At 40.3% G+C, this 72089-nt stretch overlaps 2 protein-coding genes across 4 annotated transcripts; one reads left to right on the top strand and one right to left on the bottom strand.

The window, feature by feature from the left end:
- Positions 1 to 1181: 1181 nt before the first annotated feature.
- ca12 (carbonic anhydrase XII) lies at positions 1182 to 24183 on the bottom strand. Of its 3 annotated transcripts, XM_028823043.2 has the most exons (10): positions 24056 to 24183; positions 21933 to 21953; positions 18619 to 18798; positions 14021 to 14163; positions 11702 to 11797; positions 11552 to 11615; positions 11289 to 11446; positions 9237 to 9363; positions 3862 to 3946; positions 1182 to 2029 (listed from the first exon to the last, which is right to left on the bottom strand). In XM_028823043.2, exons 1-10 carry the CDS (start codon positions 24126 to 24128, stop codon positions 1948 to 1950), a joined length of 1029 nt encoding a protein of 342 aa, XP_028678876.1. In that variant the 5' UTR covers positions 24129 to 24183; the 3' UTR covers positions 1182 to 1947. The 3 variants fall into 3 exon arrangements, with proteins under 3 accessions (XP_028678876.1, XP_028678877.1, XP_028678875.1); XM_028823044.2 differs by lacking the exons at positions 1182 to 2029; positions 3862 to 3946 and adding an exon at positions 7486 to 7989; XM_028823042.2 differs by lacking the exons at positions 1182 to 2029; positions 3862 to 3946 and adding an exon at positions 7998 to 8771.
- Positions 24184 to 38746: 14563 nt separating this feature from the next.
- On the top strand, positions 38747 to 71859 carry si:dkeyp-73b11.8 (BPTI/Kunitz domain-containing protein). Its single transcript, XM_028823012.2, has 9 exons — positions 38747 to 38911; positions 43618 to 43806; positions 47434 to 47607; positions 51436 to 51477; positions 54062 to 54250; positions 58607 to 58780; positions 61365 to 61418; positions 61907 to 61988; positions 70154 to 71859. Exons 1-9 carry the CDS (start codon positions 38833 to 38835, stop codon positions 70233 to 70235), a joined length of 1065 nt encoding a protein of 354 aa, XP_028678845.1. The 5' UTR covers positions 38747 to 38832; the 3' UTR covers positions 70236 to 71859.
- Positions 71860 to 72089: the final 230 nt, after the last annotated feature.

Genomic DNA, 72089 nt, shown 5'->3' with positions numbered 1-72089 from the left:
TGTATGTGAACAGGAGAAGAAGTTTGTGCCGTTTTCTGCGTGCAAGTTTTATTTGTTCGTTTTTATTGTTATTTTCACAATTGTGGATCAGCATGCTTGTAGGTCAGCATATACCTACTATATGCAATAATTAAAGCTGTGGCCTCATGGATCAGGGACCTGGGTTTGAACTCCACACCTTGTCATCATCTTGGTGGAGTTCACAAGTTCTCCACGTGGGTCTTCTGCTGGCACTCGGGTTTTCCTCCAACATCCCAATGAGGCGAGTGCTACTGTGACTGGCAGTTCTGAAAAGGCCTGCTGGGGGCTGAGTGTTGGGTGTACCCTGTGATGGACTGGGGGATCAACAGTGAAGAGACGACTCTGGGATGCTGGCCTAAGAGGCAGAGTCTGAAAGAAAAAGCTTTCTGGGAAACTGGCAAAACAAAAGAAAAAAGGTTCAAATTGGTAACAGAACACAAACATTGGTCAGAAACCGACTGGAAAATCATGTCATGGCCAGCATCATGGAGTTGTCTTTTCTCTGCTGCAGACGACACTGGTGTGTATGTAAGGAAGAAGTCAATTGAGGACCTGTACGGCATTCGTTTCTCAGACTACACTCTGATATCCTTACCCTCTTATGCAGTTGTCCATCTGGACTTTCCCAAATTTTAATTATTATACATTATAATTGGCTTCTATCCAAACCATGAAAATTTCTGGGTGGGACTAGACTTTTGACTAGTACTGTATAGGATAATTTAATAGAAAATTAAGCCACTTGCACTACTGTAAGCCACTTAGGGAGGTACAATTTTTTTAACCGCATTAGTGTTTCTGGAAAAACACTGAATCCCCCCCTCCCAGCAATTAAAAGCATTGTAACAGAAACATGTACATGTAAATACCAAAATGTCAACACAAATGCAATAAGAAAGGTACGACTAGTGAGCCCACGGCTGTACCGAGGCAGATTTAGTAGACATGGTTCCTGTGGTAAGTTTTGAAACAGTCGCCAACTCACAGCTCGATGTCTCAATTGGGATAGTAGAAGTGCGTTTCTTTGTGCACATTTAATTTTTACTGTTGTCTGCACAAGAGGTGTGGAAACTTCAGCCACTTCATCACAATGATGAAAGACCTTTCCAAATCCCCCAAGAAAAAGAGGCATAAAAACAGGATGGATTTTCAAAGGAGGTTTCATTTATTAGAAGTTCCTTGCACTAAAAGATAAGATATTTACAAATCTTGACAAATACACACTCAGCAGGCAAGAATTTTAAAAAAAAGGTGTCAAGTTGTAACCCAAGTAACTTTTTTTTAAAAAAAAAAAAAAAAAACAGAACAAGATTACAGTTTCACCCTTCCTTCATTACTTGTGAATGAACTTTTTATAAAAGGAGACCATTCCCGCTTAACAGGAGAAAATCAAATCCATAATCCTAAAACTGCCATCAATATAAAAAACACAAACACGTCTTTACATAACACAATACAGCACCACTTTAATAAAATCTGAAGGTTCTGGTCAACGTGGACACCCTTCAAGGTCATGCCATCACTCAGATGCCCTTTGTCCATGCCTGCATAAGGGATTTAAGTATTTGGATTAAAATTTTGACGTTTCCTATAAAAATTTGCATTCCTTACTGGAGTTACTGTACCCGTTCTTTCCACATTAATGCAGTGCCACCAAGCAGGCATTTCTAAGTTCAACAGTAGAGCTGGTGTCCCCCAGCCAGACCTTCACTATTGGACTTTGGAAATCTGGAACAGATGAGGTAGAATCGACGTGTCCTGCCCACATTTCCAGTTACCACTAAAATGTCCAGAGATCATGCAGAACACAAAGTTAAAAGGCTTTCTAAAAATTTGTGCAACTTGAGATCTTGGGGTAAAGGATTTCCTTTAAATCCTCAAGTTTCCAAAGAGCACTGGGGGCCACATCAAGCTCCTCTTTTCATGCTACACTTTGGAAGTGTCCCCTTCTCGTCGGGCAGCGGGTTTATAGACGACTTCTTTCATCTTGTGCTCTGCAGCCTTTCTTCTGTGATGAGGAAGGAAAAAAAAAAAAAATCTGGGTAAGATGTGGAATGAAATGTTGAAAAATTAAGAACACTGGTAATACCGCTGGTGGGAAACAAGTCAATCCATTCATCCATTTTTTTTTTCTCCCCCCCGTGAAGAGATTGTCTTGTGACACTAAATAAGCCCAGAAGGAGCAAAATGGGCCTGGAGACACAGTGGCACCTGTAACAAAAGGTGCTATACCAGTGCTTGACCAGGCATGGGAAGCACACCAATAAAAACACAAGTTTTTATTTTTCTTCATCTGTGGATAACTCCTTCCCAGTTTCCCACAGGCACAACACGCACTAAGTACACACAATACTTTTTCTGCTCTATCTCCTCCACTCCTCTTCGGCAAGCTTGGTCTCCAGACTCTGGCTGCCGGAGTAGTGTCTGCTGGTCCCTTATATAGGTCACCTGGAAGTGCTCCAGGTGCTCGTTGACCCACTTCTGGGTGCTTCACAGGCTCAGGGACAGTTGCAGCACATCCTGGCAGCACCCCCAGATCCCAACAGGGCTGTAACGAACTCCAATTCCCATGAAGCCCTGGGGGAGTCCGAGGTATCGCTGCCATCTAGTGTTCCAGGGGAGGTGATGCTCTGTCCACACTTGCTCCCCCAGTCCTTTCAAGGCCCCAGCCACCCTTGACACACCCCATCCAGATAATTGTTCCCTTTGTGCCTCAAATGCTACAAGTTTCTTCAAAAACTGACTGCAAATTGGAATATGCAGGATCATAGATGACCAAATCATCAGATATAATCCATCCCAGCAGCACAGTCTAGCACAGGAATACTCCTTCACTAACTTAGAATTCAAAATGAAGGCAAGAAGGGCAGCATGGTGGCACTTTGATATGTTCCTGGCCCTGGATTAGACTTTGGTTATAGAGTTTTATATGAAGTGCTTACATTCTCACTAGTTCTTTCAGGGATTGTGATGTCCTCCCATATCCCAGTTTTTGTGTGTTAGGCTACTTGGTGACCCTAACCTTGTGTGAGCAAGTGCACTTATGGGTATACCACCATACACCGGTGCTCCCTACGTAGTTGGTTCCTTTCTTGCAACTGACGCAGATTGTTTGGGCTCCAGCGCCCATGGAGGAATTGATAGAATTAAAACACACATTCACATCTTCATTGGGGTTGAGTGTAAACCAGAGTGCACTGGGGGGTGGCAGTGATGGGCATGTGCAGAAATCAGGCTAGGAACTGAACCCAATGGCTGTCGGGTGAGCACACTCCCATGAACGTCTACAAAAAATGCACACTTTCCCGAAACTTGCTCCTAGCCCAGACCGGTTTTCGTAATGGTCAGAATTTTTCTTCCCTTTTACAAGAAGGTTGAAAGTTTATATTGTCATTAAAAGTACATGAAGCCCAGACTAGGCCACTTGATTGGAAAACTTCCCTTATGGATATGTAAAGTTCCAAATTATACCTCAGCAGCTCTTTTGACTTTCACGTGACTCACGCGTGAACTGCTGACGTTCATGTGCACCAGGGATTGCACTGGTGTTTTATGCAAACAGAAATCCTAGAGATGTCATATTTTGGCAACCTGGCTTTGCTTGTTTTGATTTTGTTTTCCCCAAATAGTTCATACGAGACACGAGCCTTTTTTTTTTTTTTTTTTTGTGCCTGGCGGCATATTCCTCTGCTGTTTTTCAGCTAGCGGACATTAAACAAAGAAACCGTGATAATTAAATGAAGCAGCTTCAGTAAATGGATGGATAAATCATCAGCCAGAGTCACCCAGTTCTACAACACCACAGCCCAAGACACACACAGAGGAGAATTAAGCGCTCACCTTTTCTGTCGTATCACAAAACAGGTCAGTGCAATGATGAGAGCAACCCCAAGTAAAGCTGCTACGATAATGGACAGCAGCATACCTAGGAGAGAAATACAAAAGTGTGAACTGAAGCAGGCATATCATGAGCACCACTGGATCAAGTCAGCGCAAATCCTGGGCAAAGATCTGCTAACCCACAGAGGTGATTTTGTGCCCTGAAACTACAACTAAACAGGTGAATCCTTCCACATTTTCCTTACCACAGGTCTCCTGTGCAGACACTTGGTGAATAGCCAAGAAATGCCACACATGCCAGTGCCCCCCCAGGAAACATGAAGTGAAAGGCAGCCTAGGACCAGAACAAAAAAAACAAAATCCAACTAGGCAGAAGTTGACTGCAAGTCACTCAGGTTACCCTTCTGGCCTGATGGCATCGATTCACTTTCAGAATTCACCAAGAGGCGGTAATTGGGAGGCAGAACGTATCCCACAAGCACCTGCCCCAGAGAGTATACCAGCTTATTATGGGCACTGGACAATAGGTCACAAGGGATTACTGGCCCTGGTGTTTGTGCCCAATCTTCAAAGGACAAACAGAGAAGGCCAGTTTATAGACACCAGTGGTACCAAAAATCAAGTCTGAAATGTGTAAAGAGGCCCGTTTACAACTGCAGGAACCGGTCAACTCTGCACAGATTGAATGTTAATAAAGTCACACAATCTTCTAGATGCACAATGGCCTGTTGGCACTATCTAGCAGTGCAGGAAACGCCAGTCACTCTCTCCTTCTGGACTTAGCAGTAACTTGAATAATTAAAGAGCGACTGGCACATGGTGTATATGAATTTTTGAATCCATCTCCACAACAGTTAATAATACATTTTATTTATACAAGGCACCTTTCTAAGCACTCTGACACCGAACAATAAAAAAGGCACATTGTAAACAAAAAATCACAAAATATAAATTAAAACCAAACAAAGCCACTGTAATCATAAAGAAAAAGCCATTTTAAACATATGGGTTTTAAGTTTACATTTGAAAGCTGAAAATGATTCAATATTTCTAAGCTCAGTAGGTAGTAAGTTCCAGAACTTGGAAGAACGGCTGAATGTCTGGCTCCCCATGGTGGTTAGACGGGCGAGAGGGACAGTCAGGTGGATGGAGGAGGATCCAAGGTTACGAGAGGGAATGGCAACATGAAGAAGGTCGGACAGATATGGAGGGGTGAGGTTATCAATGGCCTTAAATGTTAACAGAATTTTAAAATCAATTTGACACTTAAATCGGGAGCCAATAAAGCTGCTGCAAGACCAAAGTAATATGGTGAATAGACGGGGTTCGAGTAATGATGTGAGCAGCAGAATTCTGGACTAGCTGAAACTTATGCAGAGATTTATTAGACTAAAGAGGAGTGAATTCCTCAGAAGACAACTGAACAAGAATGGCAGTGGTATGGGGAGTGAGGGAGGGGCAGATGTGATTAATGTTACGTAGGTGGAAGTAAGCAGACCGGGTGATGTTGTTAATGTGAGATTAGAAAGATAAGAGTACTGTTGACACCTAGACTCTTGCCCCAAGATGAAGGGGAAACAAAGGAGTTGTCAATAGCAAGTGAAAGATTATCGGCTTTAGATAATGAGGATTTTGTACCAATGAGGAGAACCTCAGTTTTGTCACCGTTTAAGAAAATTTGATGAAAACCAGGATTTAAATTTCAGCAATGCAGTCAAAAAGCGAAGATGGTGGAAGAGAAGAGTTGGGTTTACTAGCAAGGTAGAGCTGGGTGTCATCAGCATAACCTTGAAAATTAATCTTTTTTTTTATATATAAATATATTGCCAAGGGGAAGGTGGTAAATAAGAAGAGGACCCAGGACAGAGCCGTGGGGCACACCTGAAGTAACAGTGGTCGGTTGGGATGTGAAAGTTTTAAGCTAAATGAACCGAGTGCGGCCTGAGGTGTAGGATAATTATTAACAGTTGGCACTTCCTTTGTGCCACACTCTGTGGTAGGCATGCCTTCCCAGCACCATTGGCATACAGTAGTTCAGTTTAAGCCTGGTCATGCATCACTGGCAGAAGCTGAGCTCAGGTACAATGGGGTCCTTCCACAACTATGCAGATTTATCGGATCCCACCTCTTACCCACCCCCAAAAAAGCTAATCCTTCCTGTGTGGATAGAACACTCATGTTTCTCTGAAAATTCACATGAATCCAAAAAAAAAAAAAAAAAAAGACGACAGACGAGAATTCCTACAGCACAGAAGAAATGGCAGTACCTAGATATTTACCTCAACTCTGGTGCTGGGTCTAGCCCTAATGTGTAACAGGTTAATAAAAAAAAATAAAATCACATGGTAGCAGCCCTACCTAAAATTGACTGCAGTTCCCCAACAGCCCCAGAACCTCTGTGCCATTAGGCAGCTTCAGTGGCTGGAGAAGGGGAAGCACTGAATTTAAAAAGGAACCCTCAAGAAGCCAGCAGGATTACAAGCATCTTGTGCCATTTTCTTTTAGCACTGCAGCTAACCCTCTGGATTAAAATGAATTGCACCCACCTCAAGAATAATAGTTTGACAACTGTGTTCCTGTCCTGTTTGTTCATTCACATGGTCTCATCTAAACTGGACACCTTCAGAGCACACCCAACCGCCACAATTCATCACCAATGGTAGGCATCACAGGACGATAAAAGTTTACATTACATGTAGGCGGCTGTTCACTGGGGCAGCGCCTGTCATTCATCACCATTTGTGAAACTAGACTGTGCCAGGAGTGTTGGCAGTTTCTATTGCTATTTAGTTGGTTATCACTAATCGGAGTCTTTTGGTTGGGTTTCTGCATGCGTGATTTGTTTATACAGAATGAAAAACAAAAAGAAAACCCTTTCATTTTGATTGAAGTGCTATTTGTACATCTCCAGGAGTGTAGGGTGAATAATCAAGGCTGGTTGGGTACCTGGGGTCCTCTAGACAAAATAAGCAAAACACCCTTTTAAAACTGTGCCAATCTGAATAGAAAGAAGATTAAGCTGGGGTGGTAGCACAACAGCAGCTTTAGTGCACTACCCGGACAGTGCGCGAGCCACACTAGCCAAAGTTGCTCTGGCTGTATAGAAAAATATTTGATCTGGCTGGGGGAGAGGAGAAATAAAAACTTCCAATAAGATTATAATAGTTGAATATGGAGTAAGTGGAGGAATACAGGCTTCACCACATGATCAACATCCTCCTATACGATTGTATGTAGTAAAACATGAGCCACGGCTGACATGTTAAGCTCTTGTTGAATATCCGATTTAAGTCAAAAAGGGAATGGGGTGGGGGGGGGGGGGGGTGCTCCAACAATTCAGCCAAGGGAATTGAGGAAGGGGACAATCCATGACTCTTCAGAATGACTTGCTTTAAAGGTCTTAGTGATAAAGCATGCAGCTGGCCCTTTGTACTGAATGAGAAGACTTGGGACCACAGCCAGCGTGTGTATATTATACATACATATAAAGACCATTCTGCGAAGATGGATATCAGTAGCCAAAGCGTTGACAGGCAAGTTCCTAGTGTGGGACCAGATTGTATGGTTTCTTTAGGTCTTCATTTGTAACCCAAATTTCCCACAATTACATCTCTCTGACGAAAAAAAAGAATGGACCAGACCCATCATAATTACATTTATTCAATAGACAAACAGCATTTTGACTTGCCAACACTGGAATAACGTGCATGTTTGTGTACATGTACAGCCAGATAATGAGGTAGGGCAAGGATGGCAAGACAAATTCACAGACTAGAAATGGGCGACAGGTTCTCTTCATTTGATACACACATTACTCTGATGTGTACAGTCCAGAAACAATTCCATTTGCAAGGAATAACAAAATTCCATTAGTGACAGGACAAGCAGATCTTTCCAGATTTTCAAAAAACCCTCAGGTAGGGCAAAGTATGTACTATACATGCTAAATTGACTTCACCGAATAAATGCAAAACCCAAAATTTAACATTACAATGTTCCATAAAAATGGCAAAAAGACCTTGAGTCCAACCTTCTGCCTTGACCAAGTTTGATTGTCAAATCGTAACCTTCATGCACTTGGCATTAAACTCAAGCATCCCGGGGCAGATACTGCTCCAGGTCACTGGCCTAAAGAACAAAAAAGGCAGGATGTTAGACAAGTTCACAAGTCTCTGTCTTGTAGGTGTTCATCTTGTAGTGCGTAACACACACCCATTTGTAAACACAAAGCTAATCTTCTATATTCATCCTATGCAGATAAACAGAGTTTCCTCCATTCCAGACTTTTGGATGGGAATTGCTGGTGCGTCTCACTTTGGGGTGGACAGCTTGAAAACGAGAGGACCGAGCAATCCCTGCTCGCAGGGCGTTGAAGCCACCCCTTTGCCCACGAGCGATTCTTCTTGGGCCACGATTTAGTTCTGCAGTCTCTTTGGCTCGTCTAACTTGCAGGATTCTCTGCACGGTTGCCGGCATGAGAGAAGATCTTCCTTCAAGGTAGCTTCGAACGTTCAGTTCTGGACACACTGCTTCACGGATGGCAGATATAAACTCTCTTGAGGAGTAACTCTTCTTCAGTAATCGAACATACTTCTCCAAGGCACTGAAACTGAAGGGGGAGTCTTTAGAGTTTGGATTTCCCGTCTCCCCGATAATCCCAGAATAGCTCCAGTATTCTGGCAAGGCTCCTGGGGCATGCCCGGTGGACCTCTTCTCCCAGTCCACATCATTAGCTCCTGGAATCACTCCACCAGTCCGTTTGCTAGCTGGAAGCTCAGGATATCCAAACTTTGAATATGGTATCCCAGCCATTTCATCATCAGTGAGGTCCCCTAAGTCTTCAGACTTCAACTTCTGGATAAGGTGTCTGCGCAGATTTGGAGGTGGCACCCTTGATGTTCTGGCTTGTCCTGTCCCAGAGATACAGCGAGTCTTAGTTCTGTGACAAACGCATCACACACAGTGATCTAGAGCCAAATCAGCATGTATGTTCAGCTTGAGGTGGCCATGCATAGAGATATGGTTAATTGTGCTGGTCTTAAAACTAATCAATTATATTCAGCCAGTCTTCAAGCAGTACCCAAGAATGAGCCTTCAGAGTTCATGTTTTAGTTTGGAATGACCTGCATGCAGAGGCTAAGGGACTTCATTCTGAATTTACATGGTACCTGTGTGACCACCAAGTCAACAGATCTGCATGCTAGTCTGCACATGCTATGGAGAAACCAAACCAGGCAATTGCTCAAGCAGTGCACAGCCAAGCAGTCTTGCCTCAGTGGGCTCAGCAAGCAGCATCAATTCAAGCAGAACTCATGTGCCTATCATACACCACGATCATGCAGTCATATGAATGCAGATCTTATCAAGGCACTTACCTTCACGGAAAGAAGCAGAGACCCGTCTTCGATTCACATCCTTGGTGTGCCTAAAGTTATCGACCATCATTACTGGTACTGTCTCTTGGAAATTGTTGCAATACAACTTTGACACCAACATGTTCAGCTGAAAAGACAAAAATAATGAAGGAATTTACCTGGAAACAAAACCATCCAGCCATAACTGCTATCTTGTACAACCAGACAAACATCCTTTAAAAAGGCAGGCAAGTAAGAAGTTCCAGGTTCTTAATACATCTTTTGTGAGGTTCTCTTCATTCAGAGATCAAAAGTGGACCGTTCCACCAATATGGCTCTACTTACGGTTGACATAACTGGTTGGTAGCTGTAGCCAGCCATAACATCTTACTAGATTTCTCCTCTGCCTTTGACAGTCAACCACCAGACCCACATTGGTAGTTTAAGTCCTACCTCTTAGATGCAACCATGGTTTTTCTAGTGAGGAGAGGATGTCAAGGACACAACAGGCAAACATGGGGGTGTCCAGAGGATTACTGATGTGCCTCCTCTATGCCCTACACACCCTCTCACTTGGCCCTATCTGGTCCCATGGTTTCTCTTATCCATGCTTTAACAGTTGTACCTGTAATTTTCTCCAGAGAACCACACAGTGTCAGCTACAATCTCTGGCTGTTTGACAGATCATGAAACCTGGATGAAAGAACACCATCTCCAGCTCAGCCTTGCAAATGACAGACCTTGTTATCCCAGCTTGTCAGTCTATTCAGCAACCCATTTCTATTCAACCATACTTTAGTGCCATGTCTGTATGCAACCTTGGTGGTGGATGACCAGTGGTCCTTCAACTATTTTGCAAAGATCTCGGTCTTGAAAAATTCACATTATGTTGCATACTTGTTTCAGATGTCCAACATCCACAAGATCAGCCAACAAGTCCTGGTCCAGACTTTGATCCAATCATGTCTGGACAACTGCAGCTCTGCTGGCAGGAGTACCAGCTTATGTCACCAACCTGCAACAGTGGGCACAGGGCACCCCTCTGTTCAGATCACTATATTGGCTCCCTGTAGTTCAAATCCTTAAAGCGTCCCTACAGAGCCAATGGATTAGCATATACAACATATGGAGACAAATGGGTACAGCTTTTTTTGTAAAGGAGCATAGGACCCCACATCTGGTTGCTATGTCCCTGCTACCAAACAGATGGCACCTCAAACATCAGCACTGCTTTTACAAATTCTGTTCCAAATAGTAACAAACATGGCAACCAGACAAACACTGCAATTAACATGGAGGTCTATGTCAATGGCTTAGATTTCCATCAGTCTTCGACTGGTAGCACAGGTAGGTTAGAGAGGAAGAGACGGACATTAACTAGAGCATATAGTAGCACATTTCTGCACTCCCATTAGTTTCAGCTTGATGCCTCTGCTCCATAGTCCAAGTCTGTGTCTGATGTGCACAGATGCTCCTCGGCAGCCATGGAGCTGAAGGGTGTGTTCTGGGTATTGAGGATGCTGCTCACCTGCGCTTCCAATCACCGTTCTAGGCACAGTGGTGAAAGCCTAGTACTCTATGCTCATGTTATACTTCACATTTATAACAGGAGAGGCCATGAATTTATAAAACCCCAGCCCCTTAGTAAATGGTTCATTCAATATAAAAAAGTGAATAAAACGATCAACACAGAAGCTGGTTTGTACTCATTTTTTTGCCCTCCAATCATAGCCAAGATCAATTCTCCAACCGTCCAGGGATAAGATTTCTTTAGTGCAAGTGGACATATGCATTAAATTTCTCTGTTTGCCGAAACATCCCTCCATCTTGCCCACAGGAAAATATTTAAGAGTCAAATTACAGGCTATGTCATCATACAAGAGGGCTGTGGTTGCTGCTTTCTGTTCAATGACACAGCAGCTTCTTCACTTTCACAAATGCAGGAACCTGAAGGCTCTCACAGTGCATTAGAGTATCTAGTCACGGAGATTGCAGGGTACTCTTTTGACACCGACTACATACAAAAGCTCCAGCAGCCAAAAGGACATGTGCACCCACACAATGCTTCCTTACCTGCTCTGAAGAGATCTCAACTGGCTGTCTGAAGATGGTCCACAGAACACTGGGATAGCAGGGGGGTGTTGTTAGAGAGCCATCATAACGGTAATATTCATTGAGCTTCTCAGGAAGGAGGTCCCGGATATCAAATGGCAACACTTGAATAACCTGATCTGAGAGAGCAGAAATGGAAAAAGGTAGTCGCCATTAGACAATTTGACAATAGACCACCTGATAAACAAGCTATGATGGCAACAAGTAGATGAAGCCAAACTCACCTCTAAATTTCACACTACTCAAGTGCTTCAAAATTCTGTTAAATGCTGGACTGAACTGACCAACCTGGAAGACAGAAGAAAGGCATTCAGCAAACCTGGGGGCAGGGGATGGGGGATTCTCCATCTCAGCTCTCCATTCTTCAGAGTTACCTTGATGAATACACCAAGCACTGCCAGGCCATCTGCTTTGTCAGCAGCTGTCGTCAGGTCTGCATACTTGTCGGAATTGAAATGCACGATGTGTAGCTGGGCATTGAGGAAGGGGGGGGGGGAAAAAAAAAAAAAAAAAAAAAAAAGCCAAGTCAGGGTCAGAATTCTCCTTGCTTCTAAGGTGCTTGGCTATTAAGTGCTTTATACCTTATTTCTATGTTCATATTTGTGTAGTTCCTTTCATAATGATCACTAACCCTTTGCTAGCTGCTGGTTCTCACAATTTGATCCGATAGATCTAGTGTTCCCTTTATAAATTAAAGCCATTCAGAATTTGGAAGCTAACCTAGCCATTTGGCTCCTCTCATGGTTCCAAGGTTATAGACGGGCCAGTCCTTTTTAAACTTTCCAAGAGAGCACACTAATAACTGGAGATGGACTTTTACATGGAAAAACAAAAGCACATGACTGCAGAACAAGCAGTGCACCAAGAACAAGACCAACAGAAGCTACCAAATGCTGATGAGCAGCTACCATCGGACTCAAAATGAAAGCATGTTGGTGCTCAATGACTCTCTATGCTAAAAGCCTACAAGTTGTCCCAACGTGGCTGTGCAGCTGAGGGAGGTACTTGGCCACAGTTATATTAAAATTATTTTTCTTCAGCCCTTTTTCATGAACACAATACACGCAATAGCTGTGCTGCAGGTGGTATACATTTCAAAAAACTCCAAGATTCAAAACACCTGGCATAGCATTGATGCTACTCTTAAAAATGCAGGTACCATAATGGTAATTCACTGGGTGCTGTGCTTCCCTCTGAAAACCACTGCCAGACTAAAAATTGTTTAGTTCCATGCATCCATCTTGTTCTGTTACACCCACCACCTGCATATCCTCTCTCACCACATCCATAAAACCTCCTCTTAGGCTTTCCTCTTTTCTGGCAGCTCCATCATTAACATCCTTCTCTTATACTCAGCTTCTCTCCTCTGCACATCTCCAAACCAACGCAATCTCACCTCTGTCTCCCAACCTTTGCGGACGCTCTAATGTAAAACTTAGCCTGTGTTATTGTCCTTTCAAAATCCATGAACCCATCGTTATTTCACAAATCTGTTAATGGCTGTTTATGGAGCTTGTTATGGATAGAAATACAGTAATGCTTTCACATGCATGGTTCTGTTGGAAACTAATGGTTTCCCTATGGCATCTCTCTGAAGAATCACTTTGGCACCTTTATTTGTAGGAGTGTAGGTTGCTTTTCTGCCAGCCTGCTATTTCAGGATGATATCCATGAGGACTATCCCTTCATATATGGGGACATCTAGGGCACCAGTTGTCAGCAAACCCACTACAATATGGCCAAACCCCGAGGTTTCTTGAAACCTTGTTAGTGTGGGGATAAAATCTTTACATTCATGTGGCACTCCTCTCAAACCTGAGAAACCCTGATAGGGAATGCAGGCACTGTGTGTTTATTATGCCTCTGAAGCTCTATAGAGGATTATTTACCTTTTAGAGCTCCTAAGGAATCTCTTCACTCCTGGAAGTAAAGGATGATCCATTCATTCTCTAAGCTACGAGTCAGGTTAAAGCAGGGATCTCCAACTCTGGTTCTGAAGCGCTACCATAGCTGCAGTATTTCATTCTAACCCTTTTAAAATTATTTTTTTCTGCTAATTAAAATTTTTCCTTCAGTTTGACTTGCTATTTAAGAATCTGAACCCAATCAATCATTTTCCTTAATTAGCAGCCCAACAATAAGACACAAAACAAGCCAACACCTGACCAGCTAACCTGTGTCCTTTATAGAATACCCAAAAATAAAAGGGTGAAGACCATAGTAATGTCAATTGGCTCAGGTCCATACCACATTTCAATAGTGATCCTTCGGGTGGAGTGGGAGTTATACACATACACACGTATATGGTTTTAGAAATCTCTGCTTTGGCAGAATGACAGTACTAACAAGCCATGAAATTTAACAAGAACTGGTTGGTCAACTGTTAGTAGACATCTTTTTGTTTAAGATTTCAGCCCCTGAATGGCACCCAAAAGTAGTAACAAGATGGGAAAGTTCATTAGCAGCAAAAAAATGATCACTATGTTAGAATGAATACCTGCAACCACAGTAGTGCTCGCAGACCACATTTGGGGACCCTCGAGTTAGAGGACAAAGCATCACGACAGGTGCCAGCCTATCATACAGCACACTTTCCTTCACATCAGGTCAATTTGGAGTCAGCAAGCCAGATTACATGATCAGATTGTCCACTCTCAAAGCTGCTCTGGACTGGATTGTTGAGAGAGCCATACCTCTGCTGCAAAGCGCTTGCCATTGATGGTGTGCTCCGAGCCCCATGGCTGCATAGTGCTCCCCCAGTGCAGGTGTAGCTGAGCTGCAGAGTAACGGTAGGGCAGACCTCCGATGCACATGCTGGATGGCAGAGACAATTCGACTAAAAACAAAAAAAAATAAGCAAGAGAGTCAAGACAATGTACTGGCGGATGCAAGTTATTACACTATGGTGAGATCAACACAGACTTGAAGCCATTAGAATGGGTTTATATCTAGCCACCCTTATCCCCCCCCCCCCCCCCCCGGAATCCAGGCTAAGGCATGGTCTTCTGCCATCTCTAACCTTCACTTAACATGAAAAGGAGTGCAGAAGGCAAAACTTGCAAGGCGTGAAAGGTGCTATAAAGCTGAACACAAGCAGCTTTACCCAATTACAGCCAGCACCAGAGACGTGCACAAAAAGGTGGCTGCAGTGGCTCAAGCCCCAGCCCTTTTCCCCTCATTGACCCAAGTGCCATTTTCTATGGTTAGGAATGTGTGCCAATAAAATATGAAGATAAAATATGGTCTAAGAGGAATGTCACTTTAAGGTAAAGACCAATGGCAAAAATTTGGTTGAGAAACTGAGCAAGTCCTCCAGTTGTAGTACAAGATTGACTGGCTCACTGCTGGGGCAACCAGTTTCTGGGCAAGCCTGCTGATGACACTGGGTGTGATGGCAGCATCATGTGGGCAGGCACTGGTTTCAATACCCGTACAAGGTTTATTAGGGTGTGTAAGACACGATTCAAGGGAGCATTTAAGCCAGGGGGTCTTAACTCTAGGGTCACATTGTAGCCGCAAGGTGGGTTGCGAGGGTCCCACTGGGACAAATTTGCAGATAAGTGAAATTATGAAATCATTGACATAAATAAAATCAATTAAGTATCACCATCTTTAGTGTTGAAGCAAATGGTCACTTTTTGGAGGTGGCTCATGACAAACTAAAAGGTTACAAACCTGGATTTAAGGACAAGCGCACTACAGAGTACACCTGGTAGGGTAATGGTAGAACATGGAGGATGCCCAAAGGCAACTGGCAAAGTACAATGAAACAAGGAGAGAAGCCCAGAGAGCAGTAACATTCTAAGAGATGCAAAAGTTAATGCTTTGAGCCCAGGAGACATGAACATCATCAAGATGGGAGACTGCAAATAAATTTATAGAAGAGTTTGCAAAGTATGTCATATCTTGACAGCTCACATTGTATCTTATGGTTAAATAAATAAATCACTAAGTTTGGATGAAAACATCAGCAGCATTGGTTTAAAAAAAAAAAAAAAAAAAAGTTGTACATTTAACAGTGTCAGATCATCAGAAATGTAACCACACACACACCTTACTTTTCCTAATATTCTGCTTTTTTAAGAGACAAAAAACCAAAGGAATTCCCATCTAGTCACATTAAACACCATATTTTAAGAGGAAAAAAAATTCACATGCAAGCAAAATGGTTGCCAACCTTTATGCCCTGCATCCATATAAAATGTTTGCTTGCACCCACTTACAAAAGTAAAAATCACATTTAAGACGAAGTCAAATTTATAATTTTCTTCAACCTCATGTACGGAGGTCGAACAAACTGAACTCCCAAAAGTAAGCTTAACTATGCATACAATTTAAACTGAGCAGTTTACCTTTAATAATTGCAATCGTGTAAATGTGTCACCCGTGAAGCTTAGACACCAATGACGATCCAGGGCCGGAGATATCTCGCAAAGTGTCAAGCGCCCTGAAGAATTGACACGATCCATTGGGATGGGGTGAGTAGTGGAGACGACTGAAGCAACGGGTGCCGCGCACAGCTCAGCAATGAAACCCAGCAGACGAGCTGCAGTTTTTTTTAAATATTATATTATATATATATATATATATATATATATATATATATATATATATATATATATATATATATATATAAAAACACGGATGCACCGCACAGAGAAAACTGCCACAGGACCCCCAGAAAAAGGGGAGATGGGAGGAATGTAAACGGCTAGCAAAAATGTCAACTCAAAATTCGTGACGTTTCACGATTAGTACTGAATATAAATCAATTGTACACCTTGCCATTACGAACGCTCAGAACGTAGCCAGGAAGAAGCGTGCACTCGTGACCATCATCTTGAAACAGTCTGGGACTTTTTTTTGCTTAAAACCAAGCAATACAGGACAGCTAAACAAACACTGTAGCAGCTTAACAGCATGCCGAGACTTGGCTATAATTAACACAATTTCAGAACAACACTAAAATGCACAAACACAAGTTTTCAATTACCTTCACTTTTACTGAACTGACAGGAGTCGCGGAAAAAAACCCAGCCGGCATTACTTTTCCAGGCTCCAGGATGTCCGTGCCAATGAGATACCAGCTAAACGCGTATGGCGCCTTCGACTGGCACCCATCGTGTAGGTCTTCATTAACATGGAAGATGAATGAAATCGAATCCATGGAGAGAGCTCGCCGACTTGATGCAAATTAAAATCAACCCACCAAAGAAATTGCGCGGTGGAGAATTTACACAGGGTGTATTAGACCTAAATTATTTATTGATTTCGAACTACTGGCAAGGAAAGTCGAGCTGGTAAAGATTTTTGTATAAGGAGACACGCCGATTTAGATGAACTGCCCTCATCACCGGTCACTTCACGAGTAGTTGTGCCTGCTACTACCGGGATTTGTCTGCTGGCTGGTAAAGTAACGACTCGTCGTGAACTGGGGTTTTTAAGCTTTCCACAGGAACGCAAATGTTTCAAGGTACCACTTTGATTACGTACGGAAATCCGATTGGATAAAACTTTAACGTGGTATGATAGTCTGTGCCTGCAAGTGTCTTAAATTTTCTTCTCACACCCTAATGTGTTTAATATGAACAATAGTGTTTGATATGGTACAAAAGCCTCCAAAGCTTGCATATTATCCGTTTAGTTAGCTAATAAAAAGGTAATTTTGCTTGACTTCTTGCTACATTCATAATGGCTAACACGGTACAACACCCTAGTAAGTACTATGAACAAAAGTTAGAAAGTCAAACTTCCATACTTTTAAAATTTACAGGTCAAAGCTTGCAGTTTCTTAATGTGATTTTAACAAGTATTTCGGGCGACTGCTAAGAAATATTTGCACACCATATTCTCCTTACAATCATTACAGTCACCATAAGTAATGGTATTTATGCTGCACAGCAGCATGTCCAGGGTTTGAATCCCATTCCTGGTCAAAGTCTGAAGTTTACACTTTCACCTCAGGTTTTCCTCCCCAATTCACTTAAATATGCAGCACATCTTTGGGGATATAGGAATAAATCTGCCCCAGGGAAGTGTGTATGAATGGGCCCCCATAATCAACTGTTCTGGGTTGTGTCCTACCTTACATTCAGTGATGCAAGGAAAGGCTTCAACCCTTGTAACAGTGAATTGAAATACAAATTTCCACACTACTTAAGTGCAACTTATTTTATATACATTTCTATTATAAACTCAAATCTACTTCCAAAAAAGTTACACTTTACAATTTTATACTTTCCTATGTGGCATACTGTATGTACTTGGAAGGGGGGTTTGGAATTTTTATACCTGTAGTGGTCTTGGTTCTCTACTGAATTATGGTTCAATGTAGAATTATTGCTTGACAAAAGGAATCTCATTGTGGAAAGGGATTTTTGCACTTTGAGAAACTTAATATGTCGGGGGGGGGGGGGGAAACACTACAGTATAGTCTAATGTACGGTAGGCTGCCTAACAGGGCCCCTAACAGACTAAAAACCTAGACTTCACCTGTGTTGTTGTATGTAGCAAGAGTCCTTTGGTATTGGTCATCTATTTGAGGTTTTCGATTGAAAGGTTTATGCATCTAAAGAATTCCAAGAGCAAAACCTAAAAGTGGTGAGGCGGCCTTCTGCTGTTATGCACCTAAAATCTGGAATAGCCTGCCAGTAGGAATTAGTCAGGCTAATACAGTGGAGCACAAAAAAAACTGCTAAAAACATTACTTTAACATGGCTCTCTCATAACTTCACTTTAATCCTGATACTCTCTATATTCATTATAATAACTATTCATGGTGGCTCTAAAATCCATACTAACCCCTACTCTCTCTTCCGTTTCTTATTCCGGTTTCTTTGTGGTGGCGACCTGCGCCACCACGATCTACTTGAAGCATCATGATGTTCCAACATTGATAGATTAAAAGCCAGAAGTCTGCATGACCATCATCATCAAGTCCTTCCGTTAGAACCCTAAATACAAAGAGGACTATTTCATTTATGTTAGGTAGAATGCCCAGAGGGGCCTGGGTGGTCTCATGGTCTGGAACTCATGCAGATTTTATTTTTTTCTCCAGCCGTCGAGTTTTTTTTTTGTTTGTTTTTTCTGTCCTCCCTAGCCATCGGACCTTACTCTTATTCTATGTTAATTAATGTCTTATTTTAATTTCTTTGTCTTTTTCTTTTCTTCATTATGTAAAGCACTTTATAGCACATTTTCATACAAAAAAGTAGCTCACAGTATAAAATGTTGCTGTTATACTCATTTATTTAGACAGGAATTGCCAATGTAAAAGTTCTTTCCACCTCACCTGAATGCCCATTGTTTTTCAGGCTCAGCATTGAGGCCCCAGACACATCATAGTAGAGAAGTTCAACTGGCTGCAGGGAGGCGTCGTACTGCACCACATCACTGCGTATGTCAATAGGGGACTGGTGCACTCCACCACAATACGGGAAATTTTTGTCCCAGTAAAGCTCTCCATCAGGTCCTTTATATTAAAAAAAAAAAAAAAAAGTTTAGCAGCTACAGATTTTTTGCCTGGTGTGATTTATCTAACATTTTAAAAAAAAAAAAGGCTTCAGGCAGTTCATGACCCCAACTTAAATTTTGGGACAGTACTGCACCCAACCATTGAATCTTCAAGACAAAAAAAAAAAGATTCAGTTCATCAAGCCAGTGCAAACTACGGAGACAAAATTTCAAATACAAAAATTATACATACAGTACATGCACTTTGCTTGTGCAGACTGCCAATGGAGGAATTTCTCATGAACACAAGTGCCTTTAAAGCTTGCTCAGGTGGGCTTATAAAAGCTGAACACGATTAAAAGGTGGACATGATGTGTGGTGGTGGTGGTTGTTTGACATAGTAACATCACCTCCAACAGCAGTCCTTCAGACTCTTAACAGCATCAGGCCACCTTGCTGAACATCCTGATTAGCAGATACGGTTTCCAGCTAAGCTGTACCCCAGGGGCACACTACTGCATGGGTTTTCAGATTCAGCACTGGGGGACCCCCCCTGTGGCTGCAGGTTTTCATTCCAACTACTTTCACAATCAGCAAGTCATGTTACCTTCAATTACGCTCCTTGCTTAATTAGGCGACCCTTTTTCCTTCTTATTTTGCCTTCAGTGCAAGATTTACATTAATAAATGAAGATTGTTTCTGCTGTAAGCTTTAAGTGCATAATTCTGCTACCCCACCCCCCCTTTTTAATCCACATTGTCTAGTGATTTTGCTCTGTTAAATTTACCCAAATGAATTACATAAATTTAGGTACACAGGGCACTAAAGGCAAAAGGGCAGTAGTTATTTAGTATTAGCCACTTGTGTACTTATTAGCAAATATTCACTGGCTTAAAAGTAACCTGAATTTAAAAAAAAAAAAAAAAAAAAAATGGCCAGAAAAATAAAATTGTAAACACGCAAATTGTTGCTTCATTCATTAGTCATTTAGCATAAGCAGTTTATGGTCTCTGGATTGACATAAAATAGAGAATATGAGAAACTGCTTGCTCAATTAATTGAATAGTCTGATGAATATTTAAAAAAAAAAAAAAAAAATTAGCGGGTCTCAAATTGGACTTGAACACCCCAGCAATACTGAAAAAAGCAAAAATCAACTTTGTTGAATTTGGAGGAAGAGGATTTATGGAGCGGCACCTCTTCAGCGTTCCGATTTGCACCCCAAATCTGGAGCCGGTTCACAGGTATTGTATTCTCTATACATGTCAATGGGGATGGTCAGTGGGTAGGCAGGGTAGTAGTGGTGGCAGTACAGGGATTCAATGTGATCTTTGTGAACTGTACATGTGCTTCCCCACCCTTCCTGCCATGCCCATAGCAATTTTCCTCCCATGTCAAAATGGCATGAATGTTGAATTGACAGCTCTAAACAAGCCCCATACGAGTGCAAATGTGGGTATATACAGGAGTGTGCCCCGTAACAGACTGGCTTCCTGTACAGATGGGGTTGTTGCTTTGCGTTAAATGCAGACAACTAGACTTCGGCATAACTGGATTACAGTAGGGTCTAAAAAGGAGCAGATGCAGGAGATGGTCAGTCCATCTCTCTTAAGTAAAGCAGAAGCTGGGAATTTGCTGGGCCACAAACAGCCAAAGAGTGTGCAGTGGCAGAAATGGGGCATAGCCCCACCCTGCTGCATTAATTAGCTTCTTCTAACCAGAGGTCCTTGCAAGCCACAAGTGCATCCATAGTTGTACAAATGGATGAGAGGACTCACCCAAGGTCAGAGTAAGTGGTGGTAGTTGAATTTGAAACCTATAGCCTCTTTGATAAGAAATGCCAATGCAAGGTGATTAACAGGACGATTGAAATAAATTTGTCACAAATCTTTGTACTTTACTTCTTATCAATCTATGTTTGCATTGCACAAATGAGCCCTTCATTCCTTACAAGAAAATCCATTTCAGGAGAGCTCAGTTGATGTAAAATTTGGTTTCTGGAAAGTAAAGCAGCTGCTCTTTGTAGCTCATGACTGGCACAACGCCAACACTAAACAATATAATCCAATAGGAGAAAATGACAGGTCACCAAGTAAGCGGCCTCTGCAAGGTGTCTTGTCAAAACAAGGGTGTCTGCGGTTAGGCAGGCTATCTGTAAGTGATCCCACTTTCCAAGAAAAACCAATAAGGAGCCGCAAACAAAATGAAGACAGTCGTAAGGACCTCCTAGATAAACGCTCACTAATGAGATGTTCTACAGGCATGTGGCCAGACAAAAAAATAAAAAACACCACGCCTAACAGTGCAGAAGAGAAGCAGGCTGACCGGTTTATCTTGAAGCATCACTGCAGGCTTGTTGGTGCTTTCACATTTTTGGTGTAGGGAAAAACACATTCAGTATAGCAGTCAAGAGAAGAAAAGGAGACTGCAACTTCAATTGACAGTAGATGGCCACCTCTAACAAGTGTCGTGGGGATGGTTTACAATATATATATATATATATATATATATATATATATATATATATATATATATATATATATATATATATATAAAAAAAGCCAAATGGCACCGAATTAGTGACTATGAAGTTGAATAGAATTAAAATTAATCTTCACAATGCAGGCTCTACAGGGCAAGTGAAAAACTGCATGAAGCAGGTTAAATGCTTTGAAAGCAATATATACAGCTCCTCTCAACCATGAGCACCAAGTCAAGTTCATTACAGAGCTTCGGGGTTTGTTTTAAATTTAATAATTAAATCGTTAAATCGACAGGGTTATGCATACAAATGAAAACCACGCCAGTAACTTTTTGGTGGAAGTCCAATGAATAAACCACCAGGTCACACTGCTTTCTAGCCAAGGCCTTAGTGACACTTGTTATGGGCACCAAATTAATTTCTGCTCCAAAATACAATTATCCCTCAAAATGAATCATTTCACATGACCTCAGCAATTTAAGTAATTTGTCTGTCATTGTGCATTTTGCTTTCTAGCGGTGAAGTGGATACACTTATTCAGCAACGCATGGCTCCGCATTATAATTAGCACTTTACGAGGAGGCTTAACTAGCTCAGACAGACATGAAGGCGTCTTGAAATAAAACCTCTTGAGAAGCCCGACCCACAGACGAGCCCAGTACAATACTTACCCGTGTAGGTCCACTTTCGCCCTGTATAAAAATACAAAGGAAAAGTGAAATTAGGAAACAGTGCTCCTAATATACACCATTTAGTCTGGTTTACACACTAAAGCTTTCTACTGAGCGTTGAAAAAGAAAAACACCGCAGTAAGTGTCAAAATTAAATAAGTCACACGCATCTAAAGGCTTCATAAGTTTCCTTGGCAGTAGGGATGTTAGAGGGCAGGACGAGACTTTGGAAAATGCTCGAATACAATCTGTGACGCGTAAGACGGACCTTAAAATAACTAACTGTCAAGGAGGTCTGCGAAAGGCTGATTTAACGCAGCGGACGACCGACGTAACAAGACTGTAGCGGACAAGGCGAAACGCCGCTACTTCTCTTGCGATTAGGCGGAAAGGGGGCGTGGTTACTAGAGATCAAGTGTTAATTGGTCCAAATGTGGAACACCATACCACAATGGGCACACGTTTACTTGCAACAGATGGGTAACATTTTTAAATGGTTCCTTCGCACTCACAAAATATTTTAAATTGTCTCGCTTTCTAGGGGCACCTGTACAGTGGATTTTGGAAAAAGGCGAAGTGAAATTCGGCTAAAATCCACACGCGCATAATTTTAGAATTACAAACCAATACTAAATGCCGTTTTTCATGGGGCTACGGGGTCGAAGTCGTCGTTAACGCAGCTGTCCGACATCTCTAGGACACCTGAACGCCGCCCCGGTAAACTTTCGGTGGAGACTTGCACCTGCTCTTGTCCACGTGGGTTCTTCCCTTGAAAATTAACTGTCGAAATTTTAATTTACGTTTGCCTGTGATAGACTCGGGTCGATTCTTGCTTTGGACTTCAAACCCTGCGGTTGCGGATTCAGATTTCGCTACTGACACGGACCATGAGCAGGCAACTTCACCGTATTGCGCGCAACTGGGATTTCTGAAATGCAAGTTGTCTTGGACAGAGGCGTAGGTCAAATAAATGACCAAGAACTCAACGCAAATGCCCTTTGGCATTTAACCACTTGTGATTTGCTCAGAAGTGCCATATTTAACTTAGAAGTATTTGTTTATTATTCAACACCACTGTAGTCATTTCCATCTCCATGGTAAACGTATCGAGCTGCACTTTCACTCGTATGACATTGCATCTGACCCTTACCTTCCATGGTGCAGGTGGCGGGTCCATGTCACCTAGACAAACGTCACTCACCGACAAGCACTGTCCAAGCCTGGCTTCAGGAAGGTATACTGCACGAATATAACGAAACATGTGAAATGTTAATTACTGCAGCGATCCGGAATCCGCCAGACGAGTTACCTCCGGGAGCCTGAACGATGCTCTTCAATTGACAGGTGATAAAGAAAGCCATGAAGTGAGGATATTCCATTGACTTTGTCCAATTCGTCTCTATCAAGGTATTAATACCGACATGTTCGACGGCACATTGCAGTTCTTTCAAACGCTACAAGTTTTTTCTTCCGAAACTTCATCAGCAATGCTGCCTAGTTCACCAAAATCCAGAAATTGGTCACGGAGTAATTCATCACACTCCATTAGAGTTAAGGAGAAAGTGATTTTAAACTCCATGGGGGGAAAAAAAAATCAGTTATTTGATCTTCTCAGCTACGCTTGAAGCTTCTACAATGTCCAGGCTTACGTAAAGAAAGAAGTTCGGTCGGGGTCGTACCATTGGGCCTTTAGGTCCATTCCGATATAGAGTGCCGAGTGAATAAAATCGCAAAGTTCAAAGTGCAGCATCAAATGCCTGGCTACAAGCAAGTTGTCGCTCCGATTCTTCAGCGACAGAGAGTCACTGACCGGACAGAACCACAAACCGATCGAGACTCGACAAGAAGTTTTAAATACAGTATCAGGCGCGCCTTTATCAACGCGGTTAAGAAAACTAAAGTTCAATTCTTAAGTAACGTTTTATTTAGCAGCAACATGAACAACGGTTTCCACTAAAATAACTATTAGGAACTGTTTAACAACTTTAAAGCTAGTCTCTCAATGGTCAGTATATAAACTCTACGCGCTCACCATCATCAGATCAATGTAGCGAACTGCAAGGCGGCATTTTCTTAGTAAAAGAGCTTACAGTGGCGTACCCCAACAACTTAAAATTTATTACCCTCTGCATTGGGATCGCTATGTACAGCGATGATCAGATACGTTAATAGCGCAAGCAAACACCGCCAAGTCATTTCTAGTATCCAGTTGAGCCTCCAAACACGCGCAAAATATCCCCAAACGCTGGGGGACCTTGCGCTTTTATACATCTGGCTCAGCGCTCTTCGCCACGCCTACAACAAAGCAACCTGCCAGGGGAGGCGCTCGAGTAGCCGCACTAATTGGAGGGGTGGACGTGTAGTGGCCAGGTGCTCTCGTTTAGGGTGTGAGGATACTGTTTTCAGAATGTAAAAGGCAAACAACGGAAAAATAAATCGGGACATTAGTAGAACAGTTACACCAAATGAGCAAAACACACATTACTGAGTCACATACTGTTGGTAAACAGATGGAGGATCCACATATAGTTTAGAAGTTGCACCGGGACATTTTGGCAGACATTGATCAGATTGAATAGCAGATCTATTCACGGAACAAATCAAGTGTTAATGAAACGGATTGCGACTTACTTATCAATACATACGTTAAAAAGTGTGTGTGTTTTTTTTTTTAATTTCAAGAGACTGACAAATGAACAGTTTCTGTTTAAAGACAAGTGTGGTTTCAGAACTTGCGCTTAATTGCTTTGCTGACCCATAATTGGCGGCTGGGCGGCCAGTTCCCCCGTAACTCAAGGCGCCTCGTTTAGCCTATGACGTAAATATGGCCAGGCTCTGCTATTAAATGTCTCCGGGTCTGCACATGAGAGGAAAATAAGGCGTAATGCACTGGCTGCGCTGTTGTCAGTTTGTTATTATCAACTGTCAAGTATGTTATGTGGCATGCTGTGTCTGCTGGTTATCCCGCTCAGCCAGGCATTTGAATTTTGGGGTGCTATAGCTGTGTGAAATTTGCATGTTCTCCCCAGTAGGCACTGACTTCTTTGGAGTGCTCCAGTTTACACACGTCTTAGAATATTATGCTGTTGGCAAATCTGAATTTCCTCACGGTGATTAACTGTGCCTTGCACTACACTGGCATCCCTACCTGGATTTGTTTCTATTTGTGACCAATATTACATAAATATGGCACTTGTTTTGGTGGATGCAGGATTAGAAAACCAATTGGCAGATAAATAAAAATACACCTGATAGATACAGGACCAAAAATTATGAGTGAAGTTCCTGATATTAAAATAGTTAGACAAGAGAAGCTGTAGAAAAGTAAAATTCTCTATCAGTCGATCCATCCATCCATCCATCCTTCTTCTTACGTGTTTTCAGTATCATCAAGTTCAACTCAAAGTCACTGGTGCCAAAGCCTAAACTAGCAGCACTGGGTGCAAGGCAGGAGCTGACCTTGAATGGAACTCCAGTGCAATGCACATGTCCACACTCAGACATACTGGGTCAAACTGGGGTTGATGGCATGGATGGAGATTGGGGGGGGGGGGGGGTGGACAGAAGAGCATGCCCCCCCAAAATACTAAAATAAATTCCACTAAAGGGGTTCTAATCTCCAATAAAGTTTATTTTCTTACTTTTTAAAATTATTATCTTTTAATTACATAGCTAATGTAAATGTGTTGATGATATGTTGATAATCAACAAAAATTTCATTCTACCTAAGCAACTCTTGATTGCATCTTGCCTCTGCTTCAAACAAACTGAGAAACATTCACTACATAAGTTACAGATTATTATTCTGCTTGAAATTCAGCCTGAGAGAGGTCACTTTAATTTGTTTTTTTCATGTTTTATATGTTATATGGAAGACATGGATCTGGGCCCACTGTTTAGAGCCATTCAGTCCATGTTTTTGTGGAAAGATAGTTGTGTCCACATTCTTGGCACTAGTTGGATTCCATTTAACTTCACAGAAGGTCCATCTTTTCAGAGAGAACATATCAAGGCAGAGCTTGGGGTTGGAAATTATTCAGTTTAGGGATCCGAATCCTGTAACTCTGGAGAATGATATTGTCATCTAGGGCTCTTCTAACTGTGATCATTAGTAAAAACTGGAGACATTCACCAAGGCTAAGGATTTGCAGGTCTAAACCTGAAGTCATTTTACCCTTCTGGTAAAGATTGTCATGCTCTCTATTGGTCATGTGGGAGCATCCACCCCAAATAGAGAAGTCTAAGTACTTTATGACACATGAATGAGGGCCAAAATAAATTAAAAAATGACCATTGGAGTGGTGCAGCAGTGACAGGATATTGAATCACTGCCACCTGGCAGCTTCCTTACACTTGCCCGTACTTTTTATTCATTTGTTAATGTGACTAGTAATATTTAATGATTGTAATACACTAAATGTTGATGAGAATTTTACTGTACATGTGACAGTAAACTTGAAGTTGAACCAGGCCCTCAGATACAATATCTTTAAATCAATATATCGTTAAATCTACACTCCATCACTGCTTATAGCCATGAAGTATGAGTAACAACTCAAACATTGAGGTTACAAGTAGAAGTGACCAGAATGAGGTTTACTTACAGATTTGATGGACTCACGCCCAATAATTGGTTGAGGAGCTCAACAAGTCACCGGGACTTTGGAGTAGAACTTTAGTAATCTAGTGAGAATGTCAACCTTCCTTCCAAATGGAGGTAACCCAGCCATTGTGAAGATGACATAAGGAAATGCTGGAGGAACTGTAACTCTTAGCTAGGAAAACCCAGAGAATCATCTTGGAGGTTCTGAAAGAAAAGAGGTCTGATTAGCTCTGCTTATCTGTTACCACCTCGTTCCTCATCAGGTGAGCCAGCTGAAGAAGATAAGATGAAGCGAGACAAGAGATACAGATAATTAATCGCAAGTACTTTCCTTAATTCAAAGAGGAGAACATGTCAGACCAATACAGAGGGAAGGAAATAAAACAAATCACAAAGTTATTAGAAGCTCAGAGAGACTTTAGTCATAACTCCACGAACAATGCCCTGTTTGCGGACAGTCTGCTTAAGCAAATGAATATCTGAGAAGGACATTTACCAGCAATGAGAACAAACAGGCTCAGCAACTTTCTACTGCAGCAGGTCAATTCTGAAAAGTTAATTCCTTAAAACTTATTTCAATATGGCACCCTTCACCATATTTTGGTTCATATGCAAAGTTCTGCCCAGATGATCAGACACCTCCTGCTTTGTTTGCAGCTCTTTGGCTGGTGGCTCCCAGTGCATGGTGTACAAATTACCCACAGTGTGAAGCTGTGCTGTACCTGCAGATTTTTCCTTCATTCGTAATACTGTCAAATGTTCATACTAAACAATTGTAAAAGCAAATGAACAGGCTATACAAATAAAAAAAAGCAAGATTCTTAATATTTGACGTATTAACTTTAAACAGGCAAACACTCACTGGGCCAGTAGCACAGTAATAAAGGAGAAATCGGACCAGCAATGCACTCTGTGAGAGACCTCATTCAGCAAGGTGCTATATAAAATGAAGCCTTTGCGACTGAAGGAGTTCTCATCAACTGCCACCATAACAGCCATCCTATGACTTTAGGGAGCGAATAAAGGGTGTGTTGCCCTGGTGCTGAATGAAGCAGACAACAGCTGTCTGCTCCATTGACTATGCCAAGTTTTGAGACCAATGACCACAGTGTTTATTTTCAGCAGAGCCCAAGGATATGTCTGTCATTTCAAAGTGAATATTTAAGGAGCCTGCAGTGAGCTGGCGCCCTGCCCGGGCTTTGTTTCCTGCCTTGCACCCTGTGTTGGCTGAGATTGGCTCCAGCAGACCCCCGTGGCTCTGCAGTTAGGATATAGTGGGTTGGATAACGGATGGATGGATGGATATTTAAGGAGCTGTGTGTAGTGGCCTAGACCAATATGATGAAATTAGAAAATTGAACATTTTAAGTTGGCTAAATTCAGAGTCAGTTAATTGCGTACTGCCACCTTTCCTCATTTTTGCTCTTACAGTTCTGATGCCCTTGGTGACTGGTATGCCATGTGTGCCTCATCCCTTGGGGTGCTGACTGTGTTTCACACCAAGCCAATGGCACCAACCTATTTGGTAGTTATGAATGTCAGACTAGTCCTTGAGCAGAATGGGCCAAGCTGCCTCCCAGCATTTCTCCGGTGTGTAGCGCTACCCTGAAGGTCTGACTAAGCTCAGTGCAGGCGCACAATTAGAATACTGCTATCTCACTAGCGGCAATACTTAATAAAACAGACAGAAGAGCAGCTTCAGCGACAGACTGCTGTCACTGTCCTGCTCCACTGACAGACTGAGGAGATCGTTCCTCCCCCAAACTATGCGACTCTTCAATTCCACCCGGGGGGTAAACGCTAACATTATTCAAAGTTATTGTCTGTTATACCTGCATTTTTATTACTCTTTAATTTAATATTGTTTTTGTATCAGTATACTGCTGCTGGAATATGTGAATTTCCCCTTGGGATTAATAAAGTATATATCTATCTATCTATCTATCTATCTATCTATCTATCTATCTATCTATCTATCTATCTATCTAAAATCTGTTTGGTGTTCAGTGACCAACACTCACTCATTCTTGCTTAACCTGCTCATCACAGATCCCAGCATCACAGATCCCAGACCAGCACTCAGAGATCAGCAACTTTACAAACAAAAACAAATACTTTACAACACAAACCTCCCAAACAATAGATATATTCCCAGAACAAAGCCTGACATTAACAAATTAGGGTTTGTGATGCAATTGCCATTATTAACCCTTTTCACATGAAAGTAACAGTCTCTTTTTACATTCCTTACTGTTCTATAAGAGGTCGATGGAAGCAGGAAGGAAGCTGACGCAAAAAATATAAACATTCTGTCCTACCAGGAAAAGTAGTTGGGCGTTCCTGAGAAAATACAAAAAAAAGGGTTCATCTTCTGAGACGCATCTCACTTGTAAATCTGGACAACAACCCAACTTCCAGTAGATGGCTTGAGTTTTGAATTTCTCACCCTTGTGTGCTATTGCTGCTTGCTTCACCTCCAGATGTCTCACTCTTTCTCTCTCCTCTTACTTTTCTGGGTTAAATCTCTTCTGGCAAATTGTCATGTCCCACAAGCACAAATGTTCGGAAAAATATTTCCAGAAATAACCATTGTAAGTAAGTGGACGCTAGGTGGCACTGTTGCCCACCTTTTTCCCAACAGACAGACTCAGGACACAGGTTAAAAGCACTAAGAAGACTTTAAATCTTTTCTTCTTTTGAAATAGTGCCTCCAACCCACCACAGCCATAATAAACACAACAATAAAGTAATACTAATTCCTAATTTCTCCTACACACCTCCCAGCAAGCGCTGTCCTCTATCACCCAACTCTGGCTCGCTTGCTGGGTCTCCACCAGTCCTTTCTATAGTCCGGGTCAGATGGAGAATTGTATTTTTCTTCAGCCCGGAAGTACTTCTGTGCTTCCATCCCCGTGACTTTGAAATATGTCCAGGCTATGTAAACAGTAGGGAATCCCCAGTCTCCCTGCAGTGTCTCCTGGTGGCACCCACGGTACCCAGCAGGGATGTGTTGCCAAACTCCAAGTCCTATAGTACCCTGCGGGCATACAGGGAACTGCTGCAGTCCAGGGAAGCTGCCATCTATCGTCCTGGGGAGTCAGTGTCCTTTAATAAGCTGCCTTCCCCCATCCTTCCGTTACTGGAGCATCTCAGCCAGGATAAACTGCTGGCCATCCCTTACACCGTCAAACCCCAACTAAATACAAGAAAGACCCTTGAAATATCTTTATAAAACAAAAGGGTTTATTTTCCAATAGGCTCTGCAAAAAAGGAATCTCTGAAGAGCTCAAAGGAGATGTCTGAAGAGGCAAGGCAAACACAGCAAACAAGTCCCAAATCAGAATAAAAAAGGCATACTCAAAAACAGAGCAGAGGTTCAAAAATCAATAAACACAGTCCCAATACAGAATCCAAAGACGTCGTCAAGAAATAGACCTCTGGAACAAAAATCCGGGAAATCACAAGTCAAGGCAAAAGGCAAGACAAGCAACACTGAACTCCTTAGCGCATTTGAAATGAACCGCCAGGAACTATGGAAAGCCCTCCCATAAATAGGGTGGTGGGCCACTCCTGGTGGTAACTGGCAGGTGGCCCCGCCCCTTGGGGAACCACCCACAAAACACAAGGGACATAACTTAGATCATTACCGCTTAAAATTGAACAGAAAGAAAAATGTACATAATAAACAAAGAAAAATAAATACAAAATGGTATAAAATTAGACAATACAAAGCAAAACACAACTGTGAACCCTAGCCAGGAGGAAATGCTGGCTGAAACATGACAATTGTCCTTTCCCTGCACTGTCTCCTCCTTAAAGGTGCAGATCCCCAATAAGAGGAAAACCCACATCAACCTAATTTCCCAGATTTACATATAAGAAGAGGGAAAGCTAACAGAATTCCAACAGTACATGCAGCACTTGCTATAAGTGAGTTGAATTTATTCTGAACACACAGGAGAAGGACATTGACCAGAAATTGAATGCAGAACCCAGGATCCGTAACGTTGCACTACTCTTTAAATTTCCTCAGGTTGAGATCTTCCTTCTGCCATTTCACTAGATTTACTGACAATTTATAATCCATCGGATTTCACCCATTAGTGTTCACAATTACATTCCAGGATTTCCTCTAATAATTGTAATCAGCATATCAAAGCTGGCACAATGCCCACTTTTAATGCAGCAGGCCATGCAGTGGGAATTTGTTGGATGCAGACATTGACTAAACACCTAAGAGTGCTGATAGTATATCATGGACTATTACTTGTGCAAATAAGCAAGCTGTGTACTGCGCAATACAATGAATAGACACATAGACATGTACTGTAGTTGCTGCTTTTAATAATCTGTCCAGCAGGGAGCACCAAGCTCCGCAAGTGGACAAGAGTCAAGGTTAGGAAATCCACTGTGGAAAGGTTGTTCCACTTGCAGTACTGCAATAAAGCTACAATGACAACAAAATAACCTCAGCATCAACAAAACCAGTCATGGCACAAATAATAATTTAATAATAGTTGCATTAAATCATTTTTACATTTAGTAATCTATTGAAACCAACAATATTTTAATAATTTTCTACATTTATTCTGCCATGGTCCAAGAAATCCCCACGGACTAATACAGAGCAATAATGGAAATAAGAAGCAAGAAATCATATTTAAAAGAAAAGCAAGCAATAAAACATAAAACATCTCTTATGAACTGAAGAGTTCCTAAGCATAAAAGTACCAAAAAAAATCTCCCAAATATGCCCAATAGAGGGGGAAATAACATCAAACCCTGGCTATTTACAAAATAAGGCAATGAAGAATCTTTATAAATAAAAAAAAAAATGTAACAATATGCTCTGTTAAACAAAAATAAGCTCAGAGGGGCACAAAGGCACAGAAGACAATGCCTTCAAAAAAGACAAATAAGAAACAGATGATGTTGAAATACAATTCACCAAAAGAAGAGAATACATGTAAGAGAACTCACCACACCACAAGCACATTCACAATAAACCACAAAGAATTGTAGGTTTTTCTCAGCCTTTATAGGGCTGAGGGTAGACCCTGAATAGTGGTGGATAGTGTGCCCCATCTCTTAGACGGACACCCACAAACTGCACGGAACATAAAGGAAGACATACAGGTTCATTGAAACTAAATGACTGACAATATCTTGGTATTATATAAAAAAAAAATCCTGCAACGAGACAAGACTTTATTGAAGAGATTTTTTCAAGTCCCGCGAGAAGACTTTTGACATGAGATTGTTTCAAGTCCCGCCCTCCTCTCAACCATATTCAAACACTCACATGGTCCACTCACATCTCATTCGTCTGAATGCTTTTGACAGACACATTTCCTGCTCTCTTAGCTCTTATAAATTTTAACGTTTTACTCACTTTAAGGTCCCAATTAAAGAAGGCGTATTATGTCCAGATATTACTGATGAATTTATTCCCAAAGGGATATCAACAGAAGAAATGACTACACGGGCAATCCTAGCACCGAGAAACAACGAAGTCAAACAAATTAACGCGATTAAAGCACTAACTAGCACATACAGTGCAGTGAAGACTGGTGATGAAAACCAGACAAATATTTTTTTACTTCTATTTTTTGTTTGTTTGATTCATTTGGAAATTAAACAGGGAGTCCCCTTGAGCCCCAACCCTTGTATCTGTTTTGGTGCTTCCTTTTCACAGATATAGGCAGACCACATAGTGTACATACTGTTTTTATTACTGTATTAACTGATTGATGTCTGGTGTCCCTAAAGAATCAGAGTATACAGTGTAACTGCACCTTAATACCCATCTGCACAGTTAATTATAAAGCACAAAAAAAGCAACATACTGTAAATTCAAGTCTCTTGTTTATGCCTGCCAGACCAGTCTCACCAGGATCTCCCTTTCCACCTATGAACAGCTGATTAGGCCAGCAAGACAGGCTCTCTGGGAGCAGCCTACAGGTGCATTAGGACAAAGCCAGCAGGTATAAAGACACAGAAAGTTTTGGGGATACACGGAGGGTTTCACATTTAGGGAGCAGTACAACAGATCCTTTATTCACAGATGCCCAGGTTCATGATGGCCTGAAACATGAGGCAGTTGTTGTTGGAATACCTAGACCTGGATTTCATACCAATCAATCTGTTTTGTTAATGTCCTCATTTCAGTAATGACTTTCACATTTTGGTGACCTCCTTTCACTGATGATCCCTTTTTTCCTCATGTCTCAATATCTCCAATGGTTTCTTCTCATTGAAGAGTCTCTCTTAAGTATGACATTCTTTCTTTGATGAACTTCTTATATGGTTTAATTTTGTGGCTGACCTCGTCTAATCAATGGCCTTCACTGTTTGATGAGGTCCTTCTCCAATGTTTTCCTGTCATTAATGACCTGCTCTCTTTTATTGATGAGTGCCTTCTGAGTGATGCCCTACTTGTGTGATTGCTCCCTCTCTTTTATATGATCTTAACTCTTTGATAACTTCCTTTTCCTGACTGTCTTATGTCATTGACAATCCTCCCTCTGATAGCATCTATTGGTGGTTGACTTTCTGTTAATGGTGGCTTAAGTTCTTTAATGACTTCCCTTCACCAAAGGTTTCCTATCATTGATGATATCCTCTAACCAAGGACATAAATGAATTGATGTCTGCTACTTAGTTATGTCTAGTTATTGTGCCTGAGTTCAATAATTATCTATACTTTTTCATGACCTCTTTTGCTGACTTTGCTGACCAATACCTTCCTTTTGCAACAGACATCCACTACTTGCCAATAGCTTTCACTCTTCAATGAGTGAAAAACATTTGTCAATAATCTCTTGTCACTAATGATAATCTTTCACTGATATCCTCCTTTGGTGACTGATCTCTTGTCAACAATGACTTCCACTGCTCAATTACATCATTTCCTTGTTTGTGGTTTTTCTTCAATGACCCACCCAAATGATTCCTTTTGCAGTTGACCTCTTCTCAAGAACGACCATCACTCTTTGGTAACCACCTCTCAGCGATGCTATCTTGTCACTGATGACCCCGTCTCAATGATATTCCCATTTGTTTCTGAATTCTTCTCAGCAATGTCATCCTCTCATCAGAGCTGAATAGAATGTGCAGAATTAATTGATTATTATCAACGTTGACAGAAATTCACCAACTTTTCCTGGAATACATGGAATGACTTTGATGTTTTGCATATGTGACACAAGCGGAAGACCTCATATCATACTGCTTAAGAGGTAGGCACTGTGAGTAGATTTCCACACAATGCCTGAATGCCAGAACTCTATCACTTGTCTTCCTAATTCAAGCACATCTTGAACCAAGAAAGAAGCAAGCTGTAATTACAAACCCTATGGTGAAAGGGTAGATAGCTTTTAACTGTCAGCACTCTTTTATTGATTGTTATTGTTTTATTAACTTCTAGAGGCCAATTTTGATGGGAGTTCTCAAGGTCAATATACAGAATAAAACATCAGTAAAGCAGTGAATTTGGGTGATCTCTGGAAAAACAACAGTATCAAAATAAACGCAAAGATGTGGCTGTTCGGATCACTTATACTGCCAATCACTCTATATAGTTGTGAAACCTGGATGTTAAGGAAGGCTGAAAAAAAGAAACTCCCAAAGGAAGATTCTCTGCGTGCATCTGCTGAACAAGATCAAGAGTGAAGAGATCAGGAGGTGTCTAAACCAGACAGAGAACACTAGTGCAGTTGGTACATCTAGGACAGCACCAGAGGCTTGGTCATCTATGATTGCAAATCATGGCTATGTTAAAGGAGTTAACAGGTCAGAACACTCAACGCAAACATGGTTCCAGTCAGCACTGGAAAGATTTAACAGTATCAGGGAGGCTATTTTGTGGGCTGCACACAACAGAGCTAAATGACACCTGGCTTTCAATTCATGTGAGAGCCAATGGTAACAATGCCATCTGTTTTCTCCTCCATGGCTCCCAGAAACCACTCAGTGAGGGCACCACAGCCACGTCCCTGCTCAACTAAACCACACCTCTTCCGATCGAGACAACATAAGTTCAAGGGCTCCAGGGAGATGGCATCTCAGTCTGAGGAACACAGTCCCACACCACGGAACACTCCAACCCAGACTTGCTCAAGAGAGACGATAGCTTAGAGAAGCTGCTAAAAAGGCAAATATTACACCTGAATTCTGTTGCCTGCAGTGGGCTGGCACCCTGCCCGGGGTTTGTTTCCTGCCTTGCGCCCTGTGTTGGCTGGGATTGGCTCCAGCAGACTCTCGTGACCCTGTAGTTAGGATATAGCGGGTTGGTTAATGGATGGATGGATTCTGTTGCACCACCCTGCACTCATTTTTGTTCTTTGATTTGGACACTGGCAGTAAATAGGGTGACCCGGCTGGCACCACAAATTTTCTTTGGTTCTCCGCTTCTTTGTTTGCATCTCACTGTCTACATTGGTAAAGTGCAATGACTACATCGTACAGAAAGCTGGAAAAGAAGAACAGAGAAGAAAATAGTGGAGGCCACTTAGGTATCTGCTCCTATGGGGTCTCCTCAACTGTTAGGCCAAACACAAGGAAAAACAAGTCTGAATAAATGGAGTTGACTACGAGAAGAATTGCCAAAAACTAGATGAAAATCTGTAAACAAAAGTTCTTCTGATCTTTCACCAAACCCAGGAACAGTATGCAAAAGTCAAAATCATTATACCAGTCTAAATACTGAAGAAATAAACCCTAAACATTAATTAAACACACTCAAAATTTGCTTTTATCTGCATATTTTGATACTGCTAAATAATGAATTACTGATCACAACCCCTTGAAACCACACACCCTACCAAAAGTCCACCACATTACAGCAACAAAACCACAAAATGACTGTTATAATCTGTACTTTTGTTTAATGTGTATGTGTCTCTTTTTAACATCATTGTAGGACTTCATTTTAGGATGTTGGTTTTTTTTTAGTCACTGATTTTGATTCTGATCTCAGTTTTCAATTATTTTGGGGATTTTTAATGTTGTTAAGATTTTGTGTGTTTGTGGCAGGTTCTAAATTTTGCTCTTGTCATTAAGGTAGTGTTCTATGCTGTCGGGGTGTGCCTTCCAAGGTCATGACCTGCGGGAAATGATCCAATGAGTTAAAAGGTCCTCATCCAAGCTGACAAATTCCAAACACCCTTCCTTCATTTCAAAACTAATTATTTCCTTTGAAATTTTGATTATCTATCTATCTATCTATCTATCTATCTATCTATCTATCTATCTATCTATCTATCTATCTATCTATCTATCTATCTATCTATCTATCTATCTATCTATCTATCTATCTATCTAACAATGCATAGTACATCACACACGTCAGAGGGCCACCTTCTGTTTTACTTTCTCTTAATCTTACCATGTTGTGCAGTGTGATGTATAAGAGCTTTGATAAACTGGTGGAGTTAGCCCTTAGTCACGGCACCAGAGAGCACAATCTGGGATAGATCAAGGTCCTATAATGTTTGTGCAGGAAGAATGGTCGACTGGTTCCGTTGCTTTGTCTTAAGCCTGTGCTGTGAGTTACCAGCACCACCTTCTCTAGTATGTAAGTACAGTTAAGAGATTAAGCAGGTATGAATCGGATGTCAGGCAGGCTACAACAGGGCCCTCTAGAGTTTCTCAGAAGTATCCATTGCCTCACACAACACTTCAGGAGCTGTATTCTACTAATAAGGATTGGGCTGCACACACGTTACCTTGGCTATACAAACATTAACCCTCTTATACTCAGCCAAGCAGTGAGGGAATTATTTAAAATTGTGTCATGATATTACATGTATTAATAATAATTTAGAAAAACCCAGTGAGACTAACAAAGAAATGAATAATTTGATGGGCAGCTTTCTTTTCCTGGCCATTTCAGAAGTCTCTCATTCATGCACATTCACTGTATAACATCCACAAAATCAGGCCTTATATGATTGAGAATGCAGCATAACTTCTAGTCCAGGCTTTGATCTTGTCATCTTGTCACACCTGGACTACTGCAACTCACCAGTAGTAGCAGGACTTGCATGTGCCATCAAGTAACTGCAGATGGTCCAAAATGAAAATGCCCGTCTTGTATTCAACCATTCAAGATGGGTGTATGTCGCTCCTCTGTTCAGGTCACTACATCATCTCCCTTTAGCCGCATGCTTTAACTTCACCTCCTTGATGCCTGCCAACAGAGTAGTTCATGGGTCAGCATCTGTGTATATGGAGACATTGGTGTGATACTATGCTCCTTCATGTCCACTCAGGTCTACCAGTGAACAGTGTCTGGTGATGCATGGTATCAAATCTCAATCCAGACTCTTTTCATGTGCGCCTCCTAGTTGGTGAAACGAGCTGCCCACCTTCATCCAAACTGCTAACTCCCTCATGTGTTTAGAAAGTGATTGAAAATGCTACTGTACTGTGTATATCTGCTAAATTATTCATGAATACTTTTTGCTCTGTGGATATCACTTTTTTGTTATACTAGCTTCATAACTCTTCACTTGTGGTGATCAACTTTTGTAAGCTGTCCTGATACACTTGTTCAGCACTGTCCCTAGACTGATTTTTCTCAATTTGTAAGTCGTTTTGGATTTTAAAAAAAAGTGTCTGTTCAGCAAATAAATGTACAGTAAATGTAAATAAGATAATCTACCAGACTGCTCTGGAGAAGGGGCGTCCAGCTCCAGTCCTAGAGGGCACAGTTGCAGTTGATTTTGCATTCTAACCACTATTTTAATTAGTGATTAGTATTTGTGGCTAACTAACTTTTCCTTGACTTGATTTTTAAGACCCATAATTATTTCTTTTTTCCTAAATTAGCACTTAAACCAAAATGAAATATGAAATGAGCCAACACATGACTAGCAACCTGTGTCGATCATACAATAGCTGAAGGTGAAGAAAGGTAAAGTTCTCATTTCGCATTCTGACGGTGTTCTTAGAAAAAGAAAATTAACAGTTTTGTAAATGTCTACTGTGGCAGAATGAGAGCACCAACAAACTATGGAATTAAATAACAAGTTTAATTAACAACAAGAGTTAAAAAAAACTGGTTGGAGTAAAGTTGGGTTGAGTTTGATGTCCCAACTTAGCTGGTCATCATAGCTCACTTCACAGTTTGATTTTGTTTGGCTGCCATTTAAGGAAAAATATAACAATTCAGAAGACTGAAATAAACACTGCAAATAAAATGAAAGGAAAAGAAGTCAATTAACAGCAGAAACTGTTCACAGATGAAGAAAGTGGCAGGAAGGAAAGCCTGCCACTGTAGTTCTCTATGATCTGAGTTGGACTCCCCTGTTCTAGAGAATCTAAGGCACAAGCCCTAGGAGGGGGGGCACATGGTAAAGGCACTAAGAAAGTAACAACCTCATGGAAGAGGAAAATTAAAGTGAAATATGAATAATCCAGGGACGATTCAAGATGGAACTCACTCCACTCTTGTTTGACATTGCATAGTGGTTAAGGCTTTGCACATTAAACCCTGAGGTTGTGGGCTCACTTGATCTGCCAGTTCTCCAATTGGAAAGGCAAAAGAAATAGAACCAATTATATTTCAACTGTTTTAAGACATCTTGGATAAAGGAATTAGCCAAATGTGTAAATATTTTGGAAAGGCGAAGTCCATATAAACATGCAGGCAGCTTTTCTTTCTTCGAGATAAGCATTGTGAAAACACGTGATCAACAATCCAGAAGTGACACAATAAGTTTCTGTTTTTCCCTCAAACATAGCCTGTCTACTTCCTTCTTTCCTGCCCTCACACATCAGCGAGACATGCAGGTGAGGTTGGCCATTTTAAAGACACAGTACCCTCTTTCCCCCTTCATTTTGCATGTTTATGTATTTTGGACAACATAACTATACAAGGGACAGTCACATTCAGAGGTGCACAAAACATTTTTTGGGGTCCTCACACCCCCCAATTGCAAAGCAAAATCTAAATAGATGTTACTTGTTTTTTTTATTGTTGTAGAGCCATCAAGTAGCTGGTACTGGATGAGAGTCTGCCGGCCAAATACCCAGTACTGCTTATATAGTATAAGACAATCCTGTGGTGTTTCACGCTGAGAACCTTCCAGGCACACTCTGAAGTACTGAAGTCTCAGTTTCACATCTAGCAGCACTGATAAGATGATCCTATTATGAGTTTGCTCAGTTCATTGGCTGCTTTACTTTATTGCACAGAAAGTCCGAAGGGCAAGCAATAAAAGAGTCATCCCAGGTATACTGGCTGTCAGTATAAGTCATCACCAGCGCTGTGACGCTCCTTCTTTCCAGATCATCATGGGGCACCCTTTCATTACTGGTCTTCTACTTCTGTCCACTTGGCAGCTCAATTCTGGCCAATCAATCAACAATGAAGGTGAGCCACATTCTTTACTTTATTAGGTAGCATTCTGGGGGCAATTGGGAATGAGGAACATGTGCCCCACAAGCCATTTCACTCCGTATTCTTTGCATAGCTGGATCAGCTAGAATGTGGCTTTATTATAGTCAAGGGCTTCTCAAGTTCATGTGGGCCTAACTTTCGAATGAGTGAATAATGTATAACAAGCGTATAATTAACAGGCACTTCCAAAAATGTCAGACCCGATGGGTGCTGTTCCTTCTGGATAACTTGTATACTGTAGAGTCAGTGGGAATTAAGATGAGCACAAAATGGTGGCACATTGAGGGAGTAAATTGAGGGGAACCTGTCCATCATTCTTCTTTGAGATGTATGCAGCAGCACTGGAGAACACGTGCCTGTTTCAGAATAGTTGTGATTACAAGAGGGTCATTTTCCATCAGCTTAACAGATATAAATGTATACAAAATGGAAACAGACAGATGGGCTACTCCTGAAAATGCTCCACTGCTCAACACTGTTTTTGTAGACTTATATGAAGAAGCAGCACTAACAATGATTCATAACTGATGTTATCAATCAGGAAGCACAAAGAAGAACATGGTGGAGCACTCAGGCATGATGGATACTGGCCTGTCTTATTGCCTTACACAAAATACTGGCTAAATTAAAACTGCACCATTCCTTGGAGAGTTGATGGAGATTGAATGTAGGTAGTAACTTGTGGTGGCAGCAGATTGGAGCACATGGAGTGCAGCAATTAGGGACAAAAAAGTGAAGTATGGTCAGGTGGCATAAATATGCTGGGCTTCTGCAGTTCTCAGGGCAAATATCGAATGAGATGTGCCATTAAACAAGTATAGATAACTCAAAGCAAAAGGAATCTACATTTTGCTGCAGTATAGATTAGATACTAAAACTGACAGTGGTGGATAAGGCTGTGCCCAAGGAAATTGTGCACCAGCCTCCTTCATAATCATCTGTGTACCACCTTTGCTGTCAAAGCCCCAGTCAAGCCCCCACCACTTGCCTATAGCATTGTGACGGCTCCCTTTCAGTCCCCTTGTTATATGCGATATTACTGATGTCCAGTTCTCCTAACATTGTTTTTCCGCAATGCATCTTCTGTGTGATCCTAATCTAGTAGCATTTGAGATGCTGTATACAGTACAAAGGAGGACTGTCTGTTAAATAATGTTTGCTAGGTGATGGCTAGCTGCTGCTAATAAAGAAGAACAGTGAGGTCTTCAAGAAGGAGCAGCAGTGCGCCTGGCCAACCAGAAGACACACATTGTTTTTTTAAGAACAATAAGAAGTGAAGTCTGGAGCACACCACTGTGCCCTCATCCCAGTTCCTGAAACTGTGCCTCTTGTTAATTATTGTCCAAGACTGTTAGGCCGACTGTTTGTCTTCTGACAGTTATCTGAGCAAAGCTGTAAACTTTACAGCATGTCCACATGACCTTTGCATCTGCACCTCTCCCAGATTCCAAAAGTAACGTCTCCACCTGAAGAGGATCCTGCCTATAGTTTTACTTACTGAATTCAGGAGGAGGAGCAGAACTTGTGGAAGGTGCTATATAAAATAAAGTTTGATAAACTGAGCCCTTACTCCTTTGCTTTATTTTAAGCCTACATGGTTGCAAGTGAACAATTAATAACTAGCTAACCTTGGGGCAATTCTTCATCAATGAGGGACTACTTAGCACTAATCTGAACAGAAAACCTCAGATTCTGTGGAGCCTAACAAAGCTCAGACATCTACAGCTACTTGCTAATGTCTAAACCGCTGGCATCTTTCAGTTCTACCTGCTTGTGTTGACATGTTGTGACCTTATTTAGACGAGCTGCCTCCTACAGGCAGATCAGGTCATTTCAGGTCACTTGAACCCTTATCCACTAGCAACACAAAACAATACACAAGGTGCTGCGGAAAAGGAATCAATGAACATCAGCAGACAAAACTGACACAACTACCCTAGAATGCCAGGAACATCATGGGCAGGAAAAAGATGCAGCAGAAGGGGAAAATGGACCCTTCTCTTGCTCACCAAATATAAACAGATGGAGGAGCAGCTGGAAGTGTCTCAGACAACGCCCAAGGATAGCACCCATCAAACACCAGACTTCCTAGAAAGTTCTTATGTGCCGTCAGACACTTCTCACAAGATCTATAGAGAAACATATACTTACAGCGCACTTATGATATTTTTAATTTCATTTTCTACAGCGTGTCTGTGACCAGTGCAGTAATTAGAGGGGGAAAATGGCACAGACAGCTTCGCCAAGCCACATTCACCTTGTGGCCCCTCTGAGCCAGCGTGGCACCACTCCCCTGCTTTGAACACAATCGGAAAAATAAAATAAAATTCTTTGCAAGTGTACCATTTGAAGTGTAGTGCCTTTCAAGGTGAATACCACTCCACAGCGATTTACATGTATGAAACAGTTGTTTTACACTGACACATATTTGTACAGGGGGAGTGAAGGTGAGTGCAACAACTCACTCAGATCGCATAGGATGTCTGGGGGGGCAGAGTTCAGAATAGAATTAGGCTGTAGTTACTTTGCCACTAGGGGGCTCCACTCCGGCAGGCACTCTCTTGGAGACAAATTTAGAGCAGATCACATTCTCTCTCTTACTCTTTACTAGAAAGGTGGGACTGGCTTAGCCATGTCTCTGTTTGTCATTTTCTAACTAAACCTCCATATCCTTCTAATGCTCATCTATTAGATCTCTAGTAAAAGGTGGTAACTGGGATGATAGATAGATAGATAGATAGATAGATAGATAGATAGATAGATAGATAGATAGATAGATAGATAGATAGATAGATAGATAGATAGATAGATAGATAGATAGATAGATAGATAGATATGAAAGGCACTATATGATAGATAGATAGATAGATAGATAGATAGATAGATAGATAGATAGATAGATAGATAGATAGATAGATAGATAGATAGATAGATAGATAGATAGATAGATAGATAGATAGATAGATAGATAGATAGATAGATAGATGTCCGTGATTGAATAGCTGACTGACTCATAAGATATTTTTGGCCATTTGTAGACAACATAAGGCAGAATTATTTTTAAAAAAATTTTTCTGCCTTTATTTTAATTAAGGCAGAAACCCATGTCCCCAGAAGCTGACAAAAATCCAACCTCACCAAAAGTTTTTCATGCAGTAAATAAATAAAAAACACACCCTGGATTTGAATGCCATGCCCAGTTGTTGAGGATTTAATATGTTCAAAGGGCAATCTTTGTGCCGGTGGTTGCAAAGATGGTAGCATGACTAAATGTAATTCAGCAGCAGCAGCATTCGTTCTGGTTTTTTTTGTTTTTATCTTGATCTTATTTATATTTTGTACATACACAAAAATATGTGCAGAAAGGCTGCACAGTGGGAGGGTACTCCCTGCAAGGAATTTGCATGTTCTCCACTTGTCCAAGTGGGCTTCCTCCAGCTGCTTGGGATTCCACCCAAAAAAGATGCTGGTTAGTTGGGTTGGTGATGCTTAATTTGTCCCTTGATGTGTGTGTGTGTGTGTGTGGATGTTTGCCCTGGAATGGACTGGCACGCTGTCCAGTGATTGTTCTTGCTTTGTGTCCTATTATTGCTAGGATAGGCCCCAGCTTCACCATAACCATGCTCAGGATAAAGTGTGTTCAGAAAATGAATGAATGAACCAGTTTTTCAAGTGCTCCTTGTTAAACAGGGTGTTATACACCTGGGTACACTGTGGGAGAACAAGATGAGGTAAAAGTAGAAATGCAGGGACATCAGGATCAGGCTGCCCAGCAGGACCATGTTTGAGGACTGGAAGGCCGTTCAGGTCACATGTCTATGTATTTGTGAACTAACAACACAGAAAGAACTTCTGAGACCAAGTGCACATTTAACTGGACTGATGGTATTTTGTCTTGTCTGTTTTCTCAGACACACTACAATTTAAAGTCTTCTATTTATTTTTTCCTTGTGGCTTTAAGGCTACTCTACGCTATGCTTTTGTCTCCAAAAATGACTGTGGATAAAGCTGACACGTACTTGAGGAATACAAATTGTTACTTTAGTGGCGCAGCAAACATTCGAAAGTGCTATGACATCAGACTGTGGTGGCACTTCTGACTCATCAGGCTCCAGTTTCACTATGTGATCCAAAGGTGAAGGCCTGCATTACAAGACTGCGGACATCTCAATGACCACAGATGACCAGTTCTGATGTTATATACATGCAAGTGAAGTCTCTTCAGCAGAGGTGGACAGTGTGGTGCAATGGTTAAGGCTTTGGACCTCAAACACTAAGGTTAAAGAATAGAAATGTAACCAACTGTATCTCAAATGTTGTAAGTTGTGCTGGATAAACATGTCAGCCAAATAATTGTAATGTAAATAACTGTTACCCAGCATGAAGTATTGCATATGATGCTAGCTAATACTTTGAAGGCCACTTTACTTGATCTCCTTTTTATTCTTTTTTCTTTCAATGGATAGAAGCGAGGATCACACTTTGCAGCTGTAGTCTCCACAATGATATAGAGATTGCACATCATCTGCTCCCCAGGCTGGCATACAAAGCTGCATTTTGGTGGTTCACTGCTGTCAAGTGTCCATCGGTCAGGTGGCAGAGTTCCACTCATGATTGACAGAGAGCTGGTGAGATGCACACCTAACCAATCCCAATGATTTTCTCTTTCTCTTTCACAGTATGCAACCTGCCAGCAGATGAAGGACAAGGAAGTGATAATATTTTTAATCTTTATTATGATAAAGCCCGAGACAACTGTCAGCCCCTCTCATACCGAGGAAGTGGAGGCAATTCAAACCGATTCAGCACTGACAAGATGTGCATGAGGAACTGTTCCTCCAAAGCACATGAACTGTACCCTGAGACAGGTGAGTCCACACAAGCATTCCATGGGAGTCGGGCATTTTGTTTAAAATAGTAACTTGCAAATGATGAAGAGCAAACTGTGCGATGGCCATAAGCCTCAAAACGCCTGCAAAAGGCCAAAACCGGATCTGTCAAAATAATGAGCATGAACATGAATTAAAAAACCATTTGTCTCTGTTACAAGCAGGTGGCAAGGGTACTGAATCGGCCCAGCAGTGAACTACTGAGTAAATGTTAGCCCAGTATTATTGCAGTGGAAATTCAGCACCATATGCCCCCACCACAAAACACCTAACAGGCCATATAAACCTTAAAGGCAGCCTTGTGCAACTGACAGGAGGCATCTGCCACACCTAAAGCATTCCTACAGTGAAAGTCTTCTGATTAGAACTCATGCTGAAGCTCTTGTGATGGCTTTTAAGATTGGTAGACCTGGCAGAAGCAATAAAATAAAAAGACACAGCAAGGAAAGCCACCACTCCATATGGAGTATTGGTACTTGATGCTAGAAAGCAGGTAAGACTGAAATGAAAAGCAAAGATACTATCAGGAATATATGGCAAACTGCATGACAGCATCTCAAGTCCATGGGGCCAAGGACCCAGCAAGTCCCTTTGCATTATGGCCAATGTCACATTATTCCTGGTAAAGAAATTTGTTAGTGCGTTTAGCCCTAAGAGCAAAGCAATGTCATGGCTACTTGTGTGCCACCAATTGTTATGTAATGCTGCAGGAGACTGATATGGACAGGCTAAACATGAGACATGGGGGAGTCGGCAACAGATTTTTCCAGTTTTAGTTTGCCTATCATACATTGGTGAGGGGAGGGCTGGGAACAGACAGAGAAACTCACTGACTCACAACAAGAAAAACAGACACGAGGCACAAGTGACAGTGAGAAAAATAAACAGCGGAAAAGACAGGTAGTGGAATCAGGAGTCATTGTGATTAGTGTCCTGAGGGTCCTGTGGTCATGGACAAGCAGACAACGTAAGAAAGAAAGAGAAAGGAATTTTGGACATAATGGTTTTACAAACAATGACTCCAGGTACCTGAGAGCCATTTCTTTACACAGTGCTGAGATGCTCCAAACGTTACTCAATAATTTCACAAAGTAAATGAATTTAGACACTAAATTTGTACAATTCTTTGAGAAATTTATAACATTAATCCATGGAAGGATAGCAGGCAACAAGAATGGCCTTAAGTCTTTTAAACAGTCAAATATGTAAGAGTGAGTTTTACAGTACATTTACTGCCCTCAGTGCATATCGGGTTCCTTGAAATGAAGTTCAGTAGTTTTGACACAAGCTCTCCCTCTGCTGGTGAAAACGAAGAAGTGCACTGATTTACTTTGTAGTTCACCACGTCTAAAAAGACTTCTCTTGCAAATGGAAGTTATAGCGACTGATCCTTGGATAAACAGATTAGGAATGAATGGATGTATGGGTAAATGGCTGTTTGCAAGGTTTGAAGAGGGGTCGTGCACACCGATACACCATTCTGGCTTTCTCCAGTTCAAGCACTGGATGTATGCTTACAATATCTGCTCAGTTCTTGTCTCTTCATTGCCTGCTACAGAAGCTCAATATTGTCTCACTGAGTCCCTCATATTCTTTATCAATCACGCCAGAACAGGCAGTTTTTTCCTTAGAGTGAAATAATATTGGCGATCATAAGTGTGATTTGTTTCCGGTTTTGTGGTATAGTTATCTATAGAGCAGCGAGAGCATGGGTATAGGGTTAAGACAAACAGGGAAGACATGAGGCACACATCCAGCCTCCTTTTAAAATGGCTGAATCTCACAACAGTATTTTTTGCTATTTTTCTTCTTAAAACTAAGGAAGATTATTTGTGCCAAAATAAAATGTAATCCAACATGTTAGCACCTTAGAAATGTAATGAATATGCACATGGGTGGCTTAATTTTGTTTTTGATCGTGACATACTTAAAAATGTATGGTTGTGCATTGCACTCCCATGCTATAATCATATTGATAGCCTTCAATAGCCTCAGGGGAACCCCCCTCTTTTCCCTTTTGAATTGGCCGCGTTCAGTTTCCAAAAGTGGAAACCCCCTCCCGCCATTTGAATTGCTAGCTGTCAACAACGAGAAAGTGGGCCTAAGGACCTTGATACCATCATATCCAAGAGACAACTACATAAAATGCCTGAACCATGGGCCAGTACAATGTTGTTGACCTGCAACATGTAGATATACACTAGGCAACCACCTGGGTCACCTACTGTATGTCATAGTGCCATTGGCCAGACCTTCTACCATCATCATAGATTGGATGGCTATTTCCTGAGTCAAAGTTGATCAACTATTGTTAACGAATGTACCACTCATTTGGGAACAATACTTGTAAAAGAATAAAGAACACAGACATCAAACACAATAAACAGGACCTCGTGTACCCGAGAACAGAAGATCAGAGGCGTAGCTAGGGTTTTCAGCACCCGGGGACAACTGAAGATTTCACGCCCCCTCTTGTTTACCAAAATGCAATGGGGAAGGGAAAGAAAATTTTAAAATGGTGCCCCCTGGATGATGCACCCGGGGACAGATGTCCCCCCTTGCACCCACCCCCACCCCCCCCCCCCAGCTACGCCACCGCAGAAGATGATCAATCAGTCCTTATGATTCAGGGCACCAATGGGGGAGGAAGATGACAGCATTTGTCCCAAGCCCTGGACTGGTGGAAAGCCCAGGATGGTCTGAGCACAATGAGCTGGTATGGGGCCAATAGATGGTATGTGCACAATGGGCTGATGGGTGGTCCAGGACATTCTGTGCACAATGAGCTGATGGGGGGGTCCAGGACAGTCCAATGCACAAATTCATTGTTTTTAACGGTGCCATTAGTAACACAATTTGGAGATTTAATGTCATATGAAGATATACTATGCCAGTTTTAAAAATGAATGGACTCTTCTTGAATTGCTTAATGCCATCCATGGTATGACGCTTCACTGCATTGACTCAAATGTGTGTGTTGCACTGTGTATTTTATGCACATTACACTGCAGTGAGGGGGCAGCATGTTATTTTAGTAAAATGAAATTGATTAAAAATGACTTCTGCTTAATATTGTACCATGAAAGACTGAATGGTCTTGTGATCCTGGTCCTTATCTTGGGAGCTTGAGAGTCAAGTGAATTTTGCAGACGTCACTAATGTCTTTGCAAATAAGAAAAGTCAGAGGAGAATCAAGTAGAAATTATGCACTAACGTACACTACCTTTGCTTTACATAATGTTAAAAGGATATTTTAGTTTGCAGTGTTACAAAATTGTTTGCATTTGGTTTGAAATGTAAAGTAAAAATATACAAGCTAGTAAAGTTATGCATTTGTGTTGAAATGTTCCATAATACATATTTGTAATGTTCTGCTAATAACGGTTTTGAAAAATAGTCAATTCATTGTGTGGCTGAGGCTCAGGATAGACAGAATAGGACAGTTCTGCCTTGGGCCGTGATAATTGTAATGGCGCCCCTGCTCATGACCTGATTACAATCAGTTGCAAACAACAAGTACCGCCTGGGTATCTCCAGTCCATCATTTGCCAATGCTGAGGCACAACAGTGTTTTCTTTTATGTCCTGTTCTCTTCTTTTTTTTCAGACGCTGTTTGTAAAATGAAGAATGACAAAGGCTTTTGTCAAGGTTACTATTTCATATTTTATTATGACTGGTCAAAGAGGGCTTGCGAGAGGTTTTTCTACACAGGCTGTGGTGGAAATGGCAACAGATTTGAAAACGAAGAAATGTGCAACAGGACATGTGGCCACCTTGTTGGTAAGCATGAAGACAGAAAACTTGAGGGCTTCATGAATGATGTGGGGTGAGGAATGGCACCTATAATTCAGAAAACTTGTCACTTGACCCCAAAGGGGAGATGATTCATAGTAGGTGCTGGTAGAAACCTATTTTGATATCAGGCTTTGAAGGTCTTGACAGAGTAGCCAGTACAAAAGGCTCCTGTTAGTTTATTGTTTTGATTGATTGTATTTAACTGGGTGTAAATGGAGAGCACATTCCAGGTATATTGGGAATCCTGGAATAGTGACAAGTACTTCCAAATGTATTAAAAAGGTGTATTTATATAAACAACACACAAAATGGAGGGTTACACAAGGGAGAACAGAAAGAACAAAGGAAACAAAATGACCAATCAAATCCTGTCAACGCTCTGGGTCTTCTTTCACCACTATGAAATCCCATTTTACCAGTATCATAGTCTTACCAGGGCTCTGTCCCTTTATTTTAATTTGTTCATGTTCTTATTTTTAGATGATTATTTTGTGATGTTTTTTTCTGTGTTAGGGCCCATTTATATCTAAGCATTTTTTTAGTGCTTGCCCTGAATGCTCCTAAACCACTGGAAAAGTTAGTTGCCATTTTTTTCCATGGCACTATTCACACCTATAGCAGAGAGTGATTTAGAAAACTCCTGCATGATGCAGCTTTCAAGCTTTTTTTAGAAAAACACTTGTTCCATTGATATCAATGGTAATGTTCATAAAACACTGGCAAAGAAAAAAAGAATAGTAAATAAATAAAAGTGCATTTTTGCAGAATTTTTACAGGAAATCTCTGCTTCTTCCAGGATGAAGAAGGAGTGAAAAACTCGTTAAAAACGAGAAAAATAAAAACATAGTTAAAAAATGCCATTGTCATCGTACACATGAATGCTTCAGTCATCTAGTGACAGCTGTTGACGGGGAGGTCAGGTACACACGTAGCTTGCAATCAAGTGACAAGAACTTAACAAAGTTATAAGTATACATTTACTTTTAATCAAGTTAAAGTTTACTACAGATATTTTAACATATACTGTAGGCCAGCGGTTCTCAAACTGTGGGGGGCGCCCCAAAGTAACAAAAAAGGGGGTGCGAATGTTGCCATATGTGGCGTAATTTCGCTATTCGTAGGGAAATTTTAAACTTGTAGCGGTGTATCAGCAGCAAAAAATATAGAAATAAATTTTATTAGGGTTTCGAAAAAATGTTAGGTGGGCGCAATTAAAACTGCTATGAAAACTCGGGTCGCAAATACTTAAAGGCTGAGAAATGCTGCTGTAGGCAGAGTAGTAGCACAGAGCTGTCATTCCTGCCTCAAAGCACTAACTGTATGGGACTTGCCTGTTCTCCCCATGTATTTCTGGATTGATCACAATTAATGTGTGTGCTCAACTAAGTACGATTACCTGTTTTAACACTGAAAACTAGATATGTGTCAGCAATACTTCTCAATTTAAAAAATACACTGGTTCCCTCAAGTGCTGTGAAGTAAATAACATCCATTATCTGAGCCCCCAGTTATGAACACTCGTCATTGTGCCACCAGATCACAGTGTTTCAAAATATATTTTATCAAATAATTGAATTAAAACTAAATAGATACTTTATTTATAGGTTTCTGTTACTGGATTGCTGCGGTGGGTTGGCACCCTGCCCAGGATTGGTTCCCTGCCTTGTGCCCTGTGTTGGCTGGGATTGGCTCCAGCAGACCCCCGTGACCCTGTGTTCGGATTCAGCGGGTTGGAAAATGGATGGATGGATGTTACTGGATTGCATGCAACACACTCCTTTCTGTTTAACAGTGCAATTGAGCCCTGAAAGGGATTGGCACGCCATCATCCACACTCCTCTAAATGACACCAAACTGGGTGGATTAAATGTACCCCTCAGTACATTCAGGATTAAATGTACATGCACACAGCGTATGTTCGATTCTTTCTAGTTGATAACATGCCATGCTTAACTCCTTCTTCACTAGCTGTCACTACAAACTGGATTGTGAACTTGCATGATACACCAACAGCAGCAGGCATTTTTTTTTATAACAAAAATAACACAATGATATCTTTTTATTTTACATGTCACTACTTGAGAGCTTATGTGTTAATCAACACCCATGTGTTATCTTAGAAAATTTCAGCATGCTGCCTGCTTCAGAGAGAGTCCAGAAATGTCTGTCTTTTTGAGTTTTGCTTTTTTGGGCCTTTTGAGTTTTTTGGCCTATGTTCTTTTCTGACTTATAAATCCTTTTGTTCAATTATGAACTATGTGCTGATACTTTAACCCACCCTGCAATGAAAGTGTCTTTTCAACCAGTTGATCCATCTCGTCAGAATGCCTGTTGTACTCAATTACTTTCAAATGTCTGTTTTTGTCTCATTTGGACTTTCTGTATTTGGGGATTTCATTACTGATGTTACCTTCTACTTTAATTTTTGTTATAAGGGTGTTCTTTTTTTTCATTACTGTCTTATTTTGATATTTTTTACTCGACACAATGTCAATCATGCATTGTCATTTTCCCATTCACATTGCTGAGGGATAAACAATTAAAGATGTCACTGGGATTTCCAACTTAAATATGGTGATGCTCAACAAGCTCAGTATCCCTCAGTGGATACTCTCTGCGTCAAGAGTTCCCAAACTTTTTTCAGCCGCAGACCCCTTTACCAAAAACTTTTAAAACCGTCGACCCCCTAATTACATGCAATGGTTTTTCATATCCGCACTTGCTTTGATATGTTCGATAAGACAATGAACAGACATGTTTGTGCTACATGTATTTTCATGCATTCTTACGTGTGACTCTTTTAATGACACATTTTACCTTTTCGTTTGCATATTTGGTATGTAATGTGTTTTTTTTAAATGATTTTACTTCTTAATTAGGTACCTATTGGAATCATAGATATTTTGAAGTAACAAACAAATAGCAGTAGTAAGGGGGTCTATTTTTGCTGTCGTTGACCCCCAAATTTTTTCATCAACACTATCGACCCCTAGAAAGTTCAAATCGACCCCAGGGGGTCAATATTGACCACTTTGGGAACTCTTGCTCTACGTCTTGCAGTCTTAGCGGTAGTTAGCCTTATTTCCAATTAGGTCTAGTGTAAGGAATTCTTGTTTTGATATTAACCTTGCCCCTTTGCTCAAATTATAATTTTTTGCCCTGATCTCTTCGTTCTCCTGTTTTTTTTTACTCACTCTTGCCTTGTCCTTTATTTGTGCTAATATCTCCGGGTTTATTTCCCCCTCAGAGGAATTTCTGTATGAGTCTTTAACACTGTCTTCGTCCTCATTCAACATAAACAATTTTAATTCAGTTTAGTTTACTCTTCTCTGGCACTCTTCACCATGTACATGCTGAGATTATTCTAACAGTACTGTATTATATTTTTAAAGTACAAAACCTTACTCTATTTCCATTTACAAACAAACAAAGAAAAAACAAACTGACTTGTTAAAAATAAAAATGTTAAGCTCCCTTTAATGTAACAACTGTGACGTGGCCAATTAACAGTAGAGAAGAACAAAACCCTCCATTAATTTATAGTATATAGAACACTGAAAAAGAGAACTGGTGGCACCAGTAGGATCATAACTACCTCAGGACTTCCTTAGGAATTTTCTTTAGGTCTTAGGACCAAATGTGTTTCTGTAGTTCCTTTTTTTTCTGAATCGATCAACCCAGAAATTGGATAAACAAAACATACAGTTGTTGAAAAGCCCTACAGCTCCAACCGTAACAAAAATGTAAGACATTTAAAATTTGATGCACATTTCCTGCTGGATAATTCTTCCTAAACTTCTTTGTTGTTAACAGATGCTCCAAAAGATGAAGAGGATGAAGAGAATAAGAAAAATGGTATGAATGACTTGTGTTACTACACTCTGTGGCTTCTTGTGAGGTGCATTCTGCTGCCATCTGAGGTCTGCCCAACCATCAATGCATGAGGAGGTTGAGAACTGAAATCCAGGGTTATCTCTGTATATGAATAGACAGGAGTCCCCATGGACTATGATGTTTGCTGATGACATTGTGATCTGTAGCAATAGTAGGGAGCAGGTTGAGGAGACCCTGGAGAGGTGGAGATGTGCTCTAGAGAGGAATGAAGGTCAGTAGGAACAACACAGAATACATGTGTGTGAATGAGAGGAAGGTCAGTGGAATGGTGAGGATGCAGGGAGTAGAGTTGGTGAAGGTGGATGAGTTTAAATACTTGGGATCAACAGTACAGAGTAATGGGAATTGTGGAAGAGAGGTGAAAAAGAGAGTGCAGGCAGGATGGAATGAGTGGAGAAGAGTGACAGGAGTAATTTGTGACATATGGGTATCTGCAAGAGTGAAAGGGAAGGTCTACAGGATGGTAGTGAGACTAGCTATGTTATATGGGTTGGAGATTGTGGCACTGACCAGAAAGTAGGAGACAGAGCTGGAGGTAACAGAGTTTAAGATGCTAAGATTTACATTGGGTGTGACGAGGATGGACAGGATTAGAAATGAGGACATTAGAGGGTCAGCTCAAGTTGGACGGTTGGGAGACAAAGTCAGAGAGGCAAGATTGCGTTGGTTTGGACATGTGCAGAGGAGAGGTGCTGAGTATATTGGGAGAAGGATGCTAAGGATAGAGCTGCCAGGGACCTTGGACCTTGCAAACAGAAGAAAGGCTCATCTGTCTGATGTCTTGTATTTTTGCATACCACAATATGAAGAAAAGAGAAATAAGGGCAGGGATTGCACCTGCACTTGCCATACTTAAACAACATTCATACAACACTAGCTTCTTCAAGCAAGACATCATTGGAAGTCATAAAAAGGTGCAAGCTCATGGTACATTGCAAATGTGAAACTGCATGGGGCAGTCGTCAACACAGTTACATAACTTGACATGCCCTGCAATTTTTAGCCATGTGGATTGAAATACTCAGTTGATTAGCACAGTAACTGCAGTCATTAAGTCTGACATCCCTCTTGCTATAAGTCATGTAATGTCACATCAGCTTAACCAAGAGAGACCTGTCATACTCTATGTGCACTACTGGAAGCATGACATCTTGTTTGCAAGCAGACAGTTGCCCTCAACCATAGTAGAAAGCAGTGAAGCTCACTCTCAGTGTTTTGTTTTCCTTCTCTCCCACCAGAAATCATTCTGCCTCATTCCACACTTTAGAATTCCATGGCCATAGATTACACATGCCTTTTTTTAGTCCCTTGAGGGCGTTTTAAATGATGTTAAGAACCATGACATATGTATGGTGGTAGGAGAGGATGCCCAGAGTACAGGGTGACATGTCCTCCACTTATTCAAATAACATAAGGAGTTTTTAGTTTTATGCCATTCTGATTCTCTTTAATGAGTGCCCCATTGTTAGCCTGTGATGATGACCTGTGGTTTTTCTGAGTAGATTGTGCCACAGCCTCGGGTTACTATAACTATTGTTTTCAGATTTTCTAATCGTTGTTCATTATTTCCTTCTAATTCAAAGTGATATAAGCTTTATTTAAAAGGGTAGTCACTCAGCATTGTACTGTGATGCCCAGAGTGGTAGGTGTTGTATAAAATAAACTGGTGGACATCATTCAGAGGATTCACACCCGTTTTGAAAGCTTTCTCTTGGTTACTCATTTTCTGTTTGCGTCTTGCAGACTTAGTCCTTTACATCTTGCTATAACTAAGTGGTGTGTTTATAATCATAGCTGTCATTGTTTTTACTGTCAAAGCCAAATAAGACAGCAACTAAGTGCTCATTTAGCTGCCTTGCCGATGCTGCTTCTTAGATGTTTTCTCAGACACAGTAGCATTTAAAAGTCTTCTGTTTATTTTTCTTTTTTTTTGATTTGTGGCTTTTAGGCTACTATATTCTATGTTGTTATCTCCAGAAATGACAGTGGATAAAGCTGGCACACACTTGAGGAGTACAAATTGCTACTTTAGCAGGAGTGGCAAATATGAGAAAGGGCATGACATCAGACTGTAGCGGCAATTTTGACTCATCCTCTTATGTGGCCAAAGTGTCAGCCTTCTGTCACCAAGGTCTTAAAATAGGGTCTTGTCCACAAGGAAAATGAGGCAGGAGGGAAAAGGCAGTGCTTTAGCACACCGTCTTACAGCAAACATCCACATGCAGGATATCATTATCTGGCATCAGATGTGTACATGAAGCATTATGTGAAAACAGGGTGTTGACTTTTCCAACATATTTGAACAGGCAAATTTTAGAAAATAGTGCCTACAGATAAAGGCGATATACTTGAATAAAAACACAAGGAACAATGGTCTTTGCAATAATTTATTTAACAAAAATGCCAATAGATGTAATAGTCTACTGGGGAAAAAGTAAATCTACTTTTGACCTCAGAAACTGGCATTGTTCCCTTTAGCAGAAATGACTTCTTGTAGGTGTTTTGCACCAAACCTTTCACAACATTTTATTCTCTCTTTTCACAGCTTGCAACATGAAATTAGATGAAGGATATGGAGACGGCTACTCTTTTCGTGTTTATTACAATAAAACTTTGGACAACTGCCAGCCTTTCTCATACCGAGGAAGTGGGGGCAACTTAAACAAATTCATCACCGACAAGATGTGCATGAGAAACTGTTCTTCCAAAGGATATGAAGTGTACCCCGAGTCAGGTGAGCAAAGAGAGGCTAGTAATGTGGAAACGTGGAGGTGCATGTGATTTGTAAGTTAATAAAGTCATGCTAATAATAAGTTGACATCAAGTATCTGTAAAAAGCAAATGAGCCCAAAATGAGATCTGTTTCAGACTTGTCCTAATTCAACACATACACCCATCACATACAGTGCCAGTCAAACACTTGGACACACCTGAATTGATGTATGTGTTTCATGACCTTAAATAAATTAGTTTCTAAGAAATATTTAAGTAATGAAGTTGATGTCCATGCATTAATTTCTTTATTAAAAAAATGGTTTTGTAAATTCACCTCAGCTCATCAAGTAAATTTCACTTTGAAATTAAGTGAAATTTGTAGTTGCAAACTACAAACTGCAATCATTTTAACCAAATAATTACTTAGTGTGTTTCTTTAAAATTTAATTTGTGCAGCTAATTCCTTGTTAATGCATATGAGCTAACTAGGTGAGTTATGAAATTACAACATAGCTATAAATATGGTAGAAAGCCATTATTTTTGGTTGAAGTAGCCGATAAATTGACACAAAAGGCTCAGCCTAGCAAAGAGATACAACAAGCAATCAATACTTTGCACGAGTAAGTAAGAATTTCACTTCATCTGTACACAAGACAATAATGACCCTCTGAACATGTCAACTTTAAGAAATAAAGGTGAATTAATCCAGATAATTTTAAGAACTCTGGAAGCTTCTTCAATTTCAATTGCACAAGCCACCAAGCATGAACATAAAACAGATTCTCAAGAACACAACCTCAGGAAAAGCAGACCAAGAGTTACCTCTGCTGAAGACGACAAGTTTATTAGAGTACTCAGCCGTAGGAAATGGCAGTTGCAGCCCATCTAATTGCTTCACTGAGATCAAGCAGAAGAAAGATCCCAACACTATCTGTTGAAAGGAGACTGCAAGAATCAGGCCTTCAAGGTAGACTTCTTGCAAAAAATTCAAAAGGAGACAAATAAGAAAAAGAGTTTTGTTTGGGCCAAGGAACTTGGGCAGTTGATGTCAGGCCAATAGTCTGGAAATTTCAAATCTGAGATGTTTGGTGCCAACTGCTATGTTTTTGTGACACACAGAGAAGGTGAATGGATTGATTTCTGCATGGGGGAAGGAGGTGTGATGATGTAGGGATGCTTCCCTGGTAACACTGCATGCAATTGATTTGAAATTTAAGGATTTTAACCATAAGGGCTACCACAGCATACTACTAGCTACCAACAATCGCATTTGGTTTGTGCTTAGTGTGGGTCATTGTATGTTTTTCAATAAGACAATGACCCAAAACACACTATTTAACATAGAAGGATTGCCATGAAGTGCATCAGTAGATGACCTGAGGTCCACATTCACCCAACCCAAACCCTAAAGAGGTGGTTTGGGATGAGGTAAACCAGAGAGTGAAGTAAAAGCATCCAACCACTGTTCACCATATGTGGGAATTCTTTCAGGATTATTCAGTGGCTGCGTCACATAGCTGCATGTCAGAATGCCAAGAGCATGCAAAGCTGTCATCAAGGCAAAAGATGTCTACAAGAATCTGAAATTTAAAAGAGTTTTATTTTTTTGATCATGGAATTATTTCCTCAGTTTTGGTGTCTTCACTATTATTCAAACTACGGAAACTAGCAAAAATAAGGAAAAAGCATGCTATAGACTTGTCCACATTTTTGACTGGTATCATATGTTACCAGTGTGAGGCACTGTGTAGCTATCTGGAAGATTCTGCCATAATAATGAGAAAAAAATAACACCTTCTTTCAAAATGACACTAATCTTTCTAGTTAGCGCATAAAAGGTGTCATTTTGCTTGACTTCTCTCTGCATTCATAATGATTAACAGAGTATGACACCCTAGTACGATAGCCATAATAGTGCAAAGCTATTTAGTCATGCCAGGGCTCTTATGGTTTGCTTTAAGACTGGCCTGGCCAACAACATAAAGTATTAAGTAGCAGTAGGCAGAGCAAAAACAAAAAGCAATGAATGATAATGAACAGTAATGAACGATAATGAAAATCCCTGGATAAAAGAGTTCTTAAAGACAAGGAGGCCATGAAACTAACAAGTAAATTTGCATTAAGGGTAATGAAAAACTCACTCAAGTCTTCTTGTTTTCAAGATCAGTTGACTACAGTGGAATCCTGATCCAATGTAATAGAATTGTCCCATCTTGCACAGAGGACAGTGAAACACTAACTGAGTTGCCTTTGTAGGTAACACTGTTACACAGGATACCAATATGTGCTGACTGAAGGTGACAGACAGTCTCCAATTTTAATGCACTCTTTATTCATCAGTAAGCAGAGAGTTACCGACACATTGATTTGTTCATATGAATGTGAAAACCTAATAAGAACTGAGACACTGCAACAATGAAAAGACTGACGGAGAGGGGTGAAAACATTCAGCATGCTTACCCAGACTTATAAACACAAAACAGTATATACAACAGTATATTGTATATAGCATAACATCTTCAAACCCACTTGATAAAATTAAGGACTATGAAGGGCCAGAGACTGAAAAGGGCATAGCCATGCAAAATGTAATATAATAGCAGATATCTATTTAAATCAAGTGACAGAGAGATACCTAAACATGTAGTAGAAATCCGACTCAACAGAAAATTCAGCTAATATAATGAAAACGTTTAAAACAATTTGTGGCAAAAATAAACCACTGGGAAGTTTATGGTCCACTGGAGTAAATAAAACTGGCCAACCATCCTCCCTAATAATTCATAAGAACATAAGAAATTTGACAAATGAGAGGAAACTACTCAGTCCATCAAGCTCGTCTGTTCTGCTAACAGCTAAGTTGTCCCAATATCTTATCCAGATAATTCTTAAAGGCTTTCAAGGTTTCTGCTTCAACTATATGTCTTGGTAGTTTGTTCCAAATTATCACATCTCCTTGAGTAAAGAAGTGCATCTTGGCTTTAGTCTTAAATTCATTTCTCCTTAAATTTCACTGGTGGTAAACTATTCATTTTAAAGAATTCTGTTGATCTACTTTATCAATGACTTTGACAATTTCCAAGGTCTGGATTAGGTCCACATGCAGCATCTTCTGATTCATCCTCAAGTCCTGTCCTGGGGTGGACTTTGTTCCTCTCCACAGTACAACGTCAAGTGGTGCTGCTATGTCCGAGATAACCTGACATTTTATTTTCCTTTTATTCACTTCTGTGCATTGCATAGATGATGAAAATGTTACGTCACCCTAAACTCCTAAGTCATTTCCAGAAACTGCTTCCTTAAGGACAGTGTCTCCCATCTTCATAGTTATAATTGACATTCCTCTTTCCCATCACTTTGCACTTTTCTACATTAAACTCTATTTTCCAAATGTTCACCCAGTTCTGAAGCTTGTTCAAGTCTTCTTGAATTGTTTTTGCTGCCTCCTCAGTGTCAGCCATTCCTCCAATTTTAGTATCATCTGTGAATTTCTCAAATTTTCTAACTATATCAAAATCTCTATCATTAATATAAATCTGAAAAAGTAACTATCCAAAGGCAGACCCCTGATGGGACTCCACTGATGACCTCACTCCATGTGAAGCATTCGCTTGCTACCTGTATGCTTTGTCTCCTGCTGGTTAACCAGCTTGAGTTCCAGTTTTGTAGGCCACTACTGATGTCTACATCTTCTAGTTTTAGAAATAATGTTTGGTTTGGGACAACTGAGTCAAAGGCTTTTTGAAAGTCTAAGTAAATGATGTTATGTGGTTTGCTTTTGTCAATTATTGCACGTTCCTATTATAAAAACAAATTAAAAAATTGGTTTGGCACAATCTTACTCTCATAAATCCAAGCTAGCTGTTACTTAGTATATTATTTTCTAATGTATTAGTTTCCATAATTTTGCATGATACAGAAGTAAGATTATTGATCCATAAGTGCCAAAGCACCATTGCATCATATGGGATGAGATCACACATTCACAGTTGCAGCTCTGCCTGCTCCCCTTAGACAGAATAAAGCTCTGAGCTGAAACAAATGTCTTTCTGCTGAATTTGTAATTCTTGTAAGTCACACATAAGTAGTATCATCCCAATAACATTCTGCTACTGATGGACATTTTCAAGGCGGTATGTTTACAACAGGCGAAAATGAAACAGGGAAGTATTTACTCATAAGAGAGACAGTGGTGACTCAGCCCACAAGGGCTTGCCCTGTATGGTCCATGTATGGTCACTGTATGGTCACTGTAGCGCTCACTTAGGAGCATTAATAGGTGATAGTTAAGCTTGACGTGTTTTACGTTACTTGATAAATAAGTTGGAATGAACCAGCATCTTGTCATCTGTCCTTTCACAATTCTCCCTTCAGATAAAGTTTGCTCCATGAAGATGGATCCTGGATTTTGTCATGGTCGCTATTTATTATTTTATTATAATTCAACAAAGAAGGCATGCAAGACTTTTTCCTACACTGGCTGTGGTGGGAATGGAAACAGATTTGTGACCCAGGAAATATGCAATAAGACATGTGGCCAATTCAATGGTAAGCATGAAGACATTGCATGATTTTACAAGGGTATTTGAACAAGTAGTGGAGAAAGATTTGGGTGCTGTGCCTCTTCAGGTCAACAGTGGAGCAGGTCTCAACGACAAATGTAGCAGGAGGTGTAGCAACATCTCTCCCTCTCCGGTGACATTTCTGACAACAGGTAATCCTTCTTAGTAAAGGATTATTCTTTACCCTGATGGGCTTGCTCATTGTTTTTGTGCTCCAAATGGAGTATAGTGGAGAGTTAAGATCAAAATTTCACATCTTACAGAGAATTAAGTCACAGTAACAATAGCTTTTTCCAATTTGAGAATAGTATCGCTTGTGTGACTATTATAAAGGAGATCTGGTTCATTATTAATTAACACTAGGGGGCTTTGCCCCCTGCTCGCTTCGCTTGCCAACCCCAGTGCTTGAGCTACACACTAGCCTCTTTGCGATTCTGCCGCTTCCGTATGGGGATGTGGATGTACAATTTACTAACTATTTGACATTACAGCAAGTAATTAACCATATTAAAAATATTAAAACGTAACAATTTGAATGTAAATTATGTTTCATGTTGCATTAGAGTTATTCATTGTGTAATACAATTTCGTTCTGTTTGGCTTTGAAACTAACACACAAAAACTTTTTAAACTTACACTTTTACTGTAAAACTTAAGTAAAAACAATTTTTTGAATTACATTTTTGTTAATATCGCATTGAATTGTGATTCTGTGTTTGGACTTTCATTGTCACAACGCCACATGTAACAGCACGTGATTGAATTTCATTTCTTTCTCTCTATTAAATAAAATGTCTTTTTCAATATTTGGCTCTGAGATTTGTAAATTGTCTTTGCAAAAGCTATTCTAACGGGAAGCTGTTAACGTTTTAATATGAATGGCATATCAAGATCTCCTTTGTTGTTTAATGTTATCCCCTGAAGATGTACTACATTACCTTTCTTGGATACATCCTTCTTTCTCCAGTAATTTGTGCGGAGGAAGACCGGATGGTGTTAATGGTTGTAGATATTCTTCGGAATATTGTAAGTTGATGTTTTCATCTTCCACACGATCACCACCAACTGTTTCAGCATAGTCTATTGATACACATTTAACCAATTTGCAGTGTAACTGATCGTCATTTTTTGGCGTTAATTCGTTTGACTTCATCATTTCTCGGTGCTAGGATTGCCCGTGTACTCATTTTTATTGTTGATAACCCTTCGTGATGAAATTCTTCAGTAAGAATTGGACATAATACGTCTTCTTTAATTAGGTGCTTAAAGTGAGAAAAACGTTAAAATTTATAAGAGCTGAGAGAGCAAGAACTGCGTCTGTCAAAAGCATTCACACAAATGAGAAGTGAGTACCACTGTGTGTGTGGTTTTCTATGGTCGAGAGGAGGGTGTGACTTGAAAACATCTCATGGCCAAAGTCTCGACTCACGGGACTTGAAAAAATCTTCCAAAAAGCCTCGTCTTCCAAAAAGTCTTGTTTTGTCACAGGACTATTTTATTATAATAGAGATATATTAATTAATTACATTTATATAACACTTAACTATTCAAAGTGCTTTACATAGATAGTGGGGAGACACTTCAACCAATACCAATGTGCAGCATCCACCTTGATGATGCGATGGCAGTTATTTTTGCATATTTGCATATGCACAACACGCTTTGGTGAAGGGGTGAGAGACATAAGTAGCCAGTCAGAGACAGGGGATGATTTGGGGGCCAGATAAGCAAGGCTGTGATGGGTAATTTTATACAAGACATATGGGAATCCCCCACTTGTTTCAAAAGATGATTAGAGATCTTTTATGACCACAGAGTCAGGACCTCGATTTTTACATCTCATCTGAAGGCTGTCCCTGTCACTTTACTGGGGTATTGGAATCCACACATAGACCATAGGGTAAGTACTCCCTAATGGCCTCAACAAAACTTCTTCCAGAAGCAACCCAAGCTTTCGTAGTTGGCATCCCATCAAAGTACTGGCCTCACCCAAATAGCTTAGATTCTGATGGATTTCCCATTCTGAAATGGTGGTGGTATAGTTGCTGTTTAAGGGTTATGACACCTTCATTGCATTTGACGTTACTTGGTGTGAAGAAGCCTAATATGCCCAAATATACTAAATGTGGAAAGTCAGAGCTGGCTGAAAACATCATTAACAAATTTATATGGGTGCTATCTTTGAAGTTTTGAAACTAGTTGTACTTAATAAAGGTCAATGGCTCCCTAAGCAGTAGGCACTAATGCTTAAACCACCTTTGAGTCAGAACAGACCTAATGGCCAGACTGGCAAAGCAAAGCACATAGTGATTGAACCCTAATTACTGCTACACTCTAGATGGGTCTATAACTACAAATGCCATCAGTTCTGGACATGATGTGCAATCGACTAAAGTGAATGATGCCTTATTGGATAGGAGTTTGGATAATTGAAGGTATGAATAAAAGGTTTCTTATAAAATTGAACAAGAAACATTCAACACTGTAGCAAGAATCTAAGCTTTAATGTTCAGAATTCAGAAAGTATTTACTCTGCTGAATATTTCTATTTTATTGCTGTTTGTTAACAGATGAGCTAAATCAAGAATATGATGATGATGAAGAAGTGAATGGAGTCGATCTTGGTATGTAACTCCTTACGATATACAGGCTTCTGCCATCTTATGTGAGCCAGTCAGTTTCCATCACAACGGTTTAAGGCTCCTGAAAGTGACAGTTGGTCCCTATGCTGACAACCAATTTTGTTTCCTGGGACTTTTGTTTTATCAGAAGTGTTTATTTCATTTAGAATTGAAATAGGTGGGAGCTGTTGCAATCATCTTTGCAATTGTGGAGAATGGGCAAGTTCAGCGATCACATGGCCTACAGTTAACAAGTAACACCCCTGAGATTTTTCCCATTTCTGTTCTTTTGGGGGGTATTTGTTTGATTCCCTTGTTTATGACTATAGGGACTGTCTATGCATCACTTGTAGGTGGTGTGGTCTTGCTTTACTGAAGTCTTTGCCTCCAAATGTTTTGACTGTTGTGTAAAATTTGCTGATGAATTAAAAAGGTGTAATCTCTTCAATGTTTCTCCCCTGATATCTCACTTTCTGTTTTATATCTTGCAGGTTTAGTGTTTGGTATTATACTGATGTTGGTTGGTGTGGCTGTTTTCATAACCGTTGTGGTCTTGGCTGTCAAAGCCAGCAAGTAAGTAACATGAAACGCTGATGCAATTGTTTGCAGTCTCAGAATGAGATGTAAAATATTAGAACACTCTAGACGAGAATGGGCCATTCAGCCCAACAAAGCTTGCCAGTCCTATCCACTTATTTCTTCCAAAAAAACATCAAGTCGAGTTTTGAAAGTCCCCAATGTCTTACTGTCTACCACACTACTTGGTAGCTTATTCCAAGTGTCTATTATTCTTTGTGTAAAGTAAATCTTCCTAATATTTGTGTGAAATTTACCCTTAACAAGTTCCCAACTGTGCCCCCGTGTGCTTGATGAACTCATTTTAAAATAACAGTCTCGATCCACTGTACTAATTCCCTTCATAATTTTAAACACTTCAATCATGTCACCTCTTAATCTTCCTTTGCTTAAACTGTAAAGGCTCAGCTCTTTTAATCTTTCCTCATAACTCAACCCCTGTAGCCCTGGAATCAGCCCTGTCGCTCTTCTCTGGACCTTTTCTAGTGCTGCTATGTCCTTTTTGTAGCCTGGAGCACCAAAACTGCACACAGTACTCCAGATGAAGCCTCACCAGTGCATTATAAAGGTTGAGCATAACCTTCTTGGACTTTGTACTCCACACATCAAGGCGCTATATGACCTGACATTCTGTTTGCCTTCTTAATGGCTTCTGAACACTGTCAGGAAGTCGATAGCTTAGAGTCCACTATGACTCCTAAATCCTTCTCATAAGGTGTACTCTCGATTTTCCGACTGCCCATTGTGTATTCAAACCTAACATTTTTACTTCCTATGTGTAAGACTTTACATTTACTGACATTAAATTTCATCTGCCACAAATCTGCCCAAGACTGTATGCTATCCAAGTCCTTCTGATATAACGGATTCCAAATTATCTGCTAATCCACCTATTTTGGTATCATCTGCAGACTTAACCAGCTTGTTACTTATATTCCAATCTAAATCATGTATATATATTAAAACTAGCAGCGGCCCTAGCACTGACCCCATAGGAACACCACTCTTAACATCGGCCAATTCTGATAAGGTTCTTTGCACCATCACCCTCTGCTTCCTGTGTCTGAGCCAGTTCTGCACCCATCTAAAAACATCACCCTGAACTCCCACTTCTTTTACTTAGATGCTCAACCTCTCATGTGGCACCTTATCAAATGCTTTCTGAAAGTGTGGCTTTTTTATTTCTGCAGACTTGTGCCACATTTAATCAGACATTTGCTCATGTAGAATGCATGTCAAAGTAGCTCTGGATTCGAGTGTATAGCAACAAACAACTTCCACCACATCTTCTTAAGACACGTAGGTACTTCTCTGCTCATCACAGTTCTGTACTCTGCCTCACATCTTTCTTGAAACTGCCTTCCATCTTTGTCAAATTTTCTTGGACATTACAGTGGATTGAAAACCTACCAGCAGTCACAGGAATAAAATCAAAATTGAGTGTAAAAAAATAAAGTGCATAAAGTCAAACACATGGAAATTTGTAGGTAAAGCAAAGTAAAATCAGCATGAACGTGGGCCACAATCAGACGGCACTAGGTGTAAATGTGCTGGTGATGGAGTGCCCAGACCATATTCTGAATTGGCCAGAAATGGATAGAAAAAATATTTAATACAACTGCACCTACACAATGCCACATACATCAATCAAGTCAATGGAAAAGACAAAAGCAGGTTGGTGGATGTCAGGTAATCTGTGGAATGCTGGCCTGACACCTATATGGCAGCAGCATGTGGAGTCAGGCAACCATCTGATTCATTAAACCGTCACATCTTTCTCATCATGTTAAAATATTACAATTCTTTATGGCAGTGTGGTCCTTTTTTCACTTCTTTTTTGTTGGCTCAGTTAGGATTCCATTCTCACTACAGAATAACTACTGTGCACTGGGGATGCATAGCAATGCCAAGTATAAATGTGATCTGGCTAATGATATACGGATGCATAGGGAAAAGAAAACTAACAGTCACTGCAGGGCACATGTAACATGTTATGAATATTGATGAAGCAGGATGCTTTGTAACGGTAAAGGTTTAAGTGCCAGATTGGGCCTGCAGGCCTTGAGTTTTACACGCCTGCTTTAGTCAGAACAGCATCCAATTGGTGTTGCAGTCCTTAGCAGCTGAAGTACTCTTACTATACAATGAACCTGCTAGGTAGGTACCAAGACCTCAGAGCCCAGCAAGCCATTTTCAGGGTTTACATGTGCAGTTGTGACAATATTTAACTGTTTCACTGGATTAAGTGGTTCTGCAACCAACAATTTTTCAAAGCTACTTGAAGAATGGGTTTTGTAGTTACAATGCTAGTTTTTAATTTTTTCACCATTATATTCACTTTCACTTGGAAATATAAATTGTTAAGTGAAGCTATATGTATAATGGATAAAGCAAGCAAATAGAAAAAGTAGCTTTCCTGTGATAATCATGCAAAGTGGTCCTACGGAATAAAATAAAACATCAATCCATCCATCCATCCATTATCCAACCCGCTATATTCTAACTACAGGGTCACAGGGGTCTGCTGGAGCCAATCCCAGACAACACCCCGGACAGGGTGCCAGCCCACCTCAGGGCGCACACACACACACACAGTAGGGACAATTTAGAATCGCCAATGCACCTAACCTGCATGCCTTTAGACTGTGGGAGGAAACCAGAGTACCCGGAGGAAACCCACACGGACACGGGGAGAACATGCAAACTCCATGAAGGGAGGACCTGGGTCTCCTAACTGCGAGGCAGCAGCGCTACCCACTGTGCCACCATGCTGCTAAACATAAAACAAAATCCTTAAAATACATTCAGTTTTAAGCAGCAAAAGATCCAGTTTTAAAAAACATGCCTTTCACAATTCAGAGGTAAGACCAAGAAGAGAATTTGGAAAAACTTAACTTAAATCACCAATTCTTGGCACTATTTTTTCTGAAGGAAAGATACAGTAGGTCTTCTCCCTTTACAATGACTGCCTTAGGGAGAAATTTCATGTAAATAAAAAACAGTAAATTAGATTAGATTAGATACACTTATATAATCCCGTGGGAAAATTCAAATGCATACAGCATAAGAAACATAAGAAAGAAGAGTACTGTACAGACTCACAGGACACATAATGCAGCCATTCAGTTGATCAATTGATAAGTAAATACATAAATAATAATAAACTTAACAAGTACAATGGGTGAAAGTATTGAATTGCCTGATAGCAGTGAGCAAAACGCATGCTATGGTGGAATGAGCCTGTGGCTAAAAGTACTCCAAGACAGTGCCTCCTGGAGGAGATGGAGGGGATTTTTCATGATGGCATCCAAATTTGACATCTTTTCCATAACAGCTTCCAGTGTGTCCAGGGTTGGCCTTATAATGGAGCAGGCTTTCGTGATAAGTTTGATCAGGCATTGTGCTTGTTTTGATCGCACAATGTTTCCCCAGGACACCACACCGAACACCTTGTTTTGTTTTGTTGTTTGTACAATTATGGTGTTACTGTCACTAGTCTGTGGGAGACATGCAAGTAAGAATTCACACAGTATTCAACCTTTTTAAAACTGTCGTACAAAAACAAAAATAATATTTGGGATAATGACTCAGATATGCAGTAAATGAATACAGATGTACTATTGCTTTGAAGAAGGTGTATTTATAAAGTTTAAAGCTTTTTTTTGTCATATTTCATGTGATACTCCACTTATAAGCTGTTGGAGAGACACCTTTTGTAAATTTATTAAAACAGCTTTCCCTAAAAACACTAGTTTCTGTGGCAAAAGAAGGTATTCCACAAATGTGTGAAAATTAGTTTTGACTTTAAAGATACCAACCTAATAATTTAATCTAAGTTATGTTTATTAGATATTTTTAAGTAAAAGGGAAAAAAGGCCCGACAGGTTTCCATCAATCTCCCCCATCAAATGTTCTCTTCCAGGGTTGCTTGTGGCACAAACCTACATTTTCAGGTAACCATAAAGGCACACAATGAGAATGATTGTGTTCATTTATTCTTCTAGAAGAGTTGGGCTGATAAAAAATTTAAATTTCCCCAGATTGTTAAAACTTACTGTCATCCATATACAAACTATTAACACTAAAGTACAGGGATTTCAGAAATAAAATAAACAAATAACTGAAATAAGCTCTCCTCAATAGCACAGAAAATTGTTTGTTTGTAGACTGCTCCCATTTACAAATGAGGCATCCAGGCGGTCCCAAAAAACGGTGCTCTGCTCAATTTGTGGGCTTTGTTGGCAGCTGGGAATCTTCGTGTGGTAGGCCAGCACTTTACTGAACAGATGGTCTGCATGCAGCTTGTACTGAACATTCACACTATGTGGTAACACAGAAAAGTGTTGTTGCTGTGCATCATTCCTAATATGAGTAGTGTGGAAGAAATACACATCTAAATAATATAATGGAAAATAATATGCTTATTAACATCCTCTGTGTCACGAACTGTAACTTCCCTGCATGGTTCAACCACAAGCGTGGGTCATGAAAAATCCCCTCTATCCCCTCCAGGAGGTGCACTTTTGAAGTACTTTTAGCCACAGGCTCATTCCACCACGGTGTCCTAAGAAGTGCCTCTGGGGGTCTTTTATGCTCACTGCTATCACGCAATTCAATGCTTCCACCCGATGTACTCGTTAAGTTTATTATTATTTATTTATTGATTGTATTTTTGCAAATTTTTGTTACATTTTTCTTCCTTCTTTTATATTTGTCTATCGTTTCCTATTCTTTTCTGGTAGTTTATGGTGTTGCAGCAAAATAAACAAATTTAGAATGTTTATTCTTATCTTTATTGTTCGGATTTATTTTCATCCTACCTTGGGTTCTTCATGCTAACCCTTCTAATTATTACCCAGAGCAGAGAATACCCGTTTCACTGGAATTCACCTGAACACACAAAAGTACCACCTGAGTTCTCAGCGAATTTTAGCACTATTTTTAATTCAGTAACTTGTCTCTGATAAAATCTAGCTACTATTTTACAGACACATATTCTTATATATCCACCAGTTCATTCATCAAAATAAATCAAAATAATCTTTGTAAGGCCATTTTTACAAAAACTTCATCTACAGGCTGATTCAGTCACATGACAACATCTTTCTTTAAGATAGTTCTTGACAGCTCCGTCAGCACAGGCTCTCTTAAAACAACAGTTTTTCCTAATGCCTCGAAAGCTGCTTGTGCTTAAATCTTAATTAAAGAAAATAACTCAAGACAGTTCTATTATATCCATTTGATTAAAAAAAATGTTTTTTCAACATTCAACTCACCTTCTTTTTAAAATTAAACCATTTTCTTAATAAGTTTCAGTCATGCTTTAGATCTAATTACATCATACAGATAGTAATATAAATGCTTTGATGACCTGATATAAGTTAGCCTAACAATGTTTGATATTTCCCATTTCTAAAATATGGTGGAGTGAAGATATGAATGTCCCTAAGATGCTACTTTCAACTAAGCTATTTGCTATTTTTATGCATCTGCATTTCTGTGTGTGTCTAACATTTGTAAAAACTCAATTCCTTCTATGTCTCTTTCTTTTCTTTTGAAAAATGTTTCCACTTCCATAATTGTTTACATAATTATACACATTTCCATCACAATACCTTACTTTTTGAAAAAAAAAAAAACTTTGAAATTTGTTATTTGTTATATTTGTCACCTGAAGTTAGATTTTTCTGTTTATAGTAGTTAGTGATAACACAATTGTGATTTAGACTCTGATTGTTAAAATCTCTGAACTGAAGGAGGGCAGTCTTTCTTTTTTCGCATAACTATATATACGCAACACTACTGCATTACTCTCTGTGACCATTTTTCTAAAAATGGCTGTTTCGCAGAAATCCACAACTATCTCTTTTTGGGGTGTGAGCCCGGGTCCGAACACCATCAGACTAACACCAGCACTTTACACAAAACACACATTTATTATTACAAATAAGTCCCACACAGCACACAGTGCTCCCAGCACCAATCACCCTCCTTACAGGTGTCTCTTTCATTCTATGTGGGCTGCCTTTCCTTTCCTTACGGGAGCTTCGTCCTGCCTCCGCTCCCGACTCTAGCTCCCCGATTGTAGGAAGGCAACCCCTTTTATTTCCACCCGGTGCCTGATGACACTCTTCCGGCAGCACTTCCTGGTGTGGTGGAAGTGCTGCCCTTGCACACGGAAGCACTCTGGGCGTCCCTGGAAGGTTCTTCCTCCACCTTCCCAGGTGTGGCAGAAGTGTTGATCTCCCGGGCTCTGCGACGTTCGCAGCACCCCCTGGCAGTGGCCATGGGCCCCAGTGGGTTTGAGCCTCCTTGCTCCATCCCCGTGGTCCTCTCAACATCCAGGGCGGTTGCCCCCTCGTGGCCTGGGGGACGTATACCGTTACCGGGGGGGTAAATGTTAACATTTTTCAAAGTTATTGTCTGTTTTTACGTGCATTTTTATTACTCTTTAATTTAATATTGTTTTTGTATCAGTATGCTGCTGCTGGAGTATGTGAATTTCCCCTTAATAAAGTATCTATCTATCTATCTATCTATCTATCTATCTATCTATCTATCTATCTATCTATCTATCTATCTATCTATCTATCTATCTATCTATCTATCTATCTATCTATCTATCTATCTATAAACCACTTCCTGGTCCTTCCTGGCATCCCGGCTGGGTCTGGCCCCCAGCCTCCTGTGACAGGGGCCATTATTGTTTAATTTATATAGGCAACCATAAAGCAAACTTGTTTTTTGATCATGGAGTTAATTTCCAAAATGAATGAAAATGTCAAAATTCTTGTTTCTTTGATAACATTTTACATACAAATGAACAGGGAGAATAGAATCGCTACAAAACTGAAGGAGGATACCCTTGGTAAAGAGCCGAAAATAAAAAATCACACTAAACTTGGTGTAATGGATTAAGATGGACATAATTATTCCTGATGTTATCCTTAAATGTGACCTGTGTTTTAAAATCCAAATTAATCTTGTGACCCAATCTGTTTTCTTATCTAAAAATATTACATGTTGAAGTATTTATTTTGTCCAAAGTCACATTGAAGCTGATTTGCTATTTCACTTTTAGTTAACTTGAATAGTTTCATACTGTGTACCTTGGATTGCAAAAAAATATGCAAATAAACTGCTAGTTGTACTCTACGTATCTATAACTATTGTCAGTAAAAACATCACATAAATTGCATGCAGACATTATTAAACTAGCTACCTGTTTAATTTTAAAAAGATTTTAGATCATTCCATTTTTTTGGCACCTTCAAGTTTATAGTACCTGTTTATCTATCTATAAAATATTCTGCTGAGAAACTGGTGATCTCTTCCAAACTCTAAATTTGAAATATTTGAAAAAAAAGAATGGAGGGACAGCTTTCTGTTTTTAAGCTATGGAATTCATTATTTATGCTTCACATACAATCGTAATCAATACTGTTTTAAAAAGCAGCTCAAAACATATGCTAATCTGGCTTTTACGATAAAAACACAACTGTTTCCAAAATTAGTTAACAGTTTAAAACTGTTCATCATTAATAATAGTGATTCTCTTCTATAGATGTATATTTTTGTTCTTTAATTCTTTGCTTAGTATGTTTTTTTGTGAGGTCACATATTGTTTTAGCAATGTGCAGTACATATACAGTATTAAATACAGTGGAATAATTTGTGTAAAAAGGTGTTAAATATTCACTCATAAACGTATTTAGCCTACTTAATTCACTATAGGGTTACAGTGAGGTACCACATAACATAAAAATGCCTTTAATAACAAAAAGAACCTCCAAAGCTGTCTCTCCCTCCCTCATCCTGGTGAAGTGATGCATGTCGGTATTTTGTTTTACTTCAGTTGTTAAAACTATTGTCTAAACACAGGCACCATATGGAGGTGCCGAGGTCTGATCTCAATGAAGCTACACCAGTGTTGAGAGGAGCCCCAGGCAAATGCAGGGAAGCTGGCAGGCCTCTTATCCAGTGACCTGCACCTATTTTTACCCCTGGGTATCTGCCTGATACATCAAGCTTTCTGACATTTTTAACAAGAAGGCTTCCCGGGGCCATATGTAACTGACATCTGTAAAGTTTTACCTTTTCTGTTTTGTGTTTTAAAGATTGATTGCCAAAAGCTAAGATTCCCTTTATATTTCAAATTACAGAGAAGAGAAGAAGCATAAGAAGACTATCCAAGAAAGTGAAGTTCAGCCCTGCACTCACTTGGAAGATAAAGATATTCTGTAGACCCAACACCATCATCGCATAACTGGACTGAGCAGAATTTTTCCTTCTGAAGAAATACCCCGAACGTCCTGGCAGCTTATAGCATGAGTGTTCCCTCTGCAACTTCTTAATACTCCCATTTTGTAGAAATCCAATAAGAAAATGCAACCCCAAATGCTGAAAGGCTATCATGATTTTTGGAAACCTACACTAAATGTGAAGACACTCCACTCCTAAACTGTAACCAGTTTCTCTGATGAGGTAGTCAGAGCTCAGGTGAAGTTGGTCGCTGCAAGAGCAGAGTGTGTACGGCAACAGTGTAGTCTACACAGTATTGGCAGTCACATGAAACAAGTTTCATTATGTACTTAACGGTTTCGCTAGAACTTTCTTTTCTTCACCAAGTTTTAGGGTAGTGACATTAAGTAAAACTAAAAAAATTAATTGTGGTATGAAAGTAAAAGAGCCATCTTTACACTGATGCTTCAGAATACCTCCGAAAGGCGTGGCGTAATTGGTTTGGGCCTGCACGCATAAACAAAGTAAATTAAAAGGGAATTTAGAGCTACATACTAAGGGAAGAATTCTCACAACAGGGCTGGCCCTAAGATATAGGCAAATTAGGTGGTGGCAATGTTTTTGGGTGTTAGCATTTAGTCAACTGTAATCAACAACGGATCTGCCATCAGGGTGTTGTGGGAGAGTGTCCAGGGGCCGGAGACAGTGTGTCAAAATCACCAAGGGAGACCCCACGCCATCCCGATCTTAGATATAACATCCACGTACAACTTGTGCTAACCCTCAAAGTGTATTACCACACCCCAACACTCTATGATCTGTGTGTAAAGCAACTACCATGAAGATAAGTGGCATTTATTTGTTGTCCAAGATTAGTATATACTGTACAGTATGCTTAGAATAGGCATAGAGATTCATTTTTAATAGGGTATTGATCTTTAAGAAAGAGTGTGCAGGATTGCAGGGGTTAATGGGAATAGAAAAGGATTGAAACTTTTTGGTATGGAGTGGAATGGTAGTGGAAACACAAGATCTTCTCACCGGGTCTTTTCTGAAGTTTCATATTATAACTGTGGAAATATAACTTGGAAATTAAAGGTTGCTTGATTTGCTCAACAACGGATTAGATCATTTAAAAGCTAATGACTGGACAGGTGTAGGTTAATGCTGGCACCAGTTTGCGTTGTTTTGCACTTACAACTTAAAAACAACACAGGCCTAGACACTCAGTACTTTTGGATATGCGATATCTCTGCCTAACATAACCTCATTAGTTCCTAGTAGTAAACACAAATCTTGCCAAGATAAGCTGTTAAGTGTCATGATTTGATATACTGGGGTCTAGTTTACATTGTACAGAATATTTTATCATTATATAATTAGGCATGGGTTTATTTACTTCCACTTGTAAATTACATGTTAAAGCGGCTATAAACTCCTCTTTGCAGCACAATTATAAAGGTGACTAATCTTTTTTTTTGATACATGAATAAGAGTGCTGCTGGGGTCTGTTCAGTCACATGATTATAGCAGGGGTTTACTTCTTGGGAGTGCTATGTTTGCTTCTTCTATACTGCTAATATTAGTTTGTAAAAATGAAAAACAATAAATTTTTTATACTCTTAAACAGAGGCATCTCTGGTCCATTATAAATGTCCCTCTCACCCAGTCTCCTCTTTTAATGGTTGTCGTTCATCTACTCTCTTTTGTCTTATTCTGTCATTATCTGCCTTACATTCCTGTATTATCGTGATGACACACACTCTCACACACACACGCACACACACACACACACACACACACACACACACACACATATAGAGATCCTAGCCAAAGTGTCAAGCGGTGCCAACTGCC

This window comes from Erpetoichthys calabaricus, chromosome 17 (genome assembly GCF_900747795.2).
Source record: "Erpetoichthys calabaricus chromosome 17, fErpCal1.3, whole genome shotgun sequence".
NCBI lineage: Eukaryota > Metazoa > Chordata > Cladistia > Polypteriformes > Polypteridae > Erpetoichthys > Erpetoichthys calabaricus.
Note: the sequence above shows the minus strand (reverse complement) of the source record. Positions and strands in the feature narration are given on the sequence as shown.

Excerpts from the sequence above, each read along its gene's own strand:
- si:dkeyp-73b11.8 (XM_028823012.2), top strand. The coding sequence starts at position 38,833 with ATGGGGCACCCTTTCATTACTGGTCTTCTACTTCTGTCCACTTGGCAG. Across the intron at positions 58,781-61,364 it reads GACATGTGGCCAATTCAATG|ATGAGCTAAATCAAGAATAT; the intron begins GTAAGCATGAAG and ends GTTTGTTAACAG. Across the intron at positions 61,989-70,153 it reads TTGGCTGTCAAAGCCAGCAA|AGAAGAGAAGAAGCATAAGA; the intron begins GTAAGTAACATG and ends TTCAAATTACAG.
- ca12 (XM_028823042.2), bottom strand. The coding sequence starts at position 24,128 with ATGACTTGGCGGTGTTTGCTTGCGCTATTAACGTATCTGATCATCGCT. Across the intron at positions 14,164-18,618 it reads GAAAAACAATGGGCATTCAG|TCGAATTGTCTCTGCCATCC; the intron begins GTGAGGTGGAAA and ends TTTTGTTTTTAG. Across the intron at positions 11,798-14,020 it reads GCAAGCGCTTTGCAGCAGAG|CTACACATCGTGCATTTCAA; the intron begins GTATGGCTCTCT and ends CTCAATGCCCAG.